General features: G+C 40.2%; 4 protein-coding genes across 7 annotated transcripts; 1 reads left to right on the top strand and 3 right to left on the bottom strand.

Moving 5' to 3' along the window:
* The first annotated feature begins 2,296 nt into the window (after window positions 1-2,296).
* On the top strand, window positions 2,297-9,867 carry LOC128617922 (sperm acrosome membrane-associated protein 4-like). Of its 2 annotated transcripts, none has more exons than XM_053641164.1 (3): window positions 2,297-2,664; window positions 8,732-8,851; window positions 9,647-9,867. In XM_053641164.1, the coding sequence occupies exons 1-3, from the start codon at window positions 2,598-2,600 to the stop codon at window positions 9,865-9,867; spliced, it is 408 nt and encodes a 135-aa protein (XP_053497139.1). In that variant the 5' UTR covers window positions 2,297-2,597. The 2 variants fall into 2 exon arrangements, with proteins under 2 accessions (XP_053497139.1, XP_053497138.1); XM_053641163.1 differs by having other exon boundaries at window positions 8,729-8,851.
* Window positions 9,868-12,514: 2,647 nt separating this feature from the next.
* On the bottom strand, window positions 12,515-20,054 carry clic1 (chloride intracellular channel 1). Of its 3 annotated transcripts, XM_053642002.1 has the most exons (7): window positions 19,666-20,045; window positions 19,509-19,566; window positions 17,238-17,347; window positions 16,982-17,107; window positions 15,776-15,882; window positions 15,486-15,667; window positions 12,515-15,400 (listed from the first exon to the last, which is right to left on the bottom strand). In XM_053642002.1, the coding sequence occupies exons 3-7, from the start codon at window positions 17,291-17,293 to the stop codon at window positions 15,239-15,241; spliced, it is 633 nt and encodes a 210-aa protein (XP_053497977.1). In that variant the 5' UTR covers window positions 17,294-17,347; window positions 19,509-19,566; window positions 19,666-20,045; the 3' UTR covers window positions 12,515-15,238. The 3 variants fall into 3 exon arrangements, with proteins under 3 accessions (XP_053497977.1, XP_053497978.1, XP_053497976.1); XM_053642003.1 differs by lacking the exon at window positions 19,509-19,566 and having other exon boundaries at window positions 19,968-20,054; XM_053642001.1 differs by lacking the exon at window positions 19,509-19,566.
* Window positions 20,055-29,531: 9,477 nt separating this feature from the next.
* Window positions 29,532-32,028, bottom strand: lye (lymphocyte antigen-6, epidermis). Its single transcript, XM_053641697.1, has 3 exons — window positions 31,878-32,028; window positions 31,137-31,241; window positions 29,532-30,548 (listed from the first exon to the last, which is right to left on the bottom strand). Exons 1-3 carry the CDS (start codon window positions 31,927-31,929, stop codon window positions 30,310-30,312), a joined length of 396 nt encoding a protein of 131 aa, XP_053497672.1. The 5' UTR covers window positions 31,930-32,028; the 3' UTR covers window positions 29,532-30,309.
* A 4,596-nt stretch (window positions 32,029-36,624) lies between these two features.
* spaca4l (sperm acrosome associated 4 like) lies at window positions 36,625-45,101 on the bottom strand. Its single transcript, XM_053642111.1, has 3 exons — window positions 44,958-45,101; window positions 37,728-37,838; window positions 36,625-37,601 (listed from the first exon to the last, which is right to left on the bottom strand). Exons 1-3 carry the CDS (start codon window positions 45,007-45,009, stop codon window positions 37,378-37,380), a joined length of 387 nt encoding a protein of 128 aa, XP_053498086.1. The 5' UTR covers window positions 45,010-45,101; the 3' UTR covers window positions 36,625-37,377.
* Between the last annotated feature and the right edge of the window lie 15,847 nt (window positions 45,102-60,948).

Raw genomic sequence — 60,948 nt, 5'->3', positions numbered from 1 at the left:
TACTTTTCGTCAGGAGTGACACAGACGAAGGCCCTAATTTTTAAGAGAGAACCAAGACGGGCCGTTTATAAGGGTAGTTGAGCCGGGTTACACCTGTGAGATAACTGTCTATGGGAATAGCGATGGCCTCAAGGTAACTGTCTATGAGAATAGAGAGGGCCTCAAGGTAACTGTCTAGGAGAATAGAGAGGGCCGTGAGATAACTGTCGATGGGAATGGCTAGAGCCGCAAAATAACCGTCTATGGGAACATTGGGCACCGTGAGACCAAAGTCTCTCCAAAATGTTGAGTCGCGTACATAATGGCATTATGGGAAAGCTCAATCATAGCACAATGTCATAAAAACCACTAACATCAGATGGAATTACAGAAACTGCATTATTGTAGATGTGTCAGGTCTGTTCTTATACAATAGACGGTGTATTGAACTGATCATAGCACTTTCTTTTGAAGCCTCTCTACATTTTGGTTTTGCTGGGTGTATTAAATGCATGCGTTTTGTATCTTTTGCTGCAGAAATTCAATACAAAAAATGAATGAACCATCTCAGAGTAGTTTTACAGAATGTACAGGTTATGAAAAAAAGAAGACAGAGACAGAACTGCTGCAGTAAAGACTCTATTTGCAACAGGACATTACTGCAAGATAACAAAGATATGCAATATAGCTGCCGTTTATTGTGTGAAAATACAAAATATACAAACAGAAAAAGCCACAGAAGAATAAAAAAAGAGAAAAAAAGTCATCTTCTAATCTGCCTTACAGGCATACAGTCACTGTAGAGTAAGACATTAAAATGACTGTATTTATACTTTGCAGTGAGAGGAGCCGTTATACAAGGTCCCACCTGTTGGATTCTTGAAAAATCTGGACAATGGATGCCACTGTGTCCCAGCTGAGATTTGGTTGTACTCTTTCACCAACCTCTTTGTATGATAGCCCGTGGTTTATGACATGGTCTATGATAGTAGCTCTTATTTCATCAGGTACCCTAGCTCTGACCCTTCTCTGAGCACCACCACGCATTCTAACCCCTCGCTCTCTACGTTGTCCTCATTCAGGCATTCCTCACCCTTGTCCTAATCCTCATCTTCCTCTCCCTTGTGTAGGCATTTTTATTACTTTCTTTTTGTTGCTCTATATTGTTCCTTTTCCACACAAGCTCAGCCTAAAGAGGTCGTCTTTTACGGTATACCATATGGTCATGCGATTGAAAGAACCTCCACACCTGAGTGTGTTTCCGAGATGGGAATCAGCCGTGATCGATCTATTTGCATAATTTCATTCAGCTGTTTCTCAGTAGCAATGGAATAAAATACAGGGGATATATACAGTATCTCACAAAAGTTAGTACACCCCTCACATTTTTGTAAATATTTGATTATATCTTTTCATGTGACAACACTGAAGAAATGACACTTTGCTACAATGTAAAGAAGTGAGTGTACAGCTTGTGTAACAGTGTAAATTTGCTGTCCCCTCAAAATAACTCAACACACAGCCATTAATGTCTAAACCGCTGGCAACAAAAGTGAGTACACCCCTAAGTGAAAATGTCCAAATTGGGCCCAAAGTGTCAATATTTTGTGTGGCCACCATTATTTTCCATACTGTACGTGTTTCAATTCACAATATGAACATCTGCTCAGTTTGACTTTAGCCTGTAAGTTATGTTTAGAACATGATGCTATCTGTTCTAACGTACAGAGTGAAAGCATGTGTAAATCTGGCAGTAAAAATCCATTGTGTTGGTCTCGGGTGAACTTGTGTGTCAGAGAAGTTCAAGCGTTTTAGATTTGTGTTACCTGTGTGCATTTGGTGTCAAAGCATCGAGAAATGTGTTAATTGTATAGACTCTATAGGTAGGTGTTGTGCTACCTGTGTTAAGAGTTTAGGAAAATTGTTAAAAGTATTGAAAAAATTGTCATAGCAATCGTAAAAAAAAAAAAAAACGTAATGCGCTGGTTCTATGTTATCGTTTCTCTAGAAACAGCTTACTCACAGGGACTTGTACAGCGGAAGCTCCACATAAACGAATTAAAAAACGTGTGTAATTGTTGATGTGGTGAAGTATTCTGTAAGGAGATGTTTATGTAACACGTATGGAAGGAGTCTCCAGTGTCAGCGCCGTGTAACAGTCAGAGGTGAAGCTGTAACTGTAAGTTTTCCCCACATCTTCAGGACAGAGGAGTTTATGCTTCTTTGCAGAGAAGTGTTAAGGTGTATATGAGATTATAATCAGGTCTGAAATTAAAGCCGCGTGCTGTTGTAATCATCCTCCTGCTCACATTAAACTCACTGTGAAATGGTGGAGTCAGGAGATGTGCTCAGTGTGAGAACAACAAAGTCCCACATTCACAATATTAATTCAACACACACACACACACACGCACGCACGCACACACGCACGCACACTCACTCAAACAATGCAGGCTTTCTCTGGAGCACGGATTTCCAGCAGCTGAGGAGAATTTGCACAGATTCAGTGGTGAAAGAGAGATTCTCAGGAGCAAAACAGTAGAGCATCAGGAGAGAAGGATCAACAGAGTAGTAACGATAAGTTAAAGAAGAGAAGAGTTCTTCTGAAGGTTGAAGATATGGTCATCATGTCCAGCTCCACAGCACTGCTCTCCTTCGTCCTTCTGAGTCTTCTGTCTTCCACAGGTACGACCTCCACACCACTCTGCCCCATCAGCACTACATCACCATGCATACCTTTCATTTAGGCCTGTGATGAAACGATTTGAGAAGGCACATGTGAAGAGCGGTCACGGGTATAAGGAACGTGAACACGGTGGATTGTTTACTCCATCATGCTAAGTGTAGACAGACCAAACACACATCAAATCCAAGCCACAGCACAAACTGTCCAATCTACGTACAAATGACATAAAAGTCAACACGGGAACTTTAAGTTTAGTGTTTTATGGTTCTGCGCTTTCCTGGTGTTCCACATGGCAGTAGATCATTATAGACATAAAAAAAAAAAAAAAAACTGAAATCACAAACGCAGCTGCCGATCTGTCTTTAAGTGTGTGTGTCTGTGTGTGTGTGTAATAGCTTGCCCCACATCATTCCTATATTGATGTCATCAATGAGACCTCATGATATAAAGCATTACTCAATAGTTTTATTGTTGAGTTATTGATTATATATTAGCTTTCAGCCTCTTGTCTTATATCAGCACCATTCATTATTTCTGGAGTGTTCTTGGCAGAGAATCACATTATTCAGCACCAGGCTGGAAGTCAGATCACTTTCATACATGGTGCATTTACACATAAGCTGACATGAAGCGAATCTCTGTGCATCAAATCCATAAAAAACATCCTAAAAATGTTGATCTGCAGTCAGTTAAACCCACCAACGCCCGTCCTATAGGGAAAACGAACCATGTGACCGATTTCACGCCCTTCTTTTATAACCAGCTGTAAAATCTGGCAGTTCGACAGTTCATGTGCATAACAAGGCGACATAGCTTACTGGAGAAAGAAGTCCAGAAAACTAATTTCACAGTGGTTTCTGTCCCAGTCATCTGATTATCAGGATCTTTTTCCAATAACAAAACAACAACAACAACAACACATACATTACTTATCTAATTTATTATAAGTTGGACACAAATATGTAGTTTATATTTTTTGGTTCATTGTGTCTATCTATCTATCCATCCATCTTCTATACCACTTATCCTTCCTTCAGGGTCACGGGGAACCTGGAGCCTATTCCAGGGAGCATCGGGCACAAGGCAGGGTACACCCTGGACAGGGTGCATCCATGCAAAACACGAGGCAAAACACGAGGCAAAACACGAGGCAAAACACGAGGCAAAACACGAGGCAAAACACGAGGCAAAACACGAGGCAAAACCTAAACATGGAAGCATGGACAAAAGCATGGATAGACGTAAGACGAGGAAGCAGTGCAAACAGTGGCTATATATATGAGTGCTCGTTAAACAAAGAATGTGATACAGGTACAGGTGGTCATGTGACAATGATGTAATATGGTGCAGTGGCTGCTGGGAAATGAAGTCCAGAGTTCCCTCCTTGATATATGACATAGATCATTTGACTCAGCTCAGAGTTGATTGGAATCGCTCCCAAAAAACTTTTTTTTTTCAATGTATTGTTTTTTTTACAAACCAAAACCACACATATTTAGTGATATTTTGACTTCTAATTGCTCATTTTATAATATAATATAAATCATGTTTCATAAAGTCTTACTCTATCGTTCAGTAAACCAAACAACATCAGTTTTCATTGCATTTTCTATCAGATGTGCAGATGGATCCTCCCTGTCGTGCCTCGTACACACAGCTGAGAGTCAAACTCACCGTTCACGAACAGCTCAGACGTTTGAAAAGAGTTTTTCATCAAATAAACTTGATTCAGTGAAATGACACTGCAGTAGCACAAAACAACGCTCATATATGCCTTACAGAAAAATCACTTTTTTGTTGTTTTTTACACGATTTTTTCCCATAGGATTTGGTTTTCACACTCGATTTGATACATTTGACTCAGAGAGTCGACTCTTTCTCCATCGACACACCAGCTATGTGGCTCTTTAAGATTTGCTGCACACTGGCTGATTGTTTGTTTTTGTAGGATAAGGAATCTTATAAATGGTTCAGCATGACTGAAATGTGGTGGGTGAACAACTGAACAAGCAGAACTGAGCATGACTGATCACAAAGAGCATTTCTGTAAACAATTTAATTATTTATTCATCTCTTTTCAATTTCCCAACCCCACAGGGAATTATCTATCTTAGTGTATCTAAGGCATAGTGTGATTTTTACTTTCTAAACTAGTCACTAATTTTCATACCCAGCTTTAGATTTTTTTTAGTATCACTATACGTAGTGAGATGGTAATGTGCATCATGGGTTCATCATTGCTCTGCTAGGTTGGGCACTAGGGGCCATTACTTATTGTCTGCTCTGGATGGTGCCCTGGGCATAGGAACATAATCTAACCTCAGGATGTAACACAATGCCACTATCCTTATTGGCATCTGTTTAATGCTCCAAATATCTGTACTTATTTGTGTTCGTATGTACGTTTAAACCAGTGGTTTGCGTGGTCTACATCAGACTTTTTTTTTGATTGATCTATTTTCTGGTGAAACACTGAAAAAAACCAGGGATGCTGTAAAAATGTCATTTTTCATTCACAAATGATTTACACATTTAAGATGTTTGATGATTGTTCGTTAATTTGCATGATTTTTAAACTATTCTAGTTTTTTTGCAGCCCCAGCTGGTTAATTTTGTATAAATACATTCCCCATCTGAAACTATTGGAACGGCAAGACCAATTCATTTGTTTTTGCTGTAGACTGAAGACATTTGGGTTTGAGATCAAAAGATGAATATGAGTATCAGATTTTATTTCCTGGTATTTACATCTAGATGTGTTAAACAGCATAGAACACAGCACATTTTGTATCAGACCACCTAATTTGTAGGTGAACAAAAATATTGGTACATGTGACTGACAGATGTTTCTTATTACCCAGGTGTGTCCTGTTAGACTGATTGTTTAAACAATAAATAGATCTGAATGTCTACTCTTGGTTTTAGCCTCCAGTTTTGCCTTTTTGTTAAAAAGGTTATGCCAACATGAAGATCAGCGAGCTGTCTACGGGAGAAAAACAAGCCAAGCCTTATTAAAGATGAGAAAAGAAGGAAAATCAATCAGAGATATTGCACAAACAACGGGCATAGCCAATACAACAGTTCAGATTGTCCTGAAAAAGAAAGAAACCACTTTTGTGAGGAGAAAGAAAGGATCTGCTTATCATCCAAAACATACAAGCTCATCTGTGAAACATGGTGGAGGTAGTGTCATGGCTTGGGCTTGCATGGCTGCTTCTGGAACATTTACATTTTTTATCCAAAGCGACTTACAAATGAGAAATGTTTACAGAAACATTTTGTCCCCAATTCACAGAGAAATGCGTCCAAATGAATCAGGAGGAACTTCATCATGCAGCGAGACAACGATCCAAAACACACTTCCACCTCAACACAGGACTTCATCAAGGGGAAAAGTAGATGCTTTTAGACTGGACAAGTCCATCACCAGACCTTCACCCAACTGATCAGCATCTCACCTCCTGAAGAGGAGACTGAAGGGAGAAACCCCCCGAAACACACTACTACTGAAAGAAGCTGCAGGAAAAACCTGGAGAAGCTTCACAACAGAAGAAACCAGCGGTTTGGTGTCAGTGAGTCACAGGATTGATGCAGTTACTGCGAGCGAGGGAAACGCAACCAAATATTACGTGTTATTTACTTTCATTAACTTCAAGACTTATCTGTTCCTATACTTTTGCTCACCAAAAAATTGGAAGGTCTGATACAATAGGTTTATGTTTTATGTTGCTTAACACGTCTAAATGTAAACACCAGGAATTAAAAGCTGAAACCCTAAACTCTCGTCTCATCTCTGTCTTTCGATCTCAAACCCAAATGTCTGTTCCAGTAGTTTTGGAGGGGACTGTAAGTATATCCATCCATCTTCTATACCGCTTATCCATACTGGGTCGTGGGGAACCTGGAGCCTATCCCAGGGGGCACGGGGCACAAGGCAGGGGACACCCTGGCAATCAGGCTACAATGCATGTCTTTGGATTGGGGGAGGAAACTGCAGTACCTGGAGGAAACCCCTGAAGCATGGCGAGAACATTCAAACTCTACATGCATAGGGCCGTGGCGGGAATTGAACCCTCAACCCTGGATGTGTGAGACAAATATGCTAATCACTAAGCCACCGTGCGCCCCTGTACGTATATATTATGATTTAATTTTTAAATTGTCTCATACGCTTACATATCATGTGTTGTGGATAAAAATGACATGAAATAAACATGAGGGAGACTTAGTATGAGTAAAATGTAATTTTATTGGTAATTCACAGGACTGGTGGGTGCGTAGTCTGGAGGAGAGCGGGAGGGGGAAGAAAATGGGGTGCGTCCTGGGGACATGGGAAAGTCAGCAAAGGTGAAGTGAGAGGACCACTGAGAGTGGGGCGGACTGGCAGGTGAGAAGAGGGATGAATGGTCGGGGCCCAGATCAGAGAAGATGACATCTCCCTCAGACTGAAAGCTGGAGGGGGGTTCTGGCTGTGTAGAGGCGTTAACACACACGTTCACGGGACAGATTCTGTATCGGAGAGAGGGGGGGAACCCCGCATTTCCATTTCCAGAGGGGGTGCTGCGAAGATAGTTAAGTAGCTCCATGATATCAGCAGTGAGATGCGCAAGCTGATAATGAGTGTCCAGATCCAGATCCAGATCCAGTAAAGGGGAGAGGAAGGACTGACGATGGGCACTTAGACACACAGAAGCGGTGTGAGGCGGATATTGACTGATATTGAATATTGAATTGGATTCACACTTTAAAGATCTTAGATCTATGGTTAGAAACTATGGTTTATTAGTCAAAAAGTCAAAAAGAAGTATACGAGCTGAGGAGCGCTAACACACACACACACACACACACACACTCTCGTACAGTCAAGGGCGGGCATGTAGACATAACACACACACACTCTCTCTCTCTCTCTCACACACACATTAACTTTATAATAATAATAAAAAGGAATATTAAGATATTATTAGGGGAATATCTTATAATAATAATATATATACTCTTTATAAGAAACAGAATAATAGGATATGTAGGACAGTAGAAGGGTAGTATAATGATATTATGAAGTAGGAAGTACAGTAAACCGTTTTTCAAGCAGTATAACTATATATAAAATAGAGATATAGAGCAAATATGAAAATAAATTATAAACTAAAATACAGGAAAATGTAACTTACTCGTAATTCAGATGGTGAAGATTCTTATCTCGCAAGGAAGGCCTTAATTTTAAGAGAAAACTATGAGGAGCCATTTATAAGGGTAGCTGAGTCAAGCTGCCCCCCCGCGAGATAATAGTAAGACCAAGGTCTCTCTAAATTGTTTTGTCTCTCCACTTTTGATTCTATGTGTAAGTTGAAAAGCCCTGTTTTTTGAGCTAATGGTAAGTGGAATAGCCCTTTTTTAGAACATAATAGTAATGCAGATGAGCTCTTTTTTAACCCTATTGGTAGTGATATCATAGTCTTCTTGAAACATATGGGTTATTTACTGTGTAAATACAGTATAAATACTGGAGCTTAAGCTCAGGGTATCAGATCACTTCTGAGAATTCTCATCGGTGTGGATCTCGTGTGGTGGAACGGAACAATAAAGCTGGACCCTTGCTTCTTCTCACTCACGGCTGGTGTCATTTTTTCTATCTCCAACTGGGCTCAGAGGTAGATGTGAGTATTGGCGTCTAAGTTGAATTTTAAGTGTTTTTGGGTAATAGGCTAAATTTGAGCCAGCACACGCTACAATAAAAAAGCACATTTTAAGAATTGGTTCTTCCTTAAAGATGACAGGCTTTAATCAGTCTCTGGGTAATGGGCCGAAAAACAGAATCAAGGAGACATCAGTTACAGTATTACAGTATTGGGAAACAGCTGGTGTTTCAGTTCTAGCTAATTACCTAACTAGCTAATGTAACTAGGTTAGCTAGATAAGCATCATTTCCTACCTAGAATTAACCAAAACACTATAATCATTATGACTGAATCATTTCCATTTCTTCATTTTGCTCACACTTTTGTGTGCGTGTGTGTGTGTGTGCACCATCTCAGCAACACCTCTCTCTGTCTCTCTCAGCAGTGTGTCTCACCTGTTACAAGTGCGTGTTTCCAAACGTTTCTCCACTCGACTGCCAGCAGGTTCCTAAGAAATGTGCTGAAGGTGAGCGCTGCCTGCATTGTACCAGCAAAGCCGTAAAGGGTGAGGACACACACACACACACACACACACACACACACTGATCCACTCATACCAGCAGTGTTACAGCCATACTGAGAATAAGCCATCAGTCAAAAGAGAACAAGTTCAGACCAAGAACATCCCCCTGAGGGACTCCTGTAGATTCACTGCTGTACTGATTCAATAAACTACAGATTGTTCAGAAAATATGGACAGTCCATGTTCAGACTGGTTCTTACTGGTCAGACTGGATTCTAACCAGCCAGGTATCATAATTTTTTAGGAGATTTGGACACTGAACTGGTACCAGGATTGATGGTTTTGAACACTTGCTGGCTGGTTCTGACTGGTCAGGTCTGATGGCCTTGGAGAGGATTTTGGAAACATGCAGACTGGTGCTAATTGAACATGCAGCTGTAGACTGGTCAGGTTTGATGCTTTTACAGTAGTTTTGGACTTCGGCTGGTCTACTCTAGATTTTTAAGCGGTGTGGTGTTTCTGTAAATGCTAGTTTGCTAGCTACGTTCATGTTAGCTAACTGCTTGCTAGCTAACACCAAGTTGTAGTTAACTAACTTCAGATACAGTATGTCAAGTGAAATTATACATTTTTAAGTTACAAACAATGCAGAAGGAATTATGGGACATGTGTGTGGTTGTTGTTGGTGTAGTGGAGGTACAGTGGAAGTATGAGACCAGCACAAATCTGAAGCATTAGCAAGAGAAACAGAGAGGACATATGGAGATATTATTTGTCTGGTCTTGTCGTGGATGTCAGGACACGAGTGTGAACTCACTTGTTGTTCTCTGTCCTCAGACTCTGTGACTTTTGTGCTGAAAGACAAGGGCTGTGCCAAGGCATCTGAGTGTGGTATTACGGGACAGAAACGCGCCGCGGGACTCGTCTTCACCTACACCACACACTGCTGCGACACTGACCTATGTAACGCTGTGGCCCCGCTCAGCACCCCCTACTGGAGACGAACAGCACTTAGCCTCTGCGGCACGGTGCTCGCTGTCCTGCTGGCCTCAGTGTGAACCCCCACACACGCTACATATCTACTGTATATACCCTCTCTCACAGCTTCAATGGTACAAACCCTCTGTAACTGACAGGAACGTTCTAGAACCTGACGAAACATGTTCTGATTCTAGAATCATGAACGCTGATATTACCCCTAACATGTTCAATAACTGGAACTAAATACAAAATACCTTGTTCCAATTCAGGAACATTAAAGTGCACTCGTGTTCTAGACACCTAACATGTTCTGATTCTGGAACGCTAAAGGTCAGTGAACGATGCCATAGTGATGCTCCATTTAACTGACCGTTTCACTGCTACGACCATGTTACTGTTGTTGTTGCTTTATTTGATGAATTTTATAAATTGCACAAGAAAGCCATCCTATAGGCCATCCATACACCATTTTAAAACTGCCGAGGATAACAAACACAAAAAAAGCCATAGGCTTATTTCCATTGTTGTCCTCGAGGTTTAAAAATGGAAAAACTGGTCACATATAAAGTGGTAAAACCACCCATTCTAACACTTTTTAAAATCAGTTTTAAAAAACAAAGCCATCTTTTTACTGCCTTTCTAAAAACACCTTTAACTTGTATCTGCTTTATAATACACGGTAAATCATTCAGTGCTATACAGCTAGCATTTAAAAATGTACTTAAATCTACTTAAAACTAAACTCTTAAATCTACAAAGATAAACACCAGTATTACTCCTCCTAGTGCAGTGGTTCTCAACCAGGGGGCGCGGAGAGATCGGAATGGGGCGCAAAATGATAATTTTTTTAATTCACAGACATTGCATCGTTTGGGTTCTTGGTGTATTTTATTGCTTTTTGAATAGAATGTGTATAAATGAAAAACCCCGCGTTCCTTCTCTCCTTCTGTATTTTCTTTTTGCTGGGGGAGAGGCGGAGCTTAGCCTGACTTTTATGTAGCTGTCAGTGCAGACCAGTGTTCCCAAATTAGCGACTTTAAAAAATAAAAAATAAAAAGCGCCTAGCAACTTTTTGGACAAACCTTAGCGACTTTCCAAATGTGGGCAGTACTGTCCTGTAAGCACGAGGTCCTGCTTTCCCACTGCACTCACACCTCGCTCTCTCTCTGCGTCTGCTCTGTTCAGTGAGGGGCTGAGAGCCGGAGATTTAACAATGTCATGGATAACGAGACGCGCCCTTCATCCGTTTACACCATTCGCATGAGAATGTTTTTATAACGCAAAATGAATGTAATGTAACATGTTTTACATGTAAAATAGTCCATGTTATTACAGCCTAGTTCTCTTGTTCAAAGTAATTATAGTGTTCAGAAATTTATTATCATTCATTATTAAATTTATTATCATTCATGTTCCATACCTGTCCGCTATATAGTTTTATAAAAGTCATAAAAGTTATATATATATATATATATATATATATATAGAACAGATAATCATTATATCTGGTTTCCTCCAATATATGGTCGGGGGGATGGGTGTGCCACATGATAGGGAAGGCTTCAGGGGGCTTTAGTTGCAAAAGGTTGAGAACCTCTGCCCTAGTAATGACTATGCACATCCCTTCCAAAAACATAATACTTTGGGACACTATTCATAATCATTTTAAACACTAACACCAATTTTTAAGAAAGGTTATTCTTTTGTCACCTTTTTTTTTTTTTTTTGTAAAAACAAGTTCCCTAAAATGTTCATCATTAGGATGCAATATAACTCTGCTCAATTTATTTTGAGCAGTCTGCCATTTTCTTTTGGTACATTTAGATATACCGCTACACCAAAATGATGCAGCATCATCGTAATGTGGCTGCACTAACGCTCTAGCTAACATTTTAAGTTTGAAAGTCTAAAAAAAAAAAGAAAAGAAAAAAAAGCCACTTGTCTTGCTAGAAATTTTATCCTGCTACAAAATCTTCATGTGGATTAAAGCAGCCATATTGTCTCCTGACACTTTACTACAGTGTCTAACACACACCCCAGGTACTTCACTTCTTGTTTAGACCCAATAATCATATCCCCGACCTTCATTTCTACTCTAGAACTTTTTCTTTTTTTAACTTTAGCACTCGAACCAAATAATATAGACTCAAATATAGAGGCAAAGAGAGCTTATTATCTATAAACCATTCAGAAACCCCTTCAATCTCTCTGCTTAGCTCGGCTTCAACTGTTTCTTTCTCATCATGAAAAACTATTATTGCTGCACTGTCTGCATATAATAAAAGTTTGTACAATAATGAACGATTTCACTCAGAGCTCATGAGCTGTGACGTCATGTTGATGTAAGGCGTAAACCATGGAAATGTGACTAGCAGTTGATGTGAAAAGCAATTTCAGGGTAATTTAACCTAGCTAAATTGCTTGCTTTGGTAATTCTTGTTCTGAGTCAAGAAAATATTAAAATCATTCTATCAGGTTGTCGAGTTCTGATATTTTATACCCGGGGTGGGGTGATGACATGTCACGAGGAAAACTGTAATTATTACATCGCTTATCATCATGCTACACAAGTGTAGAGGAGTTGAAAAAAATATGGATTTTTAAAAAATATATTACTCCAGAAGGATTTAACTGAACATTGATCTATCTATACATCAGTTCTGCTTTCTCGGATCTCTGCCTCGATTCACTTTTTATTCTTTGTGAAGAAATAAGTCCATCACATCGTTTAGGTTGTTTATTAAGGCCCATGTATTTGCTTCACTTATAAAAAGGATAGAAAAGACAACACACATCTGTATTTGATTATCCTTTAACCATTTAGTGCAGCTGCATGGTGGCTGTGGATCAGCAGTGATATCAGCTCGTACACACCCGGAGTTCAGCAGAAAGAGGAAGGAAATTGCAGCGCAGGAGGAAGAGCGAGAAGACGTAGAGAGGAGGAGGACGAAACGGCCAGAAAGGTTACAGACGGAGGGGCAGGAGAAGGGGGGGGCAGGAGAAAGGGGGGGGGGCAGGAGAAGGGGGGGGGGGCAGGCGTTTCCTCTCACGCTGCAGACAATCGCACTTCTCTGTTTTACAGGAAACCTGCATCTGGTCTTACTTCAGAAAACTTAACACACAAACAGTTACAACCAATCACCAGATAACGTTTCTGATGTAAAATAGTTTTACAGCTTTTCCTGTGTTTCTTGGCACTGTAGATACATAAGACAGTAAATATAAATATATAAAAATCATTAAAAAAAAACAAACACATTTTGTAGATATTTGAAATCTTGATGATTCCCTTGCTTAAAAACATACAAACCCAACAATAGAAACCTTCACAGAATTTGTAATGGTTATAATGGGAATTGTATTGGTTTTAATGGAAACTGTAATAGTCCCCTGTAATTTGATGCCTTCTATTGGTGCCATGTCCAGTGGATCCCATTAAGGACCAATAATAGTAATGGTTAGCTGATGGTTTGTAATGGTATTTCTAGTGGAAACATTGGAATTTGTCATGGTTTCTATAGTTATCCCCCCCACTTTTTTTCAATTTCAGGGTCATCCTGCACTCGTCCAATCGAACGCTCTCCAGAACATGTTCATCGCACTTTGTAAACGAACTGGGTGGGACAAAGGGCTCTCAGGTAGCAGCAGTTTAGCATCAAATGTGCAGTTTCCTGCATGGTATATTACTTCCAAGCCATCCACTGTGTTGAAAAGATGTTTGGAGTTTGTATGGGTGTGTAGAGTCCCCTTCCAAAATCTCCATTTTGGCTCAAATGTGCATGTCTGTTGATGGTGCGTGAGCAGCAACATGCAGTTTTTATACTCTGCTCATGTGTGGCAGCCAAGTTCAACACTTCAAGGCACATGTGTGTGTGTGTGTGTGTATACTAGCCAAAAACAGCACAGTGGTTCACCAGATCAACCCCCACTACCTCACTGAGCTCTCTACCTGCATATGAAACAAACTCCTACAATAAACATGGGCTCGGTTTCAAATCCTGTACTGTGTAGAAGAGAAATGCGACACCTCGCACTATTGTGTCGAACACAACAGAGCACAGAGTGTATGTGTGTGAGAGGTTTATGCCCCAAAAACACTGAAACCAGTGCTTTCTGAAAGCTCCGCCCCTTTCTCTATGAACACAAAGTGTTTCACACTTCATTATTTGTCCTTTCTCACACTAGTGCACTAAAATACATCATCTGAGACGCAGCTCCTAGTCTGAGCGTGTGGTTTACAGGTGTAATATTAGTCAGAATGACTGCACAGCTGCTTCGTCGCTATGACATGCTGAGCAAACGGCTGCAGGGGGTTTCGTTTCCGAAAGATGAACAGAGAACGAGTGCGAGCCAACGTCATCCTGAGAGTAAACGCTTGCACTCACACACACTTCAGTCCCTTCCCCCACTCTTGCTTTAATTCATCTAACGAGATATACGCTAAGCTAGCAAGCTAAGCCGCGTTTAGCATTAACGTTCCCTCTGTAGCAGTAATTGTGCGATGTTAAGCTAGCTTAAATGCTTTAATGCAATACTTAAAGTAATTTGCAGGATGAATGTTACAGGCTAGTGGTGATGTCACGATCGAGTTTGTGATTGGCTGGTTAAATTTAACTTAAGCTCCGCCCCTTTTGGACTGTCATTTGGAAAAATTTACACACGTGTGTTCAGCTAAGTGTGGGAACATGAGATGCGGCATTAGCGTGTGTATAGATGAACAAAAACATGAAGTGTGTGAAACATGCTATGGAGTAATAAGCGTGTGAGAAGATAGAGCAGAAAAAAAAAGTAGAAGGGTGTGTATCGAACGACTAACATGCTCCTTAACAAGTCTGAAACGTATCTCTAGTGCAAAATTTTCTGCCCGAGCCGCTTGTTAAAAGGACGGTTCATCAAACTGTCCGAATACACCGTTTAGTTTGGTGAAGCGCTAACCTCAGCTAGCCGTATAGTTTGAATTTTCTTAAGAATTCCTCCTTTTTGGTGCAGAAAGAAGAGCCACGCCCTCTTCCAAAGCTCCTGATTTTGTGAGGTTGAAGTTCATCTATGCGAAAAATATAAATGAAAGACTCCGTGGCTTTGTGCTAGCTAGGTAAATAGTTACTCTGAGTCATTAGCTAGCTCGCGCTTGGTGTACACGTTTCAGTTGCCTAGCAACAGTGATCTCATGAACGGATGTTCGGTTTCTCATGTCAAAGGCACAACATGATGAGCTTTGTTTTAATAAACCGTTACATAAAAAAAGTCAAAATTATGGGGCGTGGCTTCTAATCTAGAGTGACCTATAATCCAGTAGTTTTTGAACGGAGGTGAATTACTTGGTCAATGACTGATGTAAAGGTAGGAAACATAGGAAAATATGCAAATTTTGAACCGTCCCTTTAACAGCTACTGAAATGCAATCCAATAAGCAACTGTGTGTGTATGTATACAAAACAGTGTGTGTGTTTATTTGAGAGCTTTAACGACAGACGAGTAGGCGATTTGGATCTCGTCGTCACTCGGACACGTGGAGGAGAATTCCTCACGTGCGTATGCAGCATCCAGGTATCGCCATAGCGACAACAGAGAGCGAGGGATGGAGAAATTCCGAAACTTCTGACACACCACCTGAGAGAGAGAGAGAGAGAGAGAGAGAGAGAGTTAGCTCTGTTAGACAGTGGATGTGTTAGTGTCATTAGCTATGATTTGTCACCTTGACAATGTGTAACTTGGGCAGAAGGTTGCAGTCGGCCAGTGTAAGTTCCTGTCCATCCAGGAAGGGGCGGGATGATGTGGTGACATCATCAGCACTATTCTCATCAATCTCGTCAGGTAGAGGAGAGCCGAGGTAATCGTCCAGTTTCATCAGAGCCTTCAACAGGCCTTTCTCCAGGTCTACACACACACACAGAAAAGTCCTTTAATTTCATCATCATTATTATTATTATTATTATTATTATTAGTAGTAGTAGTAGTAGTAGTAGTAGTCATAGTGGGACTCACTGTCGTTCATGGCAGGGTTGGAGTTCTTGATGTAGGCAGAAAATTTAGAGAAGACATCCATGCCAGCAGTGTTGGACTCTGGGTTACGGGCAGCCAGACGAGGGTACCTGTGGTGTGTTTGTGTCGGGGGGGGGGGGGGGGGGGGGGGGACAGAGAAGGACCAACAAAGGTTAGGAAGAGTGATGCATCAACCATCCATCAATCATTCATCCACTCATCCACCCATCCAACCACCCATTCCATCATCTAATCATCCACCTATCTAACCACCAAGTCATCATCCCATTCATTCATTCATTACCCAACCATTTATCCATCCAACCACTTACCCAACCATTTATCCATCCAACCACTTACCCAACCACCAAGCATTTATCCATCCAACCACTTACCCACATAGCCGTCCAGCTAATCATCCACCCATCATCCCATTCATCCATCCATCTAACCACTTACCCAACCACCCATCCATTCATCTAATCATCCACCCATCAATCCATCCAACCACTTAACCAACCTCCCATCCATTCATTTAAGCATCCAGCCACCAATCCTTCAACCCATTCATCCATCTAATCACTTACCCAATCAACCAACCAACGATTCATCTATCCATTTATTTACCTAAAAAAAAAATCCATCCATCCACTTATACACCCTTCCATCAATAATCCATCCATTTAACAAATGCATCCATCCATATATCCACCCATTCTTCCAACTATCCATCTTCTCATTAGACCCTCCATCTATCCCCAATTCTCCATCCATCCATTAATCCATACATTTATCCATCATTAATAGATCCATCCACCCACCCAAACATCCATCCAATCAACCACCCATCAACCAACCTTTTCATCTATCCACCCATCCATCTAGCCCTCTATTCTCCATCCATCCAGCATCCCACCAGTATTAAAGAGAATGATGATGATACTGAAATTAGCAGTAATAAATGAACATATGGATAGTCGGATGGACTGAAACTTGTACTTAAGTGTTTAGATTTTATTATTATTATTATTATTTTTAACCACAAAATAAATATACTGTACATAACTGTAATAATAAACAGACTCAGTAGTAAATAACAGCAGTTTTTTTTAAAAACAGAGATCAGATACTACCCTCACACAGACAAAGATAGATGGTAAATGTATATGAATTGATAAAAATAAAATGAGTAAATGAATGAGTGCGTACTTAGGAGGACAGAGGTGTTCCTCGAGAAACTCCTCGATCTTGTTGGTGTCCGTTTTCACCTCCCGTCCGTAGAGCAGGAACGGAGGCTGTGCTCCTGGAGCCAGGTCCTTCAGGACATCCGGCTTCCTGAATTTTATTTAAACATTTCATCCTATTAATACGTAGCTGAAGACATTTTACACTGTGTGTCAAGACCAAAATGACATTCATTAAACGGGTATAAAAAGAAGACATTATGAAGTGCATGAACACACACCTCTTCATATCGATGGTGGTCACATTAAAGGTCACTCCTTTAAGCCACAGCACCATGAAGAGCCTCTGGGAGAAAGGACAGTTCCCGATGCTCTGCCCATCACTGCCCGCCTACACACACACCCTTCAGTTTAGTTTAGGTCACTCTAATCACCAGTGATTATGTTTAAGTAATTTAAGAAAAATGAAAATGGCGTTTGAGAAAACGCAAGACGTGTTCTGTTATATATATGTATTTGTGCAACTTAAAGAGGCCTCATATCTTGTTTTCTCCCCCTCACCATTAAAGCCCTCCACCATTTCCCTCCATAAGGTCACAGTATATCAGTGGGGAATTTGATACAGAGTTAAACAAACATCCTTATTCCCTCACAGCATCAATGCTGAACAGATGGTCAGTGTATTAACCTTTATACGTTTGCTTTGTTTTGTGTGTGTGTGTGTGTGTGTGCGTATAATGGTTGCTTCATATTCATTGACACCCTCAGCTTGATCCTTCTACGTAGTTATGGCACAAAGCTAATGTTTGTCTAGCAAAAGCTTTCTATCAAGTTTACGAAGAAACTGAAATGTTTATTAGTCTGAGGTAAACTAAGGTGAACAGAAACAGACTTGCTGGTTAACTAGCTAACTCGCTAATTAACTGGCCTTCTAAACAGTGCTGCCATCTTATTTGCTAGATTTAGCAACTTATTAAACTAATTACTGATCACCATTATTCCCAGCAACCAATCACCGATCACCACTGATCCCTGTAACCAATCACTGATCACCATTGATCCCTGTAACCAATCACTGATCAACATTGATCCCTGTAACCAATCAGTGATCACCATTGATTGTTCACATGCACACTTCCTCGTTCTTTATTTTAAACCTTGTCATTGGTATATTTATAGTAATAAAAGTGAGTTATTATCCATAACCGTTTCCCTCGTGACTATTTCCAGACTCCTCACTACCACTACTTCCTTTTCTCTACCATCCTGTTAAAAACGATAGCATTTTGCAAAAACATAAACAGTTAGTTTGTGGAGCCATAACCAAACATGGCTTCTTTCTTATAGAACGAAGTTATAACCTATTATTTTCTATTCAGATAAAACTCTATTCTACTGTACGTGTTTTCAGAACGTCTTCCTTTTTTACGCAACACGTACTGATGTGCAAACGATCACGACCGTTCGGCGAATACGCTCCGTACATGAAGTCATCTAGCAACTTTCAGCGAACTATTTAAGTATGCGTTAGGTACTTTCCCATGAAACGAGCTAGCAACACTGTAGTTCGCTGACATTGACGTGACCTTGGCTAGCTTGTAGTGTGTGCAAGCATCCGTGTTTTTAGTTGGTGTTTATTTTGTAACGAAATATTGAGAATGCGTTACACCATATGGCACGTGCTGTGTGGTGTGTATGGTGGAAAGTCTTCAGGTTTTGAGATATTTTTAACTAGAGCAGGTCTGAGTGGCGCTGAATCAACAGGTCTGTGTGCGGAAATGGGAGAAAACTGAAAGCGGCTGGGTGTTAAACAATACCTGCTTTCATACTGAAGGGAAAGAAGGACAAAATACACACTTTCTTCCACACAATGACTGCTTTATTTATGTGCGCCTTTACCTCAGTCTGGGAAAATACACATTTCCCTCAGGGCCCCGAAAACAGTTTCCTCTCTCTCTTTCTCTCTCAAGGGACAACGCCCATCTGTTTTGATTAATTTAGGCGTTTACATCAATAAAACAATAGACAAAATACTACAGCTCAAGGATAAAGTTTCTAAAATGGCGTCGGTTTAAAAAAAAACAAAACGTCCGTTAGGATTTAAAAAAAATATTTATTCAAACTCCATTTTGTCCTTTCCAACGGTAAAAGCGAAGCCGCACACTAAAACCGACGTGCTCCCTACACCAGTGCACTACACACTGTTAAGACAGAACGTACACCTAGGGCACTAGATATCCACTAGGCGGCCATTTTGGAACGCGGTTACACCTTGCACTGCTATCAAATAACGTTGATCAGGTAGTTTATTCAGTGATGTTTTTATTTATTTAAAACCTCTGTTTGGCCAAATTATGTTTTATTATCAGGTTGGTACGGGAAAAAAACCCCACATTTCTGATAACGTGCACTTATGAAATTAGAGTTTTAAAGCAGGGTAATTAGTATAAAAGCAACGCCACTGCAGCATTGTAGACTATTATGACTTTATCTTACACTAGACTGTAGTACATTAATAAAGAAGACTATAAATGTGTAAAGCGTGAACTTACATTGATGTTCCCTCACTATAAAGATCTTAAATCAGCCTCATGGATGGGCAAGTTATAACTGTTATATGATAGAAAAAACAGTGTAATAATAATAATAATAATAATAATAGTTTTAGTAGTAATATTTTTCTTTCTTCGCCATAATCCGCCAACTCACCTTCACAAAGAGCTCAATCTCCGGCTGATTTCCCTCGCTCATTTTAGTTTAGTTTGACCAGTGAAACTTTTTGCATACACACAGACTAAAAAAAACGTCTAAAATCCAAATCTGGGTAGTTTAAAATACTTTTAAAAAATGTCAAAAATGTTCTCGTCACTGATCCGATCCGACTTCCGGTCCGAAATAACGTTACCGAACTCCGTTCAAAATCTCCAAGGAAACGCCGCAGATCAGCGTGAAAGTGAAGCAGAATGTCCACCACTGCACACCCAAAATCTCTTTTTAAATATATATATTACCCTTCATCTGCGAGAGTTTTTAAACTCGTGCACGCGAGACTCAGCCCACTTCCTTTCAGCGTTCAGCTTCGTTTCCCTGGGTGACCGCAAAAGCAGATTAGCCGCTTTTGCTAGTTTCCGCGACACGTCAGCGCGCCCGCCATATTGGAAAGGTCTGTACTTAACTGCAGCCCAATGCAAGTCTGTTCAAATCCACTGTTTTTAGTTGCTTTATGTTCAACTGAGTCTCAAAGGTTATAAAATGTTATTTGTTATAGACGTCACATGTCTGTTATGTGTACATCCACCAAGCACTTTATTAGAACACTATACTAATACTGAGGAGGTCCTACTTTTGCTCTCAAAACAGCCTCAATTCTTCATGGCATGGATTACACAAGATACTGGAAACATTCCTTTGAGAATCTGCTCCATGGAACGGAACCAGTTGCTTTGTGACATGGTGCATTATCATGCTGGAAGCAGCCATTAAAAGATTAAATTGTAAATTGTGGCCATGAAGGGATGCACATGGTCAGCAACAATACTCATATAGGCTATGGCATTCAAACAATGATTGATTGTTATTAATGGGCCCAACGTATGCCATGAAAACATTCCCTAGGCCATTACACCACCTCCACCAGCCTGGACTGTTGGCAGGTTGGGTCCATGGATTCACGCTTTCGGTGCCAAATTCTGACCCTCAGTAGAAATCAAGATTCATCAGACCAGGCTACATTTTCCAGTCTACAGATGTCCAGTTTAGGTGACAGAAGTGGACCCGATGTGGTCTTCTGCTGTTCAGAGATGCTTATTTGAGTGGCTGTCTGAGTTACTGTAGTCTTTCACCTTGAACCAGTATATATATATATATATATATATATATATATATATATATATATATATATATATATATATATATATGACTTGGGGCACAAGGTGGGGAACACCCTGGACAGGGTGCCAATCCATGACTTCAAATTATGTAAATGTTGTAATGTTTTTGAGAGACAGCTGTAATGTAATTTAGTGTTAATGGAGCCCCTTGTGATGAATATTTTTGGGGAGACCCAATGTGGTCTTCTGCTGTTGTAGCCCACCCACCTCATGGTTTGATATGTTGTGCATTCTGCGATGCTTTTCTGTGAAAATCCCAGGAGATCCCAGCAGTTTCTGAAATACTAAAACCAGCCCATCTGACACCAACATCCATGCCACAGTTAAAGTCACAGAGATCACACTTTTTCTTCATTCTGATGTTTGATGTGAACATTAACTGAAGCTCTTGACCTGTATCTGCATGATTTGTTTTTGCATTGTGCTGCTGCCACAGGATTGGCTGATTAGATAACTGCATGAATGTGCATGTGTACAGCGGTTCCCAATAAAGTGGATGGTCAGTGTGATGATGATGTTTATGGAGACTAAATAGTAAATAGGAAGTGGTTTGGGACAAGCCCACAGTGGAGTGATGATGGTGTTATGTGGACTATATAGTGAATCAATCAATCAATTTTTATTTCTATAGCACATTAAAAATAGAGACCTTGTACTCCTCCACCTTCTGTTTGAGGATGCCCCACAGATGCTCAATAGGGTTTAGGTCTGGAGACATGCTTTACCAGTCCATCACCTTCACCCTCAGCTTCTTTAGCAAGGCAGTGTTCGTCTTGGAGGTGTGTTTGGGGTTGTTATCATGCTGGAATACTGCATACTGATCATGCTCTGCTTCAGTATGTCACAGTACATGTACATTCATGGTTCCCTCAATGATCTGTAGCTCCCCAGTGCCGGCAGCACTCATGCAGCCCCAGACCATGACACTCCCACCACCATGCTTGACTGTAGGCAAGACACACTTGTCTTTGTACTCCTCACCTGGTTGCCACCACACATGCTTGACTCCATCTGAACCAAATAAGTTTATCTTGGTCTCATCAGACCACAGGACATGGTTCCAGTAATCCATGTCCTTAGTCTGCTTGTCTTCATCAAACTGTTTGCAGGCTTTCTTGTGCATCATCTTTAGAAGAGGCTTCCTTCTGGGACGACAGCCATGCAGACCAATTTGATGCAGTGTGCGGCGTATGGTCTCAGCAGTGACAGGCTGACCCCCCACCCCTTCAACCTCTGCAGCAATGCTGGCAGCACTCATACGTCTATTTCCCAAAGACAACCTCTGGATTTGACACTGAGCACGTGCACTCAACTTCTTTGGTCGACCATGGCGAGGCCTGTTCTGAGTGGAACCTGTCCTGTTAAACCGCTGTATGGTCTTGGCCACCGTGCTGCAGCTCAGTGTCAGGGTCTTGGCAATCTTCTTATAGCCTAGGCCATCTTTATGTAGAGCAGCAATTCTTTTTTTCAGATCCTCAGAGAGTTCTTTGCCATGAGGTGCCATGTTGAACTTCCAGTGACCAGTATGAGGGAGTGTGAGAGCGATGACACAAAATTTAACACACCCGCTCCCCATTCACACCTGAGACCTTGTAACACTAACAAGTCACATGACACCAGGGAGGGAAAATGGCTAACTGGGCCCAATTTGGACATTTTCACTTAGGGGTGTACTCACTTTTGTTGCCAGCGGTTTAGACATTAATGGCTGTGTGTTGAGTTATTTTGAGCTGACAGCAAATTTACACTGTTACACAAGCTGTACACTCACTACTTTACATTGTAGCAAAGTATCATTTCTTCAGTGTTGTCACATGAAAAGTTATAATCAAACATTTAAAAAATGTGAGGGGTATACTCACTTTTGTGAGATATTGTACATGTAAATTACAATATAAAATAAAATAAAATTTCAATAAAAATATATAAAATTAATAAAAATATAAAACAAGCACCCACATTAATCACAGTTGAAAGCAAGTAAAAAAAGGTGAGTCTTCAAATAATATTTAAAAAGATCGACTGATGTCCAGGACCTGATATGTAGGCCTAGTGGTAGGCTGTTCCAAAGGCCCAATCTCCGTCTGACTTAAGATAGGACATGGGGATTGTTAAAAATAAACTCTGTGAAGACCTTAATAGTCTAGAGCAGGGGTTCCCAAACTTTTCCAGGGCAAGGCCCCCCAAATGGCATTAACATTTGACCGAGGCCCCCCTTTTTGCAAGATGTCTTTAAAAGACATTAAAAATACAGACTTCTGAATATATCCCCCTTTTTTTTTTATTAATAATTACCTCTTTCATCTTTACATTAGGAATTGATTGTGTGAGTGGGTGTGTGGGGTTGTCTGAGAGTGAGAATCATGTATTTATTTATTTTTCACACCAAATTGTATTTGATCCCCTGCTGATTTTGTATGTTTGCCCACTGACAAAGAAATGATCAGTCTATAATTTTAATGGTAGATTTATTTGAACAGTGAGAGACAGAATAACAACAAAAAAATCCAGAAAAACGCATGTCAAAAATGTTATAAACTGATTTGCATTTTAATGAGGGAAATAAGTATTTGACCCCTCTGCAAAACATGACTTAGTACTTGGTGGCAAAACCCTTGTTGGCAATCACAGAGGTCAGACGTTTCTTGTAGTTGGCCACCAGGTTTGCACACATCTCAGGAGGGATTTTGTCCCACTCCTCTTTGCAGATCTTCTCCAAGTCATTAAGGTTTCGAGGCTGACGTTTGGCAACTCGAACCTTCAGCTCCCTCCACAGATTTCCTATGGGATTAAGGTCTGGAGACTGGCTAGGCCACTCCAGGACCTTAATGTGCTTCTTCTTGAGCCACTCCTTTGTTGCCTTGGCCGTGTGTTTTGGGTCAATGTCATGCTGGAATACCCATCCACGACCCATTTTCAATGCTCTGGCTGAGGGAAGGAGGTTCTCACCCAAGATTGGACGGTACATGGCCCCGTCCATCGTCCCTTTGATGCGGTGAAGTTGTCCTGTCCCCTTAGCAGAAAAACACCCCCAAAGCATAATGTTTCCACCTCCATGTTTGACGGTGGGGATGGTGTTCTTGGGGTCATAGGCAGCATTCCTCCTCCTCCAAACATGGCGAGTTGAGTTGATGCCAAAGAGCTCCATTTTGGTCTCATCTGACCACAACACTTTCACCCAGTTGTCCTCTGAATCATTCAGATGTTCATTGGCAAACTTCAGACGGGCATGTATATGTGCTTTCTTGAGCAGGGGGACCTTGCTGGCGCTGCAGGATTTCAGTTCTTCACGGCGTAGTGTGTTACCAATTGTTTTCTTGGTGACTATGGTCCCAGCCGTCTTGAGATCATTGACAAGATCCTCCCGTGTAGTTCTGGGCTGATTCCTCACTGTTCTCATGATCATTGCAACTCCACGAGGTGAGATCTTGCATGGAGCCCCAGGCCGAGGGAGATCGACAGTTCTTTTGTGTTTCTTCCATTTGCGAATAATCGCACCAACTGTTGTCACCTTCTCACCAAGCTGCTAGGCAATGGTCTTGTAGCCCATTCCAGACTAGTGTAGGTCTACAATCTTGTCCCTGACATCCTTGGAGAGCTCTTTGGTCTTGGCCATGGTGGAGAGTTTGGAATCTGATTGATTGATTGCTTCTGTGGACAGGTGTCTTTTATACAGGTAACAAGCTGAGATTAGGAGCACTCCCTTTAAGAGTGTGCTCCTAATCTCAGCTCGTTACCTGTATAAAAGACACCTGGGAGCCAGAAATCTTTCCGATTGAGAGGGGGTCAAATACTTATTTCCCTCATTAAAATGCAAATCAATTTATAACATTTTTGACATGTGTTTTTCTGGATTTTCTTGTTGTTATTCTGTGTCTCACTGTCCAAATAAATCTACCATTAAAATTATAGACTGATCATTTCTTTGTCAGTGGGCAAACGTACAAAATCAGCAGGGGATCAAATACTTTTTTCCCTCACTGTAGACGGTGTGTAATGCTGAAGGAGATTTGTAATATAGGGAGGAGCCATGTCATTCAATCCATTAAATGGGTAATGTTCAGCTTTCAGGTCTATAATGTACTACACCATAACAGACGCTAGATGGCGCCTTTGACTGATATTAATACACTTCTGTTCTACTGTTAATTACAGCCTCAATATGGAAAAAAAAAACAAGTGAGTGTTAATGCTGAGTGTTTTATTCCAAATGTTTTATACAGCATACTCTTAATTACTCTTAATTACGCTTAATTACACTTAATGTTTTTAACAGTTTACTCTATGTTTATAATGAGTGTTTACTCTGTGTTTATGATGAGTGTTTACTCTGTGTTTATGAGGAGTGTTTATGCTGAGGGAATCCGTGTGTGGTTCCTCACAGGGCGTGGTGGAGCAGTATAATACAAAGTCACACTGTTCTCTGTGTGTGTTTTCCAGGTTGCGTGCCTGTGTTGCTTCCCTTCACCCCCTTCTCTCTCTCACTCACTCTCTCTTTCTCTCTCTCTCTCTGTTTCTTTTTCACTTTTCTCATCTTGTCACTTTACACTGATATTAGCAGTAGTAATATTTGTACCTTGTGCTTTTTTACCCAGGAACAGATCTAAAGATGGCTGAACAGCATTCAGTCATGTGGCTTGAGTTTTATTAAAACCCATCTGAGTTACCGCTGCATTACCATTGCCTAAGATTAACTGACTTAGTGTCCCCCCATCACGCTAATTAAATAGCCCGATCCAGGATACACACGTGACTCAGTCTGAGCAGCTCTCCTTGCTCTTAATCCTCTCCTTGCATGGTAACATCTTTCTTCTTCTTCTTCTTCTTCTTCTTCTTCTTCTCTCCATAATTACATATTCTAATGTAACAGGCCAAACCACACGTCTGTGTATAAGACTGAGTTGAGATGGTGAGTCATGCTCCATGCTGAGTAGAAAACCACATTCTTAAACCGTGTATAAAACACACACAGTCAGTTAAAAATATCTCTTGTGATGTGAAATAAAAGTGATTTTATGTACGAGAAAAGAAACAGAGACAAATGACAAATGTCCACATGTTTCCCCCTTAACTAGGTTTTGTTTGGTCCTGCCACGCCTGCCACTTTTCCTGGCTTACAGATCACAGAACCGTTTAACAAATCAGCTCACATTATTGGAGACTTATTTGTGTTATTACAAGGTTGTTAAACTCTCTATTGATTATAGTGATAATTCCATAGAAATCCCCCTAACTTCATAACTTCATAACTAGAATCTCAGACGGACGCATAGACAGCCTGAAAACAGGATCCCACTACCACTTAGTGACGGAGGAATAAAAACATGTGCTTCACTTTAAAAATCCCCCGATACCGCTGATATTTGATAAGACTCCGCCCACAGATCATATGATCGGGGCCGGTTCATATGACCGGGGCTCTAGTATGTTTGCTCTTTGACTTTGAGTACAAACTTCTTTACTTTTACTTTAGTATTTATTAGTCAGTTCCCGATGCAATGTCATTGTACACATGAATTCAAAGTGTCTGACAGACTCGACGCGTCGACGGCGCTCGCGCTGTTTTGAACTCAGAATAAACCTGCAAATGATCTATCCCGACATGACTCTGATCGACAGAACAAGGCTCAGTTTATTTTTTAGAATACATTCTCTGCATGCATTCAGAGGCTGGGACCCACTTTGAAACAGTGACATTAATTGGTATCACTGCAGGTGAGTGACAGTTCATCTATATCTAATGGACAAAGAGCCTAGACTTTTGCTGCCCATCTTGACTGGTGGACTAGCAAATAGGGATGTTATGGTTATGGAGGCCCCGCCTCCAAGCCCAAGGCCCTAGGCGATTGCCTGCTCTTCCTATGTAGCACCAACCATGTATATGATGCATATTGCACACTTATCCATGTTGCAGACTACAATCTGATTGGCCAACCACACCTCTGTGTATAAAATTGTGCTTGCATTCATGTATTAATTGAACCGACTTGGTTAGACGGCAAACGACTCACACATCTTAAAAAAAAAAAACAAACACACACACACACAAATAAATAGATCCAATGGAAAAAGTCTCTGGAAAAAAAGGTTGGTATTGTTCTCTACATCCTCCTTTCTAAAGCTAAGAATTGCTAATCAGGGTCAGTTTGCTCTCACTCTCCAGCCATTGTAATGAACATAGCCAGACCTTGAGGGTTGGTGACCCCAAATGTTAATCCGCACATGCCTACCCAGGAAGTAGATGGAATAATTCTACTCATATGTTGATTTTAGGACAAGTGTACAGAATCTTTAGGCTAGTACCATTAAGCTTCAAATGCAATATAGAAGTGGATCTGCAAAACTTGTATATGCAATAACACCTAAAATGATCTGCTTGTTATTAATGTAGCCAAGACAATACAGCTGTTGTAACTCATTAGCAATGAGTCTCTTTAATTGTGGCTTAATCTTGGCTAATAAGTGATCATTTGGACTGACCATATCCTACAATGAGCTTGATAAGCTGATGTACCAGTGTAATTGTTACTAGCAGAGGTTATGACAGTTTACATGCTCTGGATGTGTGCAGTTTACGCCTCAACAACAGCACAATGTCCTCATTTGCTGACTGGTTTAACCAGGACTTCCTGTTTCACAGGGGTATGAATATGAGGCCAAATTCCCTTAGTCATTCATAACAATGGGTAAGAGCGAGGAATGTAGCTGTGATGTGCAGCAAAAGGTTGTTGAGCTTCACACAATGGGGCGTGGCTATAAGAAAATAGCACAAGCATTGAAAACGCCCATTTCCACCATCAGGGCAATAATGAAGAAGTTCCAGTAAACTGGAAATGTTATGAATAAACCTGGAATTGGACGTGTGTCTATATCGTCTCAATGCACTGTGAAGAGGACGGTTCGAGTGGATAAAACATCTCCAAAGATCACAGCTGGAGAACTGCAGATGTTAGTTGCATCTTGGGGTCAGAAAGTCTCCAAAACTACAATCTGAAGTCACCTACATCACCACAAGTTCTTTGGAAGGGTTTCAGGAAAAACGCCTCTACCCTCATCCAAAAACAAACTCGTCTTCAGTTTGCCGACACTACTGGAACTTCAAATTGGATCGGGTTCTATGGTCAGATGAAACCAAAATAGAGCTTTTTGTTAATAAACACCAGAGGTGGTTTTGGAGCACACAGAGAGGTAGCCATATGGAAAAGTACCTCATGCCCACGGTTAAATATGGAGGTGGATCTTTAATGTTTTGGGCTGTTTTTCTGCCAGAGGACCTGGACATTTTGTTAGGATACATGGCATCATGGACTCTATCAAATATCAACAGATATTAAATGAAAACCTGACTGCCTCTGCCAGAAAGCTTCAAATGGGCCGTGGTTGGATCTTCCAGCAGGGCAATGATCCAAAACATCATCAAAATCAACACAAAAATGGTTTACTGACCACAAAATCAAGGTCCTGCCATGACCCTCCCAGTCCCCTGACCTGAACCCCATAGAACACCTGTGGGGTGAACTGAAGAGGAGAGTCCACCAGCGTGGACCTCGAAATGTGAAGGATCTGGAGAGATTCTGTATGGAGGAACGCTCTCAGACCCCTCCCTTTATTCTCCAGTGGTTTTATTTTTTTGTTTTTGGTGTAATATTTTTAAAAAATGAAATAGACCAATCTTCAGAATGTCTATCTAGCAGCCAATCATCATCTAGGACGAACCCGTAGCCAATCAGTATCCATGTTTTATTCACATGCTGAGAGAGGAGAGTAAAATTGAGGCGTCACATTAGAGAGAAACTTTTAGCTGAGGATGTTGTACGTAAATAAATGTGTACAAATCATGGCTTGGTGTTCACTGTTTAAGGACCACCTGATTGACCCCCAACTGCAGGCAGAAGGCTTCTCACGTTTTCCTTTATGTGATATATCAACATCTGAATGAACAATTTGTCAACATTAAATATGATCCTCTTTTTACTTTATAATTGTAAGAGATATTAAAACTCCAATCTCTATCATTACATTTATCTCGACATTTGATTATCCTCTTTAACCCTTTACTTAGATCGTGCTGGTTCATCCGGAGTCCATGTCGCTCAGAGTCTCGTGCCGGCCGTGTACGCGGATCTCACGGTCACAAACTCGCCAGTCCTGGTCATTAGACAGAGGTAATTATCTAATACTATTTAGATAGCCGCCCATGCTTGCCCTTTTCTAAAACGTGCTTTCTTTAGTCCACGTAGATCTGTACACACTTAATTAGAATAACATTATCTCTAATCAGATGTCATGACCACTACCACTACTATCTGTACAAGTCGACCAATTTTACTTCTCTATAATAGTAGCTTTGTATAATCAAGCTTTTGCTTGTATTTTTCTCATTTGTAAGTCGCTTTGGATAAAAGCGTCTGCTAAGTGAATAAATGTAATGCAAATGTAAATCACACCATGATTTCCCATGCACACTTAATTAGAATAATGTTACAATAATCAGAGGTTAAGGCTCACCCTATTCAGATTGGTCAATCAACACTGTGTTGCTCTAAACAGAAATTCCTTTTAGCCTTTACAATCTAAGTACACTTAACTAAAGCCAAGTTGTTAGTCTGGACCCTAAAATCTCAGATGGTGTGCCAAGGAGTCAGCGTAATCTACTAGAGACAATAACTTCAGGGTAGATCAGAATAAATTCCAACATGATTTATTAACCAGGTAATTTCAATAACAATTCTTAATCCCATTCAAAAGTTAACAAGCAGTAATCAATAATGTATAAACATCACATAAAACACAAACAAGAGAATTAGAAATGTTTACATGGCAATGAAACGACACGCAGCAATTCTGCAGGAGAAAATGTGTGTATGAACGTAGATGTGAATGTTTTCTACAGTAAATAGGTGATCTATTAAAGTAAAGCTGATCCGTTATAGAATGGTTGAGATCGTGTCTGTGGCAGAAATAATGAGTGTTGGCTTTGACTCATTTTCAAAAAGTACCCAAGACTTGCGCTTAGTCTTTCATAGACATTTTAATGGAATGCCCGACTGGAGCACAGTAGAAATGATGCAGTGTCGCTTATAACGTAGTTTCCCAAATGTACAACATTATAGAGAAGAATAAACTTCAAGTGAATTTGGAAATGTGTCCATTCACATTGTAACAGGATATTCTCTTTTTTTTAAAAAAAGAATGTAAACTCTAAGTTAGTAGAAAACCTTTTTTTCTATCTCTATTTTTCCCTTTCAGAATTTGTTTCCCATTTATTTCAGCCCGTATATTTAAAACCCGTTATTCTGTTAACTGTGTAAGTTGAGTTGTTATGGTAACAACATTTTAACACAGTGGTACAGTTGCCCTAAATGTTACATTCTCAAAATATTCATTAAACCACCATTTGTTTGCAACAGCTGTGCTATTACAGTTAGAGTAATTACATTATTAACGAGTCGGATTTCAATGGTCAGTAGATGGACTGGCCCCAGACACAGGCGAGCAGGGTGGCGCTCAGCACTGCAGTGAGTTGAAGCTGGACATTGGAGGGACCACTGTTCACACGGTTGCACCTGTCTGTGTTACAGCAGCTCTGACTGACGCTGTACGTCACACCCAGGATGGAGGTGGAGATGGTGGTGTTACACAGAGACGACTCTAAACAGTTCTGAGAGTTAAAGCTCAGCAAACCAGAGCCGCTCGTGACACCTGAGGAGGAGAAACAAGAAGATGAAAGCGTAGGGATCTCAAAAATACAGCAATTAAAACTTTTACACTATTTCTTAAAGGTTAGCATTAGTGCTACAATGCTAGTGAAAGAAATGAAATGTGACCAAAATAAAAAACAAACAAACAAGCAAGACAACAATAAGGCTTTCCAAATTTCTTTTGCATTTAAACTTATAAAAATCACTGGTTTGCTAAATGCCCATACATTTAGCACGGAACTGTAATTCAGCTTGGATTATAGCATCTTTCTTTGATATCTTAAAAAGAAATATAAACGTAAACTCATGTATCATCCATAACTTTCCCGCTTGTAAATTCGACCTCCAGTGCAATCTCCAAGTAGGAAAGCTGGAATCTAGGCTTTGTGTTGTGATCGCCTGTTGTGATTGTTCTTTGACCATCAGGCCATGCAGTTAGATCTCACACATGTAAGTGTTTAGTGATGTAACTACATCAGATTTCCATTCATTAGTACATCACTAATCAGTCTGAAAGTCCTCGTGTGAAACAGGTAGAGAGAAGAAGAGAGTGTCCAGAGGAAAGGATGAATCGGTGACTGAGACTCACTGGATGTGGTGCACACAGACGTGTTGGTGGTGCAGTTCACAGACGAGGGGTTCGGACAGATACCAAGCAGACTCTCTGAGCACTGATTACAGGTCAGAGACTCCGCTAGAGAGAGAGAGAGAGAGAGAGAGAGAGAGAATTTAAAATATTCTACCTAAATATGATCTACAGTATGTTCTTCCTATTGAGATTTACACTCTGTGAGACACACACACACACACACACACACACACACACACACACACACAGACTTTTGTCTCTTTAATGTTGTGGCTTGTGGTTAAGAAAAAAAAAATCAATATTGTTCCTTTTATGTGGTTTAAAACACGTTTTTTTTTTTCATGAACTGAATCCTGGCAGCGAATGAGATATAACAGATAAAAGTTAAATAAATACATTCATATACTTTAATTATTATTTTTTTTTTTTCTACATTCTATTTCTAGATTTGACTATTATTTTTTTTTTAATTACGCAACTTATTCATCATTAGCAATACATTTCCATCCATCCATCCATCCATCTTCTACCGCTTACTCCTTTTCAGGGTCGTGGGGGAACCTGGAGCCTATCCCAGGGAGCATCGGGCACAAGGTGGGGTACACCCTGGACAGGGTGCCAGTCCATCGCAGGGCACAATGCAATACATTTCTCTTTGTTTAATTCTTTTTGAGGTGAAATTTAGTTTGTAATATGTACAAATATAAAAACGCAATGCGTGAGATTTGAGCCTGGACTCACCGAGGGCGAAGAATCCGATCACCACGGCAATTCCCAACAGCACAAACTTCATCCTGACACTTGGAGGGTAACACACACAAACGCACACACAAACACTGTAGAAGATGTGTCCTTAAAGATGAGTCGTGTTAGACCTGTCCTCAGGGGCGTCTCATTTATACTGAGGGATGATGTGCAGGTCAGAAATGCAGTTCAACAGGCTGGGACAGGTGTCAGACTGCAGTGAAACTCCAGTGAAACTGGGCAGGGCACGTACAACAAAGGATACAGGACAGAGACCCCCCAACCCCCCCCCCCACACCCACACACCTGGACACCGGTTTCAGGACCCTGGGTTCATTCAGGACGTTCTCATCTTTGTCTGCTATGTATGTATGCATTGTGATATGATAAACCGGTGTATTGCTAACTGGAGATGCACACTTGATCCTGTGATGCCACTCTTTCTTCTTCCTGTATGGAGGATATCAGAGGAGATGCCACTCAATCAGAGATGTTGTCATCTGAAGGCGTAAAGTTTTAATGTATAAAATTATGAATCAATTTAAAGCGAGCACTAAGTTACAGACGAGCGCTCAGTCAGATCGTCCTTCACATCAAATTAACCAAAACATTGGCATTATTTTATTCACTCAACAATTCAAAATAGCAAATTCAACGGCTCGTGATAAAGAAAAGCTCATGTTATGATTTCATGACCTCACATTTAGGATCAGATTAAGCTGCAGCCCAGACTAAAATGTGAAATAACAGGAAGTGCAGGAACTGGAAGTGCTACTTTATAATCTGCTGAATAGTGAGTGTGTAAGCCAATTTGTTAAATTAAACCAGTGATTAATGTGATCATTACAACTAGGACTATTCATGCAGTGATATATTAACAATATACAGCAGTAGGAGATGCCTATGAGGTTTATTTCAACACACGCCAGCTTCTCATTCAGATATCATCATGTTAGACTGTTTTATTTTTTCATTTTTAAAGGCATTTTAAAGTCTCTTGCTTTATATTTTATGTGACTGCAAAGGGGGAAAAATGCTATTCTCTTCTTCAGTCCTTATTTTCTAAAGCGGATTTTTGTTATATTTTTATTTCTTTTAAAGTTTAAATGCGAGTGCTTGTGTGTAAAGGCAGTGATCTCCAGGACACTTCTCTTGAACTAGTTGCAGAAACTCGATATAAGCAGCTGTGTAAAATGTTCATAATGTGGACAATCTCATAACTGGGACAAATTTTATGTTGCTGTTTTTCTGAACACGATGGATCAAACTGTTGCTCTGACCAAAGAGCGATTTACAGGTTGTGTTTGTAATCCAGAAGTAACTAACTTATACAACTATCTTGAAAGATACTATGCTAACCTTCTTGTTACAGTGGATACACACCCCTGTGCAAATGGCAGGTTTTTGTCATGTAAAAAAAAAAAAAGGTCAATCATGTCAGAGCCTTTTTCACCTTTATTGTGAAATTGCAAGATATAAATATCAAGTGACAAACACCCAGAAATGTTTGTGATTTTTTTTTTTTTTGGGGGGGGGGGGGGGAGAAAAACAAGAACTTCCAATGCCCAGCTTGTATAAGTGTGCACACCCTTTAACAATTGGGAAAGTGGCAGTGTTCAGAATCAACCAATCACACTGAAACTGTTAAATACTAATTAGTGTACACCTGCCTTCAATTAAAGTGAATGATTAACTGCAAATAAAACCCAGCTGTTCCTAGAGAACTTTCCTGACATCTTCATGATAATATCCAACTGGGAAAATCATAGACCACAATGAGCTTACAAAGCAGGAACGGGATCTCACTGTTGAAAAATATCAATCAGGATAAGGTTACAATTTTTTCCCCCAAGGCAGTGGATATACCATGGAACACTGTAAAGATAATAGTCAAGTGGAGAAAATGTTAAGAACAGGATGTTCCTCTAAACTTGATGAGAAGATCAGGAGAAACCGGTCAGGGAAGCTGCTGAGAGGCCTACAGCTACATTAAAAGATCTGCAGCAATTTCACGTAAGTACTGGTTGATCCCTACAACAATCTCCAGAATTCTTCATGTCTCTAGGCTATGGGGTGGGGTGGCAAGACAGAAGCCTTTTTTAACCCAAAATAAATAAAAATCATCCGATCTCCCAAAACCATGTAGAACAATGTGTTCTGGTCTGATGAGACCAAAGTTGAACGTTTTGGCCATAATACCAATAGATACAAAAAACACAGCACATCACCAAAAGAACCCCATCCTCACGGTGAAGCACGGTGGTGGCAGCATCATATGTTGGGGCTTTTTTTCTTCAGCTGGAACTGGGGGTTTAATCAGGTTGGAGGGAAAATGAACAGCTCCAAATACCAGTCAGTTTTGGTGCAGGACCTTAGGCTTCTGCTAAAACACTTCAGATAAAGAGGAATTTCACCTTTCAGAATGACAACGACCCGAAACAGACCTCCAGATCAACAAAGGAACTGCTTCACTAAAACAAGATCAGGCTTTTGGAATGGTCCAGCCAGAGTCCAGACCTAAATCCAACCAAAGATCTGTGTGGTGACCTGAAGAGGGTTGTGTACAGGAGACGCCCCGCCCATCTGACAGAGTTACAATGCTTTTGCAAGGAAGAATGGCAAAATATTGCTAAGTCAAGACGAGACGTGCCAAACTGATTGACTCTTGCCCAAAAAAGCCTGAATGGCCTGATAAAATCTAACAGTGTGCACAATTATGCAACCAGGTTATTCCACCCGGAAAGATTCTTATTGGTTTTTCATGTTAATTTATTGGTTAAAATAGAATTGATAGGTTAGAATTTAATGTATAGATTAATATTTCACAATAAAGGTAGAAAAAGTTCTGACATGAGTCATAGCTGTGTTATTGAGTGAACAGTAGTGTAGCTGTAGTGTTCCGCACTAGAAATATAGAAATCTGTCCTCAGGTAGCCTGATAATGCTGTGACCTATAATAAGCAGGGTCGGGAGGGTTACTTTAGAAATGTATTCCATTACAGTTACAAATGACTTCATAAACAATGTCATCAGTAACGTAATCCAAGCATCACAACATGAAAATAATGTAATCTGATTATTTTTCGATTACACATATGTAAAAAGGTCACATATGTAAATAAAGTCAAGAGAAAAGTAATATGATCTAAAATACTTTTAATTAGAGCTTATTTTAGAGCTTAAACATGTTCAATGTTTGAATTTGTTGTAATAAAATAAATAAATAAAAAATAAATAAATAAAAGATCACTGTCCATGATGAGGGTAACATTACATCACAAAAGCTAGACCATATCCTGGTTTTCCAAAAAGAGGACTCCTTTTTTTTTTAAGGGGGGGACTCAATAGTTGCTTCAAGCATTTTAGAATCGACCAATCCGTGTGCGAGGAGGCGGGAATTACAGAGAGGGGTTAAAGCAATGCAAACATGTGCACACATCATGCAGTATTAGACCATAAACACATCATAGTGAAAATAAAGCCGAATCCCGGACATTTTGTCACATTTAGACGCTTTTTTAAGGTCCGATAAAGAGGACATTTCTAGGAAAAAGAGGACGTAAGGTCACCCTAACAAAAGCATTTCAGAGAACAATTTGAGTTCATTTCTACCAAATTAACTTTGCACCAAATTTTTGTGCATGCACCAGGAGGTTGCTCATGTGAGTCACGACTGGCGAGAGAGAAACAGAACTATAATCAAACCGCTGTCTATATTGTGTTCTGTAAACAGAGTAATTAATGAAAAAATACTGTAATACAGTATTCCCTTTATTTATTTATTTATTTACTTTTTTTTATTTATTTATTTTTTTTTAATTTTTTTTTTACAAAATGTACCTGTAATCTGATTATGTTGTTTTTTGACGTAACTCTACAGGATTACAGTTACCAGTTTTGTTTTGTATCTTGATTACATAGCAAGTCACATCCTCAATAATCAATCAGTAGCAATATATGTGGAAGAGATCGTACATGTGTGTGTGTGTGTATATATATATATATATATATATATATATATATATATATATATATATATATACAGTGCGGTCCACTAATATTGGCACCCTTGGAAAATATGAGCAAAGAAGACTGTGAAAAATTGTCTATTTTTTAACATTTTGTCTTTTGTTAAAAAAAAAATTCACAAAAATTATCTGCTCTCAATATGTCTAACAAATATATTTCTATATACATACTAAGTATGAAAAATTGTGGGAGACATTTTGCTAAAAAGTATTACTTTCCCCTGTGTATATGGGAACAGCCAGTAAAGAGGAAACCCTCTAGTGTATAACAGAGACATCCACTACGAGTTACATTTTTAAGTTAAGTTGTATAAAAATCATGCGTTTGCCTTTGATTAAGGCTCTGTTATCATTAAGGTATTATTTATTTCAGGCTGTTGGTCCATTTCAGATTGTCATCAGCATGATGTCTAAAGAACCAGTGGCTGAACGTTTGTAGGATTGGATTTTGGAATTGATCCAAACAGAATGAAGGTCAGAGCAAGGTCAGACGTCAGCAAGAAATAGATTTTTCTTTAATCGCTTCCTTCCTGTCTGAAGTATAATTTAATAAATCGTAACTAGTACGCCTGGACCTGGCGATGGAGGAATTCCTGCTCATGCAGTTGGAGTTGAGTTCGTCTTGTTTGGTTGCATTTCAGACTGGAAACCATTTCCTTACACTGTAACCATCACTGGATTATCGTTCTGGTTTGAATGAATTTCATATCACAAAGTATTTTTGACCAATTTGGATTTATTTTTTATCCAGCACCTGATCAGAAAGCACACAGCCAACATCATCTCAAGCACATCTCTCTTTTCTTCTTTTCGATACAAAGAACTTTGTGTAAAGACGAGCGTGTAAACACTCACACAGGTTTGGCGTTTCATTTCAAATCAAGTGTAATAAATGTCAAATACACGTGAAGGCAATTTACATGAATTTAAAACATGCGTGTTTTTCGCATTTTGGAGTTTAAACATCTAGCACGGTGAAAAATTTAGTAAATTTTTGCAAATGTCAAATTCTTATGGGGATCAAAATAATTTAAAAAAAAGGACAAAACCAAAAATGTTAGCTTACATTTGAAATAATGAAGGAATAAAAACTTTAAATGATTGTCAGATCAATAACAGATATACTCAGCTTACCCTACATCATGTACTTTAACCCTTAATGAGATAAGAAATGATAATAAACATTCAGATTGTCAATAGGGACATCAGATTGTAATATTTCTTTACAAAAAGAGGTAAAATGAGAGAAAAATCACAGAAGGCTATGGTTCATCTCCTCAAGACATAAAGAAAACGAGCAACACAACGACGTGATCATATGGAGGTTTTACATTTTGTAGCTGCAATTAAAATAAAACAGAGGAAAAACCCAGAAACAGGATTAAATATCACAGATAGGACTGTGTGTGTGTGTGTGTGTGTGTGAGAGAGAGAGAGAGAGAGAGAGAGAGTGGGAGAGAGAGACCCCCTCACACCAGCACTTTGGTGAGGAGCATTGTGGCGAGAGAGGCGATGGCGAGGGTGAGTGTGTGTGTGAGAGCGAGTGGCGCGGCGGTGTTGCACAGGTCAGTGTTGCAGCAGGTTTTGGTCATTTCGTAGATGCTGGAGGAATTGGTGGGAAAATCAACGTTTGACGTCTTATTGCAGCTGGCTACGTCCAGACATCCTCTCATGGTCACCTTAATCACCCCAGCTGACACAGAGAGAGAGAGAGAGAGAGAGAGAGATTAAAATGATTTAAAAACTGTTTTAAAATGAATATTGACAAACATTGTACTGCTTTGAGAGATGTGATACAGAAGACTGGAGGCATTGTTACCTGCTTTCCCCTTTCCAGTGAAACATTGCTGGTTGGCTGCACATGTCTCTGTGTCGGTGACACACAGACTCCAAAATCCTATATCACACTTATAGCATTGCAGGGTGTAGCCTGAGAGAGAGAGAGAGAGAGAGAGAGAGAGAGAGAGAGAGAGAGAGAGAGAATGTCAGTCTACAGATGGCATCTTGTGATGATGACAAGTGCAACAAGGTTCATTCACTGCTTCAGCGTGTGAATCAGAAGAGTGGATCAGAAGAGAGGACCAGAAGCGTGGACCAGAAGCGTGGATCAGAAGCGTGGATCAGAAGAGTGGATCAGACGAGTGGATCAGACGAGTGGATCAGACGAGTGGATCAGAAGAGTAGAAGATAACGGTGTAACTGTGTGATTTTCTGTGCTCAGTCTTCAGTGTATCTAATTGCTTCCAAGCTGATTCACTCGACTCGCTTAAAAGAGTCGTTTGAAAAGAATCGGATCATTTAAGGATTTCCCAAGAGTTTTCTTTAATAACTCTTCAACATATTTTCTTCTCTTAATCCGAAGCGCTCTTGGCACTTCAGATTAAAAACTGTAGTATCTGCTGCAGTAATTCATTTGAATTTGCGCTTCTGAATTGATTCACCCAACTCACTTAAAGGATTCATTTAAAACGAATGATCATGATTCACAATTTTTTTTTTACATAATTTTTGTTACACCATTTTAGAATTATTTTTCAAGAACCTTATATCCAATTCCAAAACTGTTGCATGTGTGTGTGTGTGTGTGTGTGTGTGTGTGTGTTTCTTTTTAAATATTTTAGCTCCTTGCACTTTATATTAAAAGTATGTGCTGCAGGAAACATACTATGCATTTTGTTTTTAAATAAAGAGCTCCTGTAACGCTCTGCAGGTCAGATAACACATTACATTCATTACAGTTGCAAGGTTTTGTGTGTGTGTGTGTGTGTGTGTGTGTGTGTGTGTTTATCTCCCTGAGATCACCGTGTACATTTCCATTGAACCTCCCTGAGCAACTGATCCATTCATTGCGTTTGTCCTTCAAAACCGATTCACCCGAATGAGTCGTTTAGAAACACTAGTCTGAGAATCTCTCATTACTTGTGTGATTCATTTATTTTGAACATTTGAGTAAATGCGCATGTGATTCACTTTACTAACAGATTTTTTTTTTTTTTACTATACTTTACTATGGATTCGGTTGCACTTGTGCTTTCAGCTTGATTCACCCGACTCATTTAAAGGAGTTTTTAACAGAGAACCGATTCTTTACGAATCTGCTAGATTGATTCATTTATTTTATGTCCACTCGATTCACCTTCCTGAGTAACTTTGCGTAAACGTCAAATGCATTGTCCTTTTTCTGCTTCCAAACTGATTCACCCGAATCACTCAAAGGACTGATTTGTTTCAGATTCTCATTACAAGAGGGATTTCATTTATTTTTGAATCATTTGAGTAAACTAAACCATGCACATCTGATTCACCACCCTGAGTACCTCATTATTAGATGGATTTGTTTATTTTGTACATTTGAGTAAATTGAATCATGCATATTTGATTCCTCATGCTGAGTCAATTTGCTAAAACCACAGGTTAGTTTGCATTTGCATTTACAAACTGATTCATCTGAATCACTTGACAGTAATAAAAAAAATAATGTACTTATGTAAGAGTTTTAAGTCAATATTTCAGACAAATGTGAGCTAGTTTAATGGCAGTTAGCTAACCAGCTAGCTATTTAATCTAATTTCCTCTGAAACAGAGCATTAATGTAGCCACAGTTTTCATTCATGCTTCTACCTGCAGTTTCCTCCATTATTTCTGCATATGTTTTGCTTTGGCTTTAATCTTCCAACGTTATCTCGTGTCTCACATTCCAGAAGTTTCCAGAAACCTGTATGTCCAGTCAAGTGTGCTGTTGTAACTCAGAAAACTCTGACTACAAGCCAATTTGTGCAAGTGCTATTTATTTCAGTTCACTTGTCCTTGTGAATCAGTTCCCCCAGCTATCTTTAAAGACTCGTTCACAAATAACGGACTTATTCGAAATTGTTTAACCAGTGACTCGTTTCTTTTGAACTATCATTCAAGTGAATGAACTCTGAACATTAGATTCACTAGACTTGCGTAACTTTACGAAAAACGTTCATGGGATTCACTTGCATCTGTATCTGCTAACTGATTCACCCGACTCCCTCTCATCTCTTTCAAACTACCCATTTGAAGACAAATTAACACAACACATTTGCTTCACCTCCTTTGCTAAAATTTGAGATTCATTTGCATTTGTTGTTGGGATTTGATTTGTCTGACTCACTTACTCAATCAGACAGAACTATCTATAAATTTATCATCACTATCTCAAGTTAACAATGGCCTTTTTTTTTTTTGTTATTTGTTTCTTTTAAATTCTATCCCCCATGCTCCCTGGGATAGGCTCCAGGTTCCCTGTGACCCTGTAGGATAAGTGGTATAGAAAACAGATGGATGGATGGATGGATGGATATTGTATGAATGGTGAATCAAATAAATCAAATCTCAGACTTTCATTTAAATGTGCTGTTTGAAAGAATTGAGTCAAGACTCTGATTCGTAAAGTGATTCAACTCCAGAGAATCACAGTTTCAGCTTAATGATGAGATTTCCTTATTGATTTCCTTAATGATAAATTATACACTTCATAAGATGTAATTAAAGCTTCGTCACATGATCGAGTCATGGGTGATGTTGAAAAATGAATGCACTGTACTGTACTGTACTGTATTCTGGGATTTTTTTGGATCATGTTTGTCCACGTGCTTCTGTGCGTCACTTCAGGAGACTGAGTGATGGGCTGATGTCATTGTGTGAGGTTCAAATAATCCCTACAGTGTTTGAACATAAACACACTCCTCACTGCTTGGGCAGTTCAGAGTCATGACCTCACGCCCTGCTGAGTCATGTCAGGGGAGTTTCCCACAATACAATCATGTTATGTTACAGGTGTGTTGCCACAGCAAAGTGGAACAGGTTTCATTTTGTGTGTGTGTGTGTGTGTGTGTGTGTTTGTTTGTGTGTGTGTGTGTGTGTGTGTGTGTGTGTGTGTGTGTAAGCAAGTCAGTGAATCAATTTGGAAGCACAAAATGCAAAGTCCGTTCAGGGTGGTGAATCAAACATGAAGAGTTTTTATTCGTTTAAATGAACACCTCATAGACAACATGCTGAAGCCTCATTCTTTTGCTTTATAAGCTTTTGATCACTCCAGAAAGTTGTTTAGATGGAATCAACTCATTTAAAATTGAGTTATGAATCTTATGAATCATTTTAGCTGATTCAATTAAAAGAGTCATTCAAGGAGCTTCAATGTGCGTGTATTTTCACTGACTCCTGTTTTGAATAGAGCAATTAGAGTAGAGAATAGAGTAGCAACAAGATAATGTCATGAAAACACAAGCCACGGCAAACTAAGACACGTCATTATTTATTCCAATTAGCATCAGCACATGTTGGTTTTAGCCCTTTGACAACAAGTATCATGTCAAAACCTGTTCGGCCATTTTATTATACACTTACTTATCACGGCAGTGGGCGGCCATTTTATTATACACTCACTTGTCACGGCAGTAGGCGGCCATTTTATTATACATTCACTTAGCAGGGCATTGGGCGGCCATTTTATTTTATATTCACTTATTACGTCCCTGGTTACTCTCTTTCCCTTTTTCTACAGAAGTGATCCTACAGATTCTCTTGTCCAGCAATTCAACCACCTGCCCACTGAATCTCGTTCCTTCACACCATCTAATTAAACCTCCTGACCCTGCTCTAAACACCTCATTCATTAGCAACTACCGGTGCCCCATAAGGCTCAGTACTCTGTCCTCTTCTATTCTCCATTTACACCCACCGTCTCAGTGAGGAAATCCCCACAACATAGTTAGACCGAGAGGTAGACAGTAAGACAGACATTAAGTTAGACAGTTAGATGGTAAGACTGTAAGGGAGATTGTAAGACAGATAGAAAGGTGGTCAGACAGACAGACAGGAAGAATGTACTAGGCCTTAGGAAGAAGCACTGGCTTATAGGACCTGTTTAAAGTCCCTAAGGGAACACTGCATCATGTCTCACTCTCCCAAGGCAACTGACTGGATTACGTGTCCATGGCACATGGTAAAGTTCCTCATAAGTGTTTCCAAATTCTCTCACTGCCTATTGGCTCTGCTCCCTCAAAACTAGCTGAGAGTAAGACAGCAAAAGAGACAATAAGGCAGTAAGACAGTTAGATGGTTAGACAGTAAGACGATTACACAGTAAGACAGACAATAAGACAGTTAGACAGTTAGAGTAAGACAGAGAGTAAGACACACAACAGTAAGAGAATTAAGCAATAAGACAGTACGACAGGCAATTAGACAGTAAGATAGACAATAAGATGGCCAGAGAGACAGTAAGACATTTAAACGGTAATGCAGTAAGTTAGTAAGAAAGTGAGCATATCATCATCTCACACATTTGACATGTCATTAGTCACACAATCTTTTAATCTTATAATGACCAGTGAACTTTACTTTGTTCACGTCATGAATCAAACATCTGAAATACACACAATAAACCGGATTGTCACATGATGATATGATCACAAGGAGGTTGGAGATGAAACCACCCTGGAGGTAGGGAGGAACTACCCTATCAGAATGAAATAAGCCACGAGATCATGTATTTGTTTTTGGGAAGGTCCCTGTGCCATCGTGCCACTGGGGCATAGGTGCTGAGCAATGCTGGGTTTCTGCCAAATGCAGCACTTGAGGTAATTTTAGGATTAGAAGAGGGCCTGATATTTAAGGAGGAGAGTGTAGGGGTTGAGCAACACAGGAAGATAGACAGTGGAGGGGGCATGGCCTTGGTGTTAAACTTCTGCTATTGCATGGCTATATTTAATGAGAAGAGCAGTAGCAGGTCATGCTAACAGTCCAGTCATTGTTGCTAATCCCAAACTACTGGAGCTGTAGTGATTAAATTATTGCATTAGGACCCAAGTGTGGCAATGAATGGAGCTTTACAGGAATGACACTTAAGCTGGTGTTACACATCGGTGATAAATTTAACATCTGAGTATTATAGAAATCCTCTGATAAAGATGAGCACACACACTCACGCACGCACACGCGCACACACCCACAGACACGCACACGCACACATGCACCCTTGAGCTGACTGTAAAACGATGCTGCCCTCTGCCGGACGTGCCGTGTAACTTCATTACTCTCACAAGGGTGCAGAAAAGACGGCTGCGGAGCTAATAATAATAATAATAATAATAATAATAATAATAATAATAATAATAATAATAATAATAATAATAATACATTTTGTGTCTATAGGTCTACACGAGCAGCTCACCAGATACATATCTTTTTCTTTTCTGTGTCAATTTTCTGCAGTTGTTCTTACACCATCTCACCACCAGTGGTCACTAATTCCACAAAGCTCCCTACACACTCCCTACATACATACTGAGGTTAAATATAGTCTCTGTGCCCTATGTAGTGCATTAGATTTCTAACAATGAGGCATTTTTGTAAAACCTAGTAGGCTGTTTAATAATCACTTAATACTGAGCTAGCTGGGAAGGAACAGCGAGATAAACACATGACATAACAGGGAGTGCTGCTGAGGCTGAGTGGTGCTACCAGAGCAAGTTGAGTCACATCAAAGCTGTAACTTGCAAGGATTTTGGGTGTGCCTCAGCCTCATGCCTGCCATTCTTAAGTAATTGACAGAGCAACCTCAAGATCTGGGGCAATCGAGGTCAGTTTTTGGATAATATGTATAATAATAATAATAATAATAATAATAACAATGTAAATTTATTTATAGAGTGCATTTCTCACAAGCATACACTCTTTACAAAGGAAGGCAAAATCGGTTAGCTGAAAGCATCTCATATTTGGTTCAGTCAGTCACTTATACTCTTATCATTTGAGTATTTGGTCTCGTATTTGGTACACCGTCTTATATTAAGTGTAGTTGACCTTATATTTGTCCATTTTGGCTAAGCTTTAATTTGGTCCCATAATTACTTATATATTTATGGCATTTGGCAGACGCCCTTATCCAGAGCACCTTACATTTGAGCAGTTGAGGGTTAAGGGCCTTGCTCAAGGGCCCAGCATTAGTAATCTGCAGTTCTGAGAGTTGAACTCACGACTGTCTGAGCAGTAGTCCTACATCTTATCCACTGAGCTAACAATTTTTACCATATTTGATAGAATGGTTTGTTGATGTGGTCATATGGGTTTCATATTTGGTCGAATGGCTTTGACATTTGGTCTGATTGGTCTAGTCATTCTCATATGCACTTGATTTAGTCTATTTGGTCTTGTATGTGGTCTATCGAGGCTTAGATCTGGTCTAAAGCATCTCATATTTAACGCTATTTGCTCTCATGGACATCATATTTGGTGTAAACTGATTTTGTTTACTCAGTACCCACCCTCATGAACTCAGTCTTTGTGTAAACATGTCTTGGATAAACTGTTATTTTTTTCTCCTTGGATCAGATTCATTAACTGAAAACAGGACTAACAGGAACTTAGACATCATGATGTTCACACACACACACACACACACACACACACACACACAGTAAAGGGAGAGGCTGTTTTTTTACTCCTGTGCTATTATCCAAGCCCCAAACCCAACACACCCACAGATGACTAACGGAATAAGGGCACTTATGTAGCCTACTTAATACAATGTTGTGCTGGGTGTAATCTCACCTACGCCTTTATACACCACGCTTCAGCACAACACAGCAAAACACGCAAAAGTAATCCACCTTTAAAATCATTTCTAAGGAAAACTTTTCATGTCACTTTATCTTCTCTGACAGTAAGAGATGTAAACAAAATTACATCACTGAAGTATAACAGAAGTGAATAAGTAACCAGATAAAAGAATAATAATCACCCTATGGAATAAAATAATTTCCTAAAAATAATCAAATCGATAAATAACACACTAAAAAAAAAAGAAAGAAAAAAGGTATAAAAGGAAAAACGGTATTGCCTAATGATCTTTCATTAAAAACGTTAATAATAATAATAATAATAATATGTAACTACATTTTATATATATATATATATATATATATATATATATATATATATATATATATTTCTATGTATATACTTATTATATTATATTATATAAGTAGAAATAAAGTATATATTTATCTGCTCCACTTACCTAGTGAGAAACACAGGGCTACAGTGAAGAAGCCTACCAGGATTTTGCTCATATCTGCAGTGGTAGATGTGTGTTTTTATTTCTCTGTAGTTGAAGATGAAAACAAACTCCAGACTAAGTGCACTTTCAGACATCCGCTAGTTTTTTATAGCGGGTCCCACCCCGGTGCTGGGCATCTCAGACGGCCCCGTTATAATCTCTCTAATCATCCCTGATCATTACAGGCTCCCTCCACACGCGCATTGCACAGGGCACAGACTAACGGAGCTCTGCAGCCTTCCTAGTGCACTCGGTCTCGGTTTGGGATTCATCCGAGTACATTCACTGAGCCTGCGAGCAGTCGGTATGTAGACCTATTTAAAAAAAAAACAACAACAACTCTTGGCTCTGTGTGTGTTCACGTTATTTTATATTTTGATATTATATAATAAACATGTATAAATTGATATATAATTATATAATCAAGTTGGATAGAGAAATATAATTAGATTTGAAAAAAGGCTAGCTAGAGCTAAATAAATCATATTTAATTATTTGTTTAATTTTTTTAAATTAATTTAATTTAATTAAATTTAATAATAAAATCTTTAATTGTATTATTTAGCAAGGTTAGGTAACAACAATTAGGCAAGGCAACAGTTGAGCCATGAATTCCGATATTATTACGTTAATGGGAGGAAAGGCAGGAAGCATACGCGTGTGATTGACGTGTTTAAGGGAAAACCTTTAAAACTTGTCATTGTCATAGCAGGGTGTGTTCAGAACACAGGCTGACAATAACACTGCCCATCGAGCACAATGGCGTGAAAAAGATGTCTCGATTTTCGCGAGTGTTAAGTTTCAACACATCTCTTTAAACACATAGAAAAAATGATTATTTCTGTCATAGACAATGTCTACCCTAATATGGATCACAAAATGGTAAATGGTCTGCACTTATATTGTGTCTCACTCACAAACACACACGCAAACACCAATGACAGAGCTGCCATGCAAGGCGCTGACCTGCATAGCAACTTGGGATTCAGTGCCTTGCCCAAGGACACTTTGGCATGTGGAGTCATGCTGGCAGAGAATCGACCCGCCAACCCTACGATTAGAGGAAAACCCGCTCTGCCACCTGAACCACAGACGCCCAAAAAGACAAAAGACACACAGCGCTAAATGAAGGCAGAACGGGGCATGATTTATTATCCTATAAATACAATAAACAGTCAAGGATAGACTCAATACACAACAAACAGGTTCCATGGACCCTAGGACAAACAGAACTAATGCAGGACAAACATACAAACACACCGAGTAAAAACACCAACTAATGACTAATAAGTGGAAACAATCAGGAGAAAACAACCAATGAGTAAACAATGACCAAATAAGGAAATTGCAAACTGTAAAGGGAGCGGTGTGGTTGTGCAGTAGCTGCGTGCATCGGAACGATAGTGGATCTGTGGTTCAGATTAAAGTGGTTCAGCCAGTGTTGTGAGAACTGATCAAAGATATTATTACCTGAAATCACTCACATGGTTACTAGAATCGCATACAGAAAAGTCACACAGATTCACAGTCCAGACTGAAATGTATTGAAAAATATTTCAGTCATTAAAAGCACTTGCAATTCAGTATGCCAGGGAGCTAGAACTACAACGAGGTGTGGACAGTTAGCTAAACATAAATAGCTAGGAAACGATTTTGCCCCATAAAATAAGGTATCAAATATAGCAGGCTGGCAAGCTTTTCCAGTTCTGTGGGTGAAATGCTACACACCTTCAGATTCTCGTTGAGTGTGTCTTTGCAGCGATTGTACTGCCCTCAACAAGAACGAGTGCCATCAACAAGTTAACTGTAGAATAGAATATATTTTGGGATCCTGGAGTCACCCATTCGAATCACATGACCGATCCAGCGTAGTTGTGCTGTGATTATGAATGCTTTAATTCCTTGGATGTCAACGTACAAGGATGGTGGTGTTCGGAGTCTTATCTTGCCATTTAATTTGTGCAGTCTTTCTCTAGATGGAACTGGTCTAGTTTGACGATACAGTCGATACAGAGTCCATGTCTCACAACCATAGAGCAAAGTGGCCAAGACAACTGCTCTATAGACTGCAATCTTTGTAGCTAATTGTATGCCACAGTTGTTCCATGGCTGCTTCAAGAGTCTGTCAAAAGCAGCACTGGTCTGACGCTGACGTCGTCATCAATGTGTGCAACAGACAACAGAACACTTCCGAGGTAGCAAAACTTCTTGACAGCTTTAATAACTGTGTCATAAGCCCTTATGGCTGGAGTGGTGTAGGATTGCAGGTTTTCCGGCTGTAGCATGACTACCGTTTTCTTCAGACTGATGAAGAACCGATGAGCAGCACTGGCAAAGCAGTCAAGAAGCTGCTGTGCTACATCCTGAGAAGGAGCTTGCAATGCACAGTCATCAGCAAATAACAGATCATGTAGTATTGCAGTATGGACCATAGGTTGTGCTTGTAGTCTACGCAGGTTGAAAATACTTCCATCAGTCCAAAATTGGATTTGAACACCAAGGTAGCAGTCCTTGAAAGCCACATGCCAAACATCATGGAGAAGAATATACTGAACAGCAATGGGGGCATCCCTGCTTTGTACCATGCGTAAGGTCAAACAGAGCTGAAGTCTCACCATTGTCTAGTACGCGGCCAAGCATCCCATCATGGAATGAGTTGATTAGATTGGCTGCACTCAAAAGTTCACCAGTCTTCCTGAGGATATTCCATAACGCTTCTCTGTGAACAGTATCAAATGCTTTGGTTAGATCAGTGAAGACCATGTACAGCTCACAATGTTGTTCATAACATTTCTCCTGAATCTGTCAAACAGTGAAGATCATGCCGGTTGTTCCACAACCCCCACGAAAGCCACACAGAGTCTCAGGGAGAATTTCTCAGATGAGGACATGTTCAGATAGCTGTTTTAGCAGAGCCACAACACAACGAACAAGACAGTGATTAGACCAGCAGTCAGTTCCATGCATGACATGTGTCAGGGGAACTTTCCATGAATCATGGTTATGAGTGATGTTGTAATCCACTATGTGCCAGTGTTTGGAATGAGGATGCATTCATGTCGTCTTGAATTTATTAGCTTGCTGGAAAATGATGTTTGTGATAGCAAGCTTTTGCTGCGAGCAGGTTTGAGGCAGGTGTGTTCCACTGGAGTTCTCATTACCTACAGAATGGTGCCCTAGAACCTTTGGCCAGTTAGCATAGTCGAGTCCAACATGGGCATTGAAGTCACCAAGCATGAACAGATGGTGTTTGTATGGCACAGAGCAGATGGCAGAGAACAAGTTCTGTTAGAACCCCCCCAACCCCCCCCCCCCCCGAATGATCAAATGCGATCATTGTAGGTGTGTAAGCGCTAACAAACACAGCCGATTGTCCTTGAAGGAGTCCCAGCTTCAACAAACGTGATTTGATACCCTTAGGCTGTTCTTCAAGCTTTTGAATCAGCGAAGCCTTGATTGCAAAGCCCACATCAGCCTGACGTGGTTTACCTTCTGGGTAACCGAGTGTGAAGAAGGTGTATCCTGCACCAACCTCAAAGAACTAGCTGTTACCAGAAATGCGCATTTCACTGAGTACGGCAATGTCCAATGATAGCAGTTCTGCGTTCCTGACGATCCATAGTGTCAAGCAGCGAAGCAAGACATAGTCTTTGTACATTTCTTGATTTATTGTGACCGCGGTGTTGGATAACTAGTTGAATGCGACGAACCAACAAGTAAGAGTAGAAAAAGCTTTGTTTAGGGATCCTACTCTCTCCCCTTCTTCATGCGAAGAGAGCAGTGCTGTCCCTGGGCTACTCTATCACTCAAGCAGGATACAAATGCTGTAGTTGTTCCAGATTAGCAGCAGACGACCATCACACCTGAACCGCCTACATGCAGGTTTGTGTAGAAGCTTCCCTTGGTATCCTTCACCTGCTCCCATTGCCACTCGCTGTAGGACTTCCTTTGTCGGACTCTTACATCAGTGGTGTACCATCACAATCACTTGATTTAAGTGAGAAAGAGTTTGTGAGTCTCAATCCCACTCTCTCCTTCATACATACCATTGCTGATAGGCACAGAAACTGTAACGTGTAAGCCAGTAAGCATGAGCACACTGCAGCTGTCAGCTGAGGACCTTACCTTGCAAGGCAGCAGGAGCAAGGGCTTATTTACTGGCGGCCCACACTCGCCAAGATTGTCGTAGGGTATATGCAGCTTTTGAATTCAAGTATAGCACCACTCACACTGCACCCTTCATAATCTTGCCGCTGATGGTCTGCGTATGTTTATTCATCAGGTAAACCCACTTATTTCACAGCTAACCTCAATATCCAGAGGCCATACCACTATCCTCCACCTGTGGACGCGGGTGGTAGCAGTACAGCTCTGCATTCAGTATACCTCTTCCCCATACATGAGCTCACACACACCCTTGATTGTTTAGTGTCGCTGTGGGACTCATGGGATCCCCAGCCTTAAATGGCTGTGTCATCGTCAGGATTCAAACTCGTGATCTCCTGACAATAGGGTGAACACTTTTCTGTTATACAACTCTGGAGCCCTTATTATTGATTTCAATTAGAGTCATGCAACATTGGGCAACATGCACCAATGCACATTGAAACAAAAAAATATGTTTCTTATCCATTGTCCTTCAAGTTCACTGGAGCTATGGAACTTTGAAATGGCCACGTGTCAATAAGAGATGTCATTTCACAAGAGATGTACGATCCAGTGCTACAAATATAAATGGGCAGTTTCCATATACACAGTCACTGTCAGTGTATACACAGGTCTGTTGGGTTGTTGCACAAACAATATCAGTGATACATTAGCAGTGATACGTTAGCAGCAATATGTTAACCGTGTGACCTGGATGGGATCCTCAAGGGTAAAGCCAGGGTGAACTTGCTCGCCTCGTTTGCCACCAAGCATGTCATTATGGTCAATTATTAACAGTTTTGCAGAGCATAGCTGTTTTCATATTCCTCAAATGGTAAGTCAAAAATAAAAATGTAATCTAGTTTTTGTTGCGCACATTCTGAAACTATACACTCTTAGCAAAAAGGTTCTTTGTCTTGTAACAATAGCAGAACTCTTTTTGGCCACACAAATCAAAACAAAAAATTCCAGTCACATTTTTTAAAATGTGTATTTCTATAAATCCCAATAACTGATAAATTACCAAGCACATTCACATCAAGTGTCATGTCACACCCACAAAACTCAAAGACACAGATATCAAGCTCAATGCCCACAGGCCAAACATGGCCCACTGCCATGTTTAAGAGCATGTGCTCTTAAAGCACAAGCGTTAGCTATCATCCATTAACAAAAAAAAACAACTGTTTGATCATCTTTATAGAATGTTATATTTCACTTCAGGTTTATTGATCACAAAAATGGAAAGTCAGATAAGCTGGCTAAGTGAGACTACATGGACAAGGTGGAGTCCACAACCACAAAAGTCTGAGACACAGATATCAAACTCAATGCCCAGAGGCTAAATACAGCCTACTGCCTCATTTCATTTGTCTCGTGAACTTCAATTCAGTTTTTATTTTAAGAGGAACCAGACTCAAAAGGGAACCCATCCTCATCTGGGTGACAAATAAATTCCTTTTATACATGTGCTAATACTACATGGTCAAAAAGTGCAATTGTGTAACCAGGAAATTCATTACAGTGTCTACATGAAGTCGGTTTTGTTGAACTTCTCCACTGTTCAATGATGGAGACTTGAGTGCAGAACTGTTTGTGGCAATTGCAGTCCTAAAGCTATCATAGTATAACTGTTTACATGAATTGAGGTCCAAAGCCATATGTATGGTTTTTAACTGGTACCATCCTCAGTAATCTCAATGATGTTAGGCTGCACCATGTGGGTCCATCCTGAGCAGCAGCAAGTGACTTCAAATTGATGAGAATTCCAACCAGAAGCAGGGCATCAGGATGGATCGGGCAGATTCGGAGAGCAGAAGCGGTCGGGATCACTGGCATCTCAGGAATAACGTGTAACTTGCAAAATATTATAATGAAACGGCCTGTAGTACACTACTACACTAGACAAGTGATACGGTTTATGGCCAAAAGTTTTTGGAGATATGACACAGCCATATGTGCTTGTTGAACATCCCATTCCAGATTTAGTCCCTCTTGGTGTTGGGTGAGGAGGTCTGGGGTGTAGTCGGTGTTCCAACAATTCATTCCAAAGGTGTTCAGTGGGGTTGAGGTCAGGGCTCTGTGCAGGTCACTCGAGTTCTTCCAGCTTCTTCCAACCTTCACACACCATGTCTTCATGGAGATCGCTTTGTGCACAGGGGCATCGTGATGCTGCAACAGGTTTTGGGCCTATTAGTTCCAGTGAAGGGAAATTGTAATGCTAGAACATGTAAAGGCATTCTATGCTCTAGACTCGTCCTGTTCTACATTCAGAGCCAGTTATTGATGTTAATCAAAATAATAGATAATAAGAAGAGCCTTGCATCATGACCCTTCACAGGCTTACAAAAATGCTGGGTTTGAGTTTGATGCCCCTGCAAGCACAGGTATCACTGTTTTAGATGTAGATTGCTTTTACTAAACAACCTTAATATTAAAAACCAACTAAACATGTCTGTCTTCACGTAGTAGATACAATGAAAGCATTATTAGGAAGATAACATTGCCATGGCTACTGAGATTTTAATCATCACTGCTCATGAGGATTACTTTATGATAATGCTTTTCTTTCTGTCTCCACACACATTCTCACATTCCTGACACTCATGGAGCATACTGTGTTTTAATGGCTAAGTGACTAGAGGATTATTAACACACTTGATGGGGAAACCATAAAGAATGAATATGACTTTTTATTGCACATACGTGTTTAGATGGTCTCTACAACTGTATGTTTTTTTTTTTTTTTTTTTTTTTTACCTGTCTGTGTTCTCTTGACCTCTTTGTGAAAACCCTACACCTTTGAGATTTGCTGACACAAAAGCCGCCAAAAGGCTTCACAAATACAGAGCGGTATATTTAAAGTGTGTGAAGGCAAACATTGCACTTGAAGTGGAACCCAAAGAGCTGATCTCATTACAATACACTATTTGTTCTGCTTAAATCCGTTTGAACAGAGCTCGGATAAAGCAGCCTCACTTCACTTCATTCAGTCAGCACGTTTTATAAGTGTAGCAAGTTTAGGAGTCATTTTCAAAATATCAATCCTATTAGGGCGGCATTACTTTCTCATTAGTACCTCCCCCTTAAACCTGGATTTCGAAGTTCCCGTACATTGATGGCATTTCGGCAGATGCCCTTATCCAGAGCGACTTACATTATATCTATTTTTTTTTATTCTGAGAACTTGAGGGTTAAGAGGCCTTGCTCAAGGGCCCAACAGTGGCAGGTTGGTAATGCTGGGGTTTGAACTCACAACCTCCTGATCAGGAGTCCACTGCCTTAACCACTGCCATGTTAACTGGGTGTTTGCCCAACACATAATCACATGACCTCCACCAAATTGTGCAACATGCGAATGTGGCGTGAGGTGTACAGCTTGTTTAACCACTCGTTTTATCAGCCTTCTTAATCAGTCACTTTTGATTGACTTGTAATGCTCTAATGATAAACTATACCATGCTGACTAATCACAGAAGTTGTGTTAAAGTTGTAACTGTGAGGATACTACATTCAGATCCAATACCAACATTCAGAGGAACTTGCAATTCTTCAAAATTGCCACAGATTTGGGCCAAGACGTGTCATGTGACGTCATCACAACGCGTATTCAGCCAAAGCCCTCTTCGATTCATGTGCATTGAACATGAGTATAGCTAAAAGGTCTCATTTACCTTTAATGGGTAGTTCTTTCCACCTAAGCACAACAGAGCAACGTGAAAGTTCAGCTCTCTGTTATTTCCACAGAATCATCAGACCGTCATAACTTTCCCTTCTGGTCAAATAAGTAATCAAATATACACTATTGCCATGCCTTGCAGTCTTTCAGTTTTCCCATAGTGTTTTGATAACCAAATGATTCTGAGCAGGTGTGCTAGATAATTAAATGTAAAAAAAGGTTTGACCTGATCTGCATGCTGAAACAAGCCCTAACACAACTGGAATTGTGGAATGGATCCACGGTTCAGACTTGAGTTTGTGATTATTATCCACATCGCCAAACAAACAAGATGAGAAGTGCAGACTCACATATATGAAAGGAATGTCAGATAATCTGTTTAAGTGAGACTACATGGACAAGGTGCAGTCTATCTACCCCATCTCTGACACCAACCATGTGTCCTACAACACAGACTGTGCTCAATCAAAGACTATAAATAGATGAAGGAGCGATGACTCATCATGTGCTCATCTTAAGACAAATAGTACCAATCCTGCTGTGAATTACCTGCGGACGTAATGAGTTACACACCTGTTCTATACATGCCCAATGTGATCAGAACTTTCAAGGTGGTAAACTCGCACAAGCATTCATGGTCCTGTTCAAAGAACATGTGGAGGTTTTCACTGACATCAATCCTTTCCTAACTCTTTTGTTGATTTTGACATGAAGCGACACTGATTCAGTCCACTAGTAACGTACGTGAATGACTTTCTTCCTGTTGAACCTTCTCCAATTCACGTACAACTCCAATAGGAGGATGCTATTGATGTAACTATGTGCTTTGCTTGCACCTAGAAAAGAAGAACATCTCCATGAGAATGCTGCGTATTTAATACCATTGTTCCCACCAAGCCTGCCACGAAGTTTAAAGATTTAGAAGAACTGGTTCCTTGACGTTCTCACACGCAAACCCTAGGTGTTAAGAATTGATAACAGCATCAAGAACGTCCTCCATGTTAAATGCACTGTGTGTGTATGTGTGTGTGTTTGTGTTGGGATGTTCTCAAGGAAAGAAGCCACATAGTTCCACTATAGGTCTAGAGATGGAGACTTTGGGTGCTATAGTCAATATAATTAATTTCTTAGTAAGATAAATAATGGAATAGAAATAATTAAAAAATGTATCCATTGTCTCAGAGCAAGTGTATTACGTAGATGAAAAACAAAGCCCCAGGTTGGAAACCTGCCTTCTTGTCTAGAATGTTTGTTTGCATTTGGATTGGCCTCTGGTGGTCAGTCGTTTTATAGACACACCCCCAACACCCCTTCACATCCTCTCAAATCATTATGAGGAGAATTTGACATAATTATACTGTATGTTATCAGCTGTAACTTCAAGTAGTTGAATGTCCAAGTGTGCGTGAAAGTGATGATAGGACAGTCCACTCTAGTCTAGTCTAACTTTTTACTTACTACTGGTACGTCTAGCACACTTTTCACTTTTGAAAACTGGCATGTATTTGGTTCACCCCACCAAGACTGTCAGATTCTTCTTGGATAAAAGCATCCAGTATCTTTTATCCAAAAGGATTTCAGTAGCATCTAGCCACTGCTCTCAAACACAAGCAATCACCTTTAATCCTGACAATAACCAGGGATAGAATATGCGATCCGAAGAAATAATTTTTTTTCTTTGCTGTCAAATATTTGTCAGAAATGTCAACAGTGCATTTGGTTGACACTAGAGGCATGTATTTGTTGCTGTGATGCATTTACAACACAAACATCCTGGTCATGGTGGTTTAAATTAGGCTACTAGTTTGTTTATATTATAATACAGGGTGTCCCAAAAGTCTCCGTACATCGGGGAAATTAACACCTTTTTAGCAGATTGTCTTCCAAAATTTTTCATACTTTACTTTGACAATAGAAGAACGTATTGAACGTGTTCTCATGGCTGGATCATGAAGCTGTCGCAAGGTTGCCATGGACTTTAACAGGAAACGTGGCACTGCTGCCAAACTTATTCACAAAGACTGGAAGCGTTGCGGACCAACCGAGAAGCGGACGTCCACGAAGGCACACCTGACGTGGTGCTGGCAAACTCCCCTGTGTACTTTTGGGACACCCTGTAGTTTGTTTAAATTGCTGGCAGGTACAAACAAAACTAACGACTGCTCTCACGATACAATGGGACCTAGAAGCATTGCACTTTTTACAGAAGAGGGACATTATACACAAACTGAGTCACATAGAACAATCTTTATAACAAAGATATCTGCTGATTTCGACATAGAAGAGGACTCTCCCTTTAACCCTCAACTGCTCAGCTGTATAAATGAGATAAATGTAAGCTGCGCTGGATAAGGGCGTCTGCCAAATGCAATTGCGAAATACAAATCCAATACCAAATTCATCTGATATGGCCACACCCTGTTCCTACTTCCTGTTATTCTGTTTGAATTTGTCATTTGTTCATAGCTCAATCGTATTCTAGGGATGGGAACCAAAACCTGGTATTAAACTGGCCCGGGTGCTAAATTCTGAAAGACCGTAATATCGATAAGCTCTGACGCTATCAGTTCTGGAGAAATGAAGAAAATATATTTCCGATGTATTATTGATAAATAAATGTTATCTTGCACATTTTCTCTCACCAACCATTTCTAATTTGCCACAATATTAAGTCTGCATTTTTGTTATTCGCGTTCCAGAAGTGAGATCTCTCGTACGCGGAGGCAGTCTGTCACATGCACAAATAACACGAAAGCTCCCGTTTAATACACAATGGCGTATTATGGAGTGACAATAGTGGAGAAAACTAAACGTTCAAACATGTGGTTCCACAGAGTTGATGCAGACAACGCTCACTGCAGCAGGCGCAACAAGATTTTTGCTTATAAAAGCAGAAACACAAGCAGTCTGTCAAAAAGTGCATCATGTACAGACCGAGAAATGAAAAGCTTTCGACTGCCTAGCTAGCTCGTCTCTGTTTCCCCGTCTACGTCACGTATGTTCGCTAGCAGCTTTCCCAAATAACGATGACGTATAATCATCGTATAAACAATGTTCATCTCCGACATTGATCCAGCATCTTGTTGCTCATTAAAGTCATGCTGAATCGACGCCGTTTAAAATAAAAGTCAACGCGCCCTAATCGGTTTGCGTACCTTACATCGAAACCATGTTGATTTCATTCGGTTGAAACGACATCACGCGTTCAACATATCTTCTACTTGTTTTTCAAAGGATTCTTTCATTTATTTTACATTTCAAACAATAAAGCGATGTTAACTCTGTTCTCAATTTGTTTATTTTTTTTTCCATATAAAAACACAACACAAAGTTGTAAGAATACCGTTAAAGTACCGGATCAGTAAGAGTGGTAATACCGTTAAAACCTTGATGGTACCTGTCCCTATCGTATCCACAACATCTTCCACCTGCTTCAGTCAAACAAAGCGCTCAGAAATAAAGGTACTAAAGTGTACTTTTCCGCACTACCATCACCAGACCATCTTATATTTATGGTATTTGGCAGACGCCCTTATCCAGAACACCTTACATTTACCTCATTTATACATCTGAGCAGTTTTTAAGGGGTAAGGGCCTTGCCCAAGGGCCCAACAGTGCAGCTTGATAGTGCTGGGGTTTGAACACATGACCTTCCCATCAGTAGCCCATTGAGCTACCTTTAAGAGTAAAGCTTTAATGCTGTGTCAATGATGGATCTCAAATTATTTTTAATTATAAAGATACATATTAAAGGTACAAACAATGCATACTTGATGGTTCCACCCAAGTGACACACATCTTTAGACAAACCTGTTTTCAGCCTTTTATTTACGCTTTCCTGAGCTCATGCTTTGGGTTGTGCTGTATCATCATGTGTGTGTTATACAGTGCACCGTGCTGTGCTCGATTATAACTCAAACCCACATAGTTCATCTCTGTGTCTCTGAAGGGTGGGACTATCGTTAAAATCATTCTCATCATGGAAGCATATGACTTTAGCATGTTGGCATTATTTAGTTCTTATTTAATTTGGTCGCTTGAGGAAAAAGCTGCCGGGGCCGTGTCATGTAAACAGAGGCTCACCTGTTGTGCTGCTGTTCAAAGCTGGAAGCATTTCTGGAATTTTTCTGGGCGCCCACAAGGTTTACATATATATGTGTGTGTGTGTGTGGCCCACAGTGCCTAAGGCTAACACACACACACACACACACACAGTGCATGTGATACTGAGCACAACAGGACGTGTTTTTAGATAAAGCAGGATTTCCATAAATGTATCTACAGTGTGTGTATTTGTTTGTGGTGGACTTTGTGTTAATATGGAAAAGTTATGAAACTCACACTGTAATTCACTCACACTGTGCTGCAGAGAGAGAGAGAGAGAGAGAGAGAGGGGGGAGGGGGAGAGAGAGAGAGAGAGAGAGAGAGGGGGGGGGGAGGGGGAGAGAGAGAGAGAGAGAGAGAGAGGGGGGGGAGCGAGAGAGAGAGAGAGGGGGGGAGCGAGAGAGAGAGAGAGAGAGAGAGACAGGGAGAGAGAGAGAGAGAGAGAGAAGGGGGAGAGAGCGAGAGAGAGAGAGAGACAGAGAGAGAGAGAGAGAGAGACAGAGAGAGAGAGAGAGAGAGAGAAGGGGGAGAGAGCGAGAGAGAGAGAGAGAGAGAGAGAGAGAGAGAGACAGAGAGACAGAGAGAGAGAGACAGAGAGCGAGAGAGAGACAGAGAGAGAGAGAGAGAGAGAGACAGAGAGACAGAGAGAGAGAGACAGAGAGAGGGAGAGAGACAGAGAGAGAGAGAGAGAGCGCAGGAGTGAAAATAGACAGAGAGGGTGGGCAGCAGTGAAGAGGCATTTGTTTTGGACTGAATAAAACGCACACATTGTTGGCCAACCAATATCCACCGTGTTTCTGCCAGCATGGCGAGTGTGACGCACACCACTAATGCTGACTTTCACACCCGGACCCGGGACACACACATATTATTGTTTACTTTGTTGCACCACAGCGCTGTTGAATTCCTGAATGTGAAGGTGTTGATTCATGTTCTATATCAGCAGCTCCGACAGTAAAGGTTTAGTGTATTAATATGCTCATTCTAATACGTCATCGTTTCTGTAGTAACAGCTCATTCACAGGGACTTGTATAATAAATGTTCCATAACATTAAATGTAACAATAAATGGATAAAAAGCACGATATATCATTCATTAATAAAGAAAAAAAGAATCATTGGCAAAATTGATGTAGTACATCATAAAACACTTTGGGACGTGCTGTGATCGGAAAATCATCACCTTCGGGGTGGAAACAGTAATTCTGCTGGATTATTCTCCATTAGCAGCATGCTCAGTTGTTTTATTTATTTATTTATTTTACATAACTCATCGTACTGAGTTGATGAAACACAGCTTTATAGAATCAATTGAGGCAAATTGAAATTTGTGTTCAAGGCTGCTTTAGCCTCCAACTTCAACTTCTCCCATACCGCGTGCCCCAACAGACCAGGGGGAGGTACAGGTTTGCTTCTCTCCAAAACATGGACATTTACATGTCTCTCTTCCCCTTGCTCCTACACTGCCTTTGAATTTCTTGCTGTTACAGTTACAGACCCTGCCAAAATGCAGGGTCATTGATGCTCACCTACAAGATCTTGTCTGGAACAGCATCCTCTACCTCAACTCTCTCCTGAAGGCTTACATTCCCTCACGCAATCTGCGATCGATTAACGACCGACGCTTAGTAGTTCCCACTCAGCGTGGCTCAAGATCCCTTTCCAGAACCTTCACACTAACTGTTCCTCAGTGCTGGAATGAACTTCCGACCTCAATCCGGACCACAGACTCTCTCACCATCTTCAAAACACAGCTAAAGACCCACCTCTTCCGCAAACACCTAACCAACTCATAAAATGCCAAACCTCACATTATCCTAAAAAACAACAACAAAACAAAACAAAAACACCTTACTCCTCTACTCTGCGCACTTTCCTTCTCTAGAGCTCAATTATAAATCTTGTACAGTAGCACTACTTGTATTGTTCTCAACTTTATATATCCCTTTGCTTGTGTTTCCTCATTTATAAGTCGCTTTGGATAAAAGCGCCTGCAGAATGAATAAATGTAAATGTAAATATAATAATAATAATAATCATAATAATATATATATATATATATATATATATATATATATATATATATATATATATATATATATAGTTTGTGTGTGTGTGTGTGTGTGTGTGTGTGTGTGTGTGTGTGAATTGTATATATTTACAATATAATGTGACATTAAAAATGAATGTACTAGAGAAAGCAATGTCCTCATGACTCTAGGAAAAAAAACAACCATGCATAAAATAAATTTTTCTTTTCTGTATTCATTAAACAAAATATTTTCCAGCGTGAACTGTGTGAGGAATTGAGGATAATACTTTCTGCCTTCATAACACATTCATGAACATGGCATGAATCTTTTATAAAGTAGTCCAGGATGATGAATGAAGGGCTTTTGATAAAACCCCCGAGGTTCTGTTTGATATTGTGGGTAGAGTGTTCAATGTTGCACTGTTGCTTATCTGTTCATTTAAAGTGAATTCATTATTAATTGAGTCATTAATGTGTCTTACTAATATTTATTTTTACAAACATCCATGAAGCCTACATTGGCGTATCTGTTCCATTCCTGTTTATTTAGCTGAGATAAAGGCGTCTTGAGATTGCTATACAGTATAATCACTAAACTGAGGGCATGGATGGGTTTTTTTTAATTGATTAAAATCCATATGTATCCACATCTCACTCAGGGAAAAACAAACAAACTCACAAACAAACAAAAAACAACAATGTGTATGTTGTATGTTGGGAAAGGAGATCGATGAGAGGGTGTGGAAGAGACTCGGGGTTGAGAAAGAGACAAAACCAGGAGGAGAAAGAAAAAGGAGACACAAGGAGATCTGAACTGCAGGAGTGAAGGGTGTGGTACACAGTGGCATTTCATGTGTGTGTGTGTGTGTGTGTGTGTGTGTGTTGTAATCTGGTCTTGTTTTGATTCCAGCAGCATGATTAACAGTGTAAAAGGTCAGAGACAGAGTCACAGTGTTACTGTAGAGGAAGTAAGGGTTTAGTGTGCATGTATTTGGGCTGGTGTGCTCTGTGCTTAAATGCTTATTCATAATTTTATATTCTACCAGAGATGAGAAGAGAACCTGCACACAATATAATAGAATACACACACACAACACGAAACACACACAGGTCAGCCACAACATTAAAACCACCTGCCTAATACTGTGTAGGTTCTCCTTGTGCCAACAAAACAGCTCTGAGCCATCGAGGCATGGATTCCACAGGACCTCTGAAGGTGTGCTGTGGTATCTGGCACCGAGACGTTAACAGAAGATCCTTTAAGTCCTGCACGTTGTGTGGTGGGGCGTCCATGGATCAGACTTGTTTGTCCAAAACATCCCACAGACGCTTGATCGGACTGAGATCTGGGGAATTTGGAGGTCGAGTCAACAATGTGAACTCTTTGTCATGTTCCTCAAACTGATCCTGAACAGTGTTTGCAGTGTGTCAGGGAGCATTATCCTGCCGAAAGAGGACACTGATATTAGGGAATACCGTCACCATGAAGGGGTGTACTCGGTCTGCAGCAGTGTTTAGGTAGGTGGTACGTGTCAAAGTAACATCCACATGAATGCCAGGACCCAAGGTTGTCCAGCAGAACATCGCCCAGAGCATCACACTGCCTCCACCGGCTCGCCTTCTTCCCATAGTGCATCCTGATGCCATCTCTTCCCCCTGTAAGCGACACACACACACACACACACACACACACACACACACACACACACACACACACACACACCCGGCCTCCACATGATGTAAAACAAAACCGATTCATCAGACCAGGCCACCTTCTTCCATTGCTCCATGGTCCAGTTCTGAAGCTCACGTACCTACTGTAGGGCATCAATGAGCCTTGTGTGCCCATGACCCTGTCACTGGTTCACTGGTTCTCCTTCCTTGGACCACTTTTGGTAGGTACTAACCACTACATACCGGGAACATTCAACAAGACCTGCTGTTTTGGAGATGCTCTGACCCAGACGTCTAGACATCACACCACATCACAA

The sequence above is a fragment of the Ictalurus furcatus genome, chromosome 14 (assembly GCF_023375685.1).
Source record: "Ictalurus furcatus strain D&B chromosome 14, Billie_1.0, whole genome shotgun sequence".
Lineage (NCBI taxonomy): Eukaryota > Metazoa > Chordata > Actinopteri > Siluriformes > Ictaluridae > Ictalurus > Ictalurus furcatus.
The sequence above is the reverse complement of the archived record's forward strand: the minus strand, read 5'-3'. Positions and strand labels throughout refer to the sequence as shown.

Bases quoted from the DNA above. Each gene is read 5' to 3' on its own strand.
- spaca4l (XM_053642111.1), bottom strand. From the start codon at position 45,009: ATGAGCAAAATCCTGGTAGGCTTCTTCACTGTAGCCCTGTGTTTCTCA. The intron at 37,839-44,957 runs GTAAGTGGAGCA...TCTCTCTCTCAG, and splicing joins AGCCCTGTGTTTCTCACTAG to GCTACACCCTGCAATGCTAT. The intron at 37,602-37,727 runs GTAACAATGCCT...TCTCTGTGTCAG, and splicing joins CACTGGAAAGGGGAAAGCAG to CTGGGGTGATTAAGGTGACC.
- clic1 (XM_053642001.1), bottom strand. From the start codon at position 19,707: ATGAGCGAGGGAAATCAGCCGGAGATTGAGCTCTTTGTGAAG. The intron at 17,108-17,237 runs GTGTGTGTTCAT...AATAAAATTCAG, and splicing joins ACCACCATCGATATGAAGAG to GAAGCCGGATGTCCTGAAGG. The intron at 15,401-15,485 runs GTGACAAATCAT...TCTCTCTCTCAG, and splicing joins CCAAGTTACACATTGTCAAG to GTGGTGTGTCAGAAGTTTCG.
- LOC128617922 (XM_053641163.1), top strand. From the start codon at position 2,598: ATGGTCATCATGTCCAGCTCCACAGCACTGCTCTCCTTCGTCCTTCTG. The intron at 2,665-8,728 runs GTACGACCTCCA...TGTCTCTCTCAG, and splicing joins GAGTCTTCTGTCTTCCACAG to CAGTGTGTCTCACCTGTTAC. The intron at 8,852-9,646 runs GTGAGGACACAC...CTCTGTCCTCAG, and splicing joins TACCAGCAAAGCCGTAAAGG to ACTCTGTGACTTTTGTGCTG.
- lye (XM_053641697.1), bottom strand. From the start codon at position 31,929: ATGAAGTTTGTGCTGTTGGGAATTGCCGTGGTGATCGGATTCTTCGCC. The intron at 31,242-31,877 runs GTGAGTCCAGGC...CTCTCTCTCTAG, and splicing joins GATCGGATTCTTCGCCCTCG to CGGAGTCTCTGACCTGTAAT. The intron at 30,549-31,136 runs GTGAGTCTCAGT...TCTCCTCCTCAG, and splicing joins GTCTGTGTGCACCACATCCA to GTGTCACGAGCGGCTCTGGT.